General features: G+C 33.3%; 1 protein-coding gene across 6 annotated transcripts; it reads left to right on the top strand.

Moving 5' to 3' along the window:
• Window positions 1–20,465: 20,465 nt before the first annotated feature.
• On the top strand, window positions 20,466–66,475 carry PMCA (plasma membrane calcium-transporting ATPase 3). Of its 6 annotated transcripts, XR_913120.1 has the most exons (17): window positions 20,466–21,151; window positions 21,971–22,165; window positions 22,436–22,665; window positions 22,738–22,873; window positions 23,219–23,353; window positions 24,598–24,633; window positions 26,712–27,094; window positions 29,341–29,825; window positions 30,830–31,174; window positions 31,974–32,278; window positions 32,568–32,963; window positions 33,346–33,560; window positions 33,749–33,900; window positions 37,964–38,096; window positions 42,311–42,379; window positions 44,420–44,510; window positions 66,165–66,235. XR_913120.1 is itself a non-coding variant. In XM_011507993.1 (16 exons), exons 1-16 carry the CDS (start codon window positions 20,995–20,997, stop codon window positions 66,384–66,386), a joined length of 3,594 nt encoding a protein of 1,197 aa, XP_011506295.1. In that variant the 5' UTR covers window positions 20,466–20,994; the 3' UTR covers window positions 66,387–66,475. The 6 variants fall into 6 exon arrangements, 5 of the variants coding, with proteins under 5 accessions (XP_011506295.1, XP_011506294.1, XP_011506297.1 ...); XM_011507993.1 differs by lacking the exons at window positions 42,311–42,379; window positions 44,420–44,510 and adding an exon at window positions 59,365–59,433 and having other exon boundaries at window positions 66,165–66,475; XM_011507992.1 differs by lacking the exon at window positions 44,420–44,510 and having other exon boundaries at window positions 66,165–66,475.
• Window positions 66,476–72,089: the final 5,614 nt, after the last annotated feature.

The raw sequence follows: 72,089 nt of genomic DNA, 5'->3' as shown, positions 1-72,089 counted from the left end.
TGAAACAATAAGAAAGGAAAACCTAGCTCTCGCTACTTCATCCTCGCTTCTACCCGCCCACCTCCATCACTTTTTATCCTCGGCGTCTCAGCGCGAGTCTAGCATGCCTGAGTGACTCATTACGGGCAACACGTGCGATCGCACAATCGGCAAAACTTGCGTGAACTTGTTGTCCCGCTTCCTCAAGGCCTCGGCTCACCTTGCGCTCGCTCGTCTCGTCAGTGCGAGAGTCCTTTAAGGGCGAATCCCCACCCAACCGGCAACGTCGGGCCCGTAAAGCGCAATCTACGAACCCGAGTCTGTCGCGAGTCGAGGCACCGAAAGCGGAGACGCGGCATGCGATTGCCGATTTATGGTCTCGCACAGCAGCGCCGGTCGGTCTCGCCAATTGACTCACTCGCGGTAATTGATTCTTCAAAGAGTGACGACGGTTATAAAGAAAGCCAGCCTGTTAATTTTCAGCGCACTTGAATGGCACATTGTTGCGTGGTAAAATGCAGTAAAAGGCGCGCGATGCCTTACCGAATTACGTAATTATCGGCCGTAATATCGAGCGAGTTCGCTGCTCGAATCGACTGTGACTGTGACGCATGAAATAGCGGATATGCGCGAATAATTTTGACAAGCGGTTTCGAGCGATTTCGAGGGCGAATTAGCGATCATTCGAAACGGGAATAGCGTAATCCTCGGCTTAACGGGGAGGAAGCCGAGGATCAGGGCGCAGAGTCAGGCGTCATACGGCCGAAAGTCAAAGCTCTCGCGGTCGAAACTTGTTAGTGGCATTAACGCGCACGTAAAAAGCCAGCGCACGGCTCGCATTTACAAAGGTACGAAAATATTTAGGTCATCGGTTCTACAAATAAACGCTACTTTGTAATGTTTATAAGTGAGCGCGATACATGTCTTTATATTTCAAATGTGAAACGCTAGTAGCCGATGGACGTGTTTGGCGGGGGGTTTGGGATAGGTTCGGCTGCCCGTGCACGTAGCAATGGCCAAGTCCAAGCTAATAACAAAGCCGTATTTAAAGAAAAAGAAAAGGAAAGAAAAATAAGAAAAAAAAAAAGGCGAATGCGCTCGCTCGCTCACTCTTTTTCTAGAGAAACTTCTAGGCCCCGGACCCTCTAAAAAAAGCCGCTCGCGGAAGACGATGTGAGCCGGTGACCCAAGCGCAAGCCCCAGGCTACCGACGCGCTCGCAATTTCACGGCGATCTCACTCGGAAAAAGTCGAGGCACCGTTGTGCGAGAGCGACGGATGTCGCTCGCCTCGTCCCCTCCCCGCCCCGCCATTCCTTCGCCCGCGACAGACGTAGTACACTCGGTGTACGGGCGAGCCAACCGACTAGCCGTCCCGCTGGACGAGCGCGCCGAGAAGGGAAAGGGTCGTTCGTCGGAGGTCAAAGGATGCACTGGAGGATACTCGCTCGCGATCTCTTCTTCGCGAACTCGACCTGAACATATTGATTTTCCGAAAATCCTTCGCGGCCGCTACAGCTACAGCCACGCCCCGGGCGCCGCGTGCTGCCACCAAGAACCGCAGCGGCCGGCTACACGCGCTTTTCTCTTATCTTCCTGCTAGTAGAGGTGGGGCGTGCGCTGATCGTTTGGCGCGAAATCGCCGACCTCGCTCATCGGTTTCAAATGGTCGTCGGCCTCGCCTCGTCCAGCGGCCCCGGTACACCAGTTCAAGCGCGTATATTGCTTTTCATTATCTCTTCGCACAGCACGTGTGCCGATCCGCGAATCACGAGTGCACGAGCACCGCCCTCGCTCTATCTTTGTCCCTTTTTAGTTTTTGGCATTTTTTTTTTTTTTTTTTTTTTACTATTATTGAGCCGGAAAAGCCGGAAAGCGTAAGAAAAACGATGCAGGACCTCGGGTGTTGGGAGCGTCTCAACGTATACTTCAGAAGTATTCGATTCGTCTGAACGGCCATGGATTATTGCCATTTTATGACCTTTCGTCCCGTGCACGTAAAATGCACGTTTAGAGTTATGACGATCGAGGATTGCGCGACCTATCAACTCAGCTCGCAACGTTTACCGCGAGATGAGCGAGAAAAGGAGTTTGATGAACGGAGTTTTCCAATTCACGAGAAAGGTAGAAGTGGAACGATAAGATGGATTAAAGAAATGCGATAAATAAAATCAAGTTATTGTTAGCGTCAAAAAGCCAACGTGTTCCAATCAACTGTAAGGCTAATTTTCGCGTATTATATAATTGACGATCTAACATGGATAAGTAAAATAAATAAATGTAATGTCAAAAAAAGTCAACATAATCGATCCATTTGTGTTGTTGTATTTAATGAGTGATGGTTGTTGGACATAGACGATTGCTTCGTATATTTTAATCAATTCGTTACTTTGATGCATATTTTCTGTCCCTGGCAAAGTCATTTTACAACACTTTGATAAATAAAAGTCTTGCGAATATCGTAAAAAGGAAAAAGTGCCTCGGTAAGGACGGGTGATCTTGTTTGGTCATTAAGGAACTGAATACTAAGACTATTATTACAATGTTAATAAGCGTACGCTATAGTCTGAACGAACTCTGCATATATTATAAAAAAAGCATTATACATTATTATAAATTATTATACAATGTAGGAATATAGGAGTGAGACAAATAAATTAATACGTATTAATGCCATCGGTGTTTAAATGACGTTCGAGGACGAGAGTGGGGATTGGGTTAAGAACACGACGATTTAACGTTACATGCATCCGCATGGCTATGAATATTCATTGGCAAAATTGTTTATAAAATTATTTATAATGAGCTTGTGCTGAAAAATGTACGTTACTTTTGGAATTATAGGAATTTTCAATGAATAATCACGGCGATCAACCATTTTACCATCCTCATGGAATTAGGGTCAAACGTTATAATACATCGTGACGCACATAAATGTCTCATAATTATGAGCATTATTATTTCAAGTGCGTAACAAACAACTCGGTTTGCCACTTTTTTTTTTTTTTTTTTTTTTTTTTTTTTTTTTTTCCTTAATTGCATGCGTAAGCCTCGCTCCACGACAGTACTCGACACACCCGTGCGACAAACTACGAGTTGTGGATGGCTAGAAATTTGCCGGTGCAAGAGTCGGCGAGCAGGACTACGAAGGATCGAACATTTCTTTCTTTCCTGGGCAGTCTAAGTTGCGCGAGCGCTCGTGAAAATAAACACGCGACTCGAAAGAGCGAAGAGCGAGAATTCATCGACTCGGTGGTCCAGTCCAGCATCGCGCGGCAACATCATCGAGCAGCGTAATCGAACGATCGATCGCCGATGGCGGCGTCCAAGTGTCGAGCTCGATCTCTCGACTCCTCACCTCGTTCCACATATTGTAGCGGCCGAGTTAACTCGAGCGCGCATACTTGAGCGACCGAGAGACACATTGTAGTCGTCTACGTGCGCGCACGCGCACCTTCGGATTTTCCCCATCGCGCGTCTAACAACCGCTCGCATCGCTTAAGACGACACGAGTCCTCGAACTTCCGGTAGCAGTTACATTAGCCTCGCCGACGAATGAGAAGCCGTTGTCCCGGACGATACGAAGGACGTACCCGGTAGCTTGCCATTCTCCGCTGTGCTTAAACTCAAATTTGGCGAGGGAAGGGGTCGATTCTAATTTCATGATGTAGTCGGGCGCGAGGAACGGGAGTTTCTGCACTGGTATTGACTGGTGGCAAGTGAAACTTGCTTCGTTTGTTCTTAATTAACGTTTCATGTGTACGTATGAGACTGCTTTCCTACCTCGCGTTCTAATCTCTTTACATACGGCCGACGACTTAATCGACTGATGATTGATTCCCTTTGCCGCTAATAGTTTATGCGTTGAAATTAAATTAATGATACGACATCCGACGCAAGGGACGATGACACTCCCGTCATTGGGTTTAAATATTTCCTACTGTTACGCCCGAGCCTCTAAGGAAAAGAAAATATAATTACATTGTAAAGCCCAAACATCATAGCCATAAATTTACCCGAATAATTTATAATAACGATAATTTACAGCGCCGATGTGAAAAATAATTTGCTTCCATCAAATGCAAATAAGAATTTAATTTATCTAAACGTTTATCGAGATGCTCTTTCGGCATCTGAATTTATAGCATTATCAAAACTTATTTCGTGTCATTATCTACGAAATCACGAGAGATACGGCAATTTAAAAACCGAAGAGGTATTGCTACGGACGTCATAGCCGCATAAGTGTTACAGAATTGACGTCATGCATTTCTTTTTATTTCTTTTTTAAGAAATGAATACGGTTTTTAATTCATAAATCTATAATACGTTATCTGCTGATTACAGAATGAAAACTTCAACGCATATACAAAATAAATAATTGAATAAACCGACGACTAATGATACGACCGATACGTTTCAAAAAAAATTTCCAACACCTAGCGTGAATTTTACCAAGGTTAAATTGAAAATATTTAACAGCTGTTTCAGCCGCATTTGACGAATTAATTCTCATGCGCAAAATCATCATACAATAATAAGAGCTTATTTTGTATCATTAATGCTAAATAGCGTCAGGCAATTAACAAAGAATATAAATTAAACCATTAAAATCTTATCGATAGTGAGTGAAGTAATACTTATATATGAAATGTTTCGTCTCACATGCATACATCGTCTTCTGATTTATGACTGATGGAATGTAAAATTTTGTTAATTTAACCTTTCGTGTTTCCTGATTATATATCTCAACAATTCAAATATGCTACATTTCCTTAAAAATTTCATCGTAAAAATGACGTTAGCTTTTTTCTTTTAACTCGCTATAATAAATATCACCCATAATTATCTAATTATATGTTGATATATAAAATACTGTATTAATTATATACGTAATTAATGACTAGTACCGTAACAATATTTCATCACGTGCCCAATACTAATTATAATCCTATGAAATTAAAAAGAAATAAGATAAAAATTAATTTTAGAACGCATAGAAATTTAAAAGAAATTCGACATATCAATTGAATCGATGCATTATGTACAAATGTTGAAATATTAATTATTGGAAATATTAATTAAGCGAGGGCAAACTCTGATAAATACCAACTGCCATCATCGTGTAACTTTACTTTTTATCCTCTTCGTAGAACGATGCTCCTATCGATCTATCAGAAATTCAAAATTTTGCAGCTTTTTGAACGAAGGCATAAAAATATATGCAACATATGAAATATACGTACATTAATAGTATCTTTGCCAATCGATTTCGCGGTAGTAAGCAAACCCACAAATTTGCAGATAATATTACGATTGTTGGCGATAAGTGGAATTGGCCAATTCGTACGTGGAAGAGCCCAAGTTTGACAAAGAACAATGCAAGGCAACGTGATTGTTTTTTAAATAATTATTAACGAGTAATTCCATTTTCTTTATAATACTCTGGTCTGTACTATATCCATATTATATATATATATATATATATATATATATATACATATATTTATTTATTTATTTATTCTTAGTATGCATTATTTACATCCCATATATATTGCATTTCGCGAAATTCATTTTTATTATTAGAAGCATTTTATTTATCGACTAAAATATTTATCGTTACATCTCTAATTATAAGGAAGTTGTAAAAATATGAAATCAGATGCAATTGCTTTACTGCCGCAAGTCTATTTCAATTGTCCCCTATCTTACAACAAATTTGCGATTCACATAATGCATTATTTATCAAACAGTGCGATCTATGTTTGAGTTTTTAATTTCGATCGAAAATTAAATGAAAACCAATTATATTAAGCATAGAAAAACATCGAAGAAACATCGAAATTAAAATTGATTATTCTTTGAAAAGATATCCTACTAATAAAAATAACTTAATTTTTTATTTATTTATAATTTTAATATAATATGTTTACGTTTTCATTCAGCAACAGAAATAAAGTAGAATATTCAGCATATGATTGATGAAAAAAAATCTATATACAATAGTTGAGATATGATGTATTAAAAGGCCTTTGATATGCGCGCGTGTGTGTGTGCGTGCGTTTGTGTGCGTGCGTGCGTTTGTGTGGGTGGGTGGGTAGGTACGTGAAAATGTTAAAAAGAAAGATAATACGGCATTGATTCGAATAAACTAAGAAAAATACGAATACGTTGACGGCCATTACGATTACTCTATATTATTTAAAAATTAATTCTTTTACCTCTAAAAACAACAAAAGCTTTTATCCTCGCATTTTTATCGAGGCTATTTTTTAAAAGAAAATCTTTATAGTAAAATGTATACTAAAGGTTTTTATACTATAAAAAGATCCGTCATGAAGATAAATAAAATTTATTTTTGCAAAATGTAAAGTTCCTCATTAATTTTATGACAGTAAATATTACTGACCGACAGTCAGATGAAATAAGAAGAATCAAAGATAAATGATGAGAGACCTCCCGTCAGTGGTATTGCCAGTCATATTATGTTTATAGATGCATACATAGTAACGCGGGGGCTAATATCAAATGACTCACTTGCAGACAATCCGAACGATGAGTCGACATAGCAATAGAGGGAGTAACGGAGTATCGGCGAGGAAAACGAAGTAGACGTCTGACGCAGACGAACGATCTCGGAAAACCTAGTTTTTCCAGCAATTTAGTATCCCAGACGCTGCGGTGACTCCTATTTATAAAACAGTTTGTTTCCAGAGTTTTACTTGTACTTTATACAGAAACATATCTCCACACTGAGTCATTATGTCAAATATTTGATATGTTAGAAAATGACTATCTAGTATTTTTAATAAGATAATAATATTTTGACATTCTATGACTTTTAAAATCGTTGCCACCACACGTTCACCTAGTTGTTTCAATTAGTATCTTGAAAGTGCAATACTTATCGATTCAAGTTGTATAAGTTTTCTTTTTGTAAAATGGCTTATTCTAGTGATCGTTTATTATGATATTTTATCGTCATCAGAGCTAAAATTGCAAATTAGACTATTTTTATATTGTAAAATGAAATTGGCGTAATTGCTCTATTAAAAAGTTTATAGGAATTAATAAATAAAATACATAAAATCAAAATTTCTATTTGAAAATTATTTGAAATATTTCTGGGTATTCAACAGTTATAACCGCAGAATGCTACTTTCATCTTTAAAATTCAGTTGTTCATCTTGTCACAGTTATAAAATACCACTATACATTATGCAAATGGTAAATGAGATATTAGTTATTAAAATACATTTTAAAAAATACATGATACGTATTTCTTTGAAATCTAAAATATAAACGCGATAAAATTGAATTTGTAACAGTTTATTTTACTCCCTAGTACTTTCCATACATTTATAATATTTACCTTCAATCTCATAAGCAATGCTTCTCAAAATGTATAATTGAAACATAGATTTTTTTATTTTATTTTATTACACATCAATTACAGCATTACGAAGTTTTAGAACTTTTAAATGTTGATGGAGGGTTAAATTTAAAACAATAAAATATTTAAACGTGAAAAAAATTATAAAAATTCCGTCTCGATTAGCTTAAATTAATGGAATTGAAAATAACTTAAGTTTCGTAAGGGTGATATGAAGTGATAATGCAGAGAAATCAGTCATTATATTATCACAAAAGTGAGCGTGAATTGGTCGATGTACTTGAAATAATAGAAAATGTATTAGATGACTGCCTTATAATCTCTTATTACAAAAAAAAAAAAAAAAAAAAAAAAAAAAAAAAAAAAAAAAAAAAAAAGTGTTTGCACGTAACTAAACGCTTTAATTAAGGATGACAAATAGGATCCTAATACTAGGCACTAAAAGTCAAGAGAGAAACTTTTATAATAAGCACAACAACTTCATTAATGACACATATAACGAACATATTAAATAGCTTACTTAGCATGTATGTAGAGACAGCTATACTATATTTTGAAATTTATGAATATTTTTAGCCATATGTATAGACATTTGATTTATCAAATACAGGGTGAAAGACAAAAACTTAATTGTGTCCCAATGTTAATCACTTATATTTCCCGATGAATTTTATCAGGGATTTTTAGAACTTAATTAGATTATAATTATTCGACTATATTATAATAGGAATTCTTCAATTATGAAAATATTGTTGCCCTATCCGGCAAATGTGCACACAATTTCGTAACATGCCATTTAACAATAATAATAATAGAAACAATAAGTAAATCTTGAACTAGTATCGAAGTAAAGCCAAAAAAGACGTATAATTCACCATCTAAAGTAAACTGAAATTTATCATTTATATCTACAGTCTCTATAGAGGGGAAAAGAGAGCATGTGGTAAGTAGGTTAAAATTTCAGATATTTCGTTTGTCATTATTCTTGTAATGGCATATTTGCCATCAAGAGCAATAGGATTGAGAATTGCATATTACAAAGAGTAATTATAAAGGTTCTATTAACAATTAGTTATTACCTTGCAGATGAGCTCATCCTTATTTAATGATGTATTTCTAGCTTCGCATAGAAATAGACACTCGACAATTAAAGCGGAATTGTTCACCTGATCTTTTGAATTAAACTATTATGTTTTAATTATTTAGCATACTTAAAAATATAGCTTTAATTAGTTTTTAAAGTACTTTAAATTTAAAGTTCATTTATATCCCTTAACAATATGTTTCGAGCAACTTTACATTACAGTGACAGATTATTTATTATTATAGGCTAATTATTAATGCAAAACAATTGTAAATATGTAAATTCAAATGAGAAGTAAAAATCAATATTTATTTTACAATCTTTGTTTTCTAATCGTCATTTTAATAAATCAACGAGATATTATATTGACTCAAGAAAGATGCATAGTAACTAAATGCAACACAACATTAGATTATAAATAAAAAAATTAGAAGATATATTTTATAATAATGACTATATATATATTTATGTTTGAAAATGACCATTCACGTTGTGCTAGAATGAATTATGAATTGCATAAGAATTAGTTAGCGGATCCATGTTATATTGCTTAGTAAATTAATTAAGTACAATAACTTATTAATCATAAGCATATTAAAAATATATTTTAAGCAAACAAATTTCAACATTATGTTGAAATTATAATGGGCAAATTTGACTTTGAGTCAATCACTCGGCTGCATAATGTAACAAATATTACATCAATATTTGTCACAGTTAATAAAATATGAATTGAGCAGTGTTTAGGTGAAGTAAAATTAGAAATTTTATTCATTTCATAAGTTATTATAAATTCTGGTATAACAAATAATTTTAAAAGATCATAACCATAGGTCATTTACATACTCATGAAATTCTTCCAAAGCAACTTTTCGATAAATTAATAATATACAATTATTACCTCATCGTAATGTATCGTAATTATAAAGATTCTAAGATTTCGACACTCATTTTTATTATATGTTTGAAGCAGGAAAAATATTGCCTGAAATTATGCCCTCAAATTCAAAACACTATTTTCAATGTCATTCCAAATTTCAAATCATTAAATCTTTCATAAAAATATTAAGAAATTCTGATTTTCCGCAAAAAAAAGTCCGCATTCTTAAATCAATTATTCGTAATAAATGTAAATAATTGATATATATTGTCTGGGATACGACTAAAAACCACATTGAGATGGTGGGTGGAGGCTTGCTGGCAAGTGGAAGGGGCAATGCAATTATTCAATACTGCATTTAATGTTTAAAGTCTTTCCTTTTATTAAATATAATAAATGATGAATAGTTAATAATCTATGAATATCGGAATGAGTGTATGATAGAATGAATAGATCAGTGTTTCTTCATTAACGTTGGTGGCGATAAGTCTCTACGTGTATTCTTGATAGCCTGGAGCGTGATTCCCCTTCTTCCTTGTGGTTGAGTAGTTGTAGTGGGGAACTCGTGGTGGTAGGGACAGCAAGTTAGTGCCGTCTTGGCAGCCCGCGAGGGGTGAGCTGTAGTGTACGGAGTGGTGGGAGAACGTCCGTGTGACGTCATTGCTTCTGTCCGTGAGATCAAAGGTAGTGGCGGTATTGGTGCACGTTCGTGTGCTCGATGTGGGTGTAGACCACGGTGTAGAGGTGAGATGTAAGAGACGAGCGTTTGGTCGTATCTTACATGAGCTGGCGGGAACCGCGGTGTAAGGGTAAGATGTGAGAACGAGCGTTTGGTCGTATCTTACTTGAGTTGACAGGAGCCGTAGTAGTAGGAAACGTACTACTACTAGTAGTAGTAGTAGTAGTAGTCGTAATAAGGAGCGTCGGCGTTACTTACATGCGTTGGCGGGAACCGCGAGTGTAGAGTAGTGGCGGTCCTGTCGTGATGGGTGCTTGATTAAACTAGTAAGAGTAGTTAGTAGTAGTAGTATAGTCAGTATAGTTGTGGCATCGCTATTAGAGAGTTCCTTAGGTTGCTTGATGCTTGCCATGGCCTCCAAATGGTGATGGCAGGGTTGGGGAGGATTGCGTGCCCGATGTCGAGAGTGCATGATGATTGGTACTAGCAAGGAGCAATCGCGACACGTGCAGCTCCTTAAATATTCTCGGACAAACTCGTTGCACCGATAGCGCATCGGTGGCTGTTGTTACTATGCCGTTATTTTTCGTGACGTCAATAGGGGCATAGCTTTGTCGGGTTCATTTGTTATTACTTCACGGAATTATAGTCGTATATTCAAGTTTTTCGGCTAGAAGTATTCTTTGAGTCCGTTGACCAATGTTTACAAAACAATGTTTCGCGCGCTCGTATCTCTCCCAATTTGTATTCCGCTTAAAAATACTGTTGCAATCTCTAAAATATATATATATTATACTACTCCAAAGCTTCTTAATATTTCCATGGTAGTATAATTAATTATTGTACGTATTAATTTTTATAAACGTATGTGTAAAAAAGAATTTGTATTAAACGCAATGGGAAACGATAACATTGTATCATAGTCATATACATAGCTTGTATTAAGTAAAAGTAATAATTTTAAAAACATCCCAAGAATTAATATAATTTTCATTTCAACTTTAACTTTAGAATACAAAAATAGTTGCAATACTAACATAATACGAAAAACATATCAAGAGTTATGGAATTCCAGGCTGGTATTCTTATGTACCAAGCGCGAGTTTCACTTTTAATTGACACAATTTACTTTATCAAATCATAAAAATAAAATATATATCTCTGTTTTTCTCGTTGCCATTGTCTCGTACCCTTTTTACTCCGACAATTTCCATTTTTTGTAAAAAATTTTATTATATTCGAAATGCACGTAAAATATGAACCAAATATTAAATATCCACTTCCCTCAAATTTATCAAAAAAAAAAAAAAAAAAAAAAAAAACAAAAAAAAAAAATGTATAATTCATACCTTCTCCGTTGAGTACATAAAAGATGTATGCTTGTAATAAAAAGGAGGATTGTTTTCATTTCGACGATATTATCATAAAATAAATACTTACATTTTAGTTGTTAATGTTGTATAATTATAATTAGCAAGAAATTGATCGTATTGTTAAACGCAAATGAAATTATTGATTATGATAATGAAAAATTAAGGCACACCACTTTTCGATGACGCAAATAGAAAATAATAAGACGTAAAAACTCGATCTTATTTCTACTTTTTTATTTTTTTTTTTTTTTTTTTTTTTTTTTTATTTTATAATTCACTAATTTTTTTTCCTTTTCCCGCCTTCTAATATTAAATTTGATTTTCATAAGATAGTTTCTTCTCCTATTCCAATCGCTACTAAAAATTCCATATTTTAGCAAAATATTGTATTATATTGTTACGAACACAACATTAATTTGAATTAGCTTATCGATATTTTTTAATCGACATTGTTCGTTTTTTTTTTTTATAATCGCAAACCGCTATAAGATTGCAATAAAATATAAGGACAATTTCTTTAGTTTTAAATATAATTTCCAAAGTGAAAGTAGCACTTAATTAATTTTTTATCTTATCATGTATAATCGATGAAACGATCAATATTAAGAAAATTGATAAACGAGACTTGGTCTTTCTACGTGAAATAAATCGTAAATTCTTCCTTTTTTAATTGCAGTGAAGTTACAAGTACCAAGTATTCGAGTACTGCTAATTATTATCATTCTTTTAAAATCCATACCTTACTGTTGAATCCTCGGGATATGCCTCAAATAAGATATATTTATTAGAAAGGTATTTTTACTATTTACCCGTTAAAGAGATATTATAAGTTATATCTAAAAACATTTGGATTACCAATTTTTAAAAAAGATTTTTTATTCCATATTTGCCATATTTCTCACAGTAATTGTCTGTAGTTTTAGCTTTTCGACATCTTTATCTTGAAAAATTTTTAATGTTAAGTAGATGATCTACGTTGTGAAAAAACTTGTTTTCTCAATACTCCAATACTTACGAGCGATCGAGCTCTTAGTAAATTATACAACAGTTGTTATATTTCCTGCAAAATGTATACTTTATTGCTTTTTGAGTATTGAAAATGTCATAACATAGTTTGTTATATGTTTATACTATATACAATAAATATACTAAAAATTCCCTTCTTCTAATGTATGAAAGGAAAATGTATTAAAAATTTACGCTCTTACGTGCATAGATAATTATTGTATTTTATTTATTTATTTGTTTATTTATTTATTAAAAATAACATAATAAATACGTCGCAAGAATTTAAAGAAAGAATGCAGCCAATTAGTTGCTGTTTTCGTCGTCTGTTTAACTAAACTAAGTTAATTTCGAAACTCACGTCGACATACATTCACTATTAATTGGAAGCGAATCCATCGTTCTTCCCGCCCTTGCAGTTTGCATTTTCATAAGATTAAATCATCGGATCGTATAAAAATGCCGAATCGTCGATAATAATGCAAAACTTCAAGCGTCTCTTTCGTCGCGGTGATAAATATACGGATTTCTTTAGTAGGTCGCACAGCTACGCGTTCGGATCATTAAAGCTGACCAGCCTGAATGTTCTGAAATAGTTACAAATACGCTATAATTTATAAAGCTCCACTTGAAATATTGCGCATTTCAAAACGAAATTGTTTCAAGCTCGGATTCGCAGTGTCGAAAGCCAGGTGCCGAGGACAGGAATTTTCCTAATTACGCTCGATGCGTCAACGTCGTTGCGCTAAAAAAACCCTCGGCATCTCGCTCGCTTATTTCGTCTCTTCGATCCGTCAGCGCCTAGGAGTATCGCGGGGAGAAAAACTTCGCGGTCCACGGATGCCGACGTCCGTGCAGTCCGTAAGAAAGTGGATTAACGTCCCCGACATTCACTAGACACTCAGGATAAGATGCATACATGAAAATCACGGCCTGCTGTCTTATCTGCGCGGAGAAGGTTGAGGTGGCGGGCGGGTGGGCGGGTGTGCCGTCGGGTCGCCTCGGCTAATCAGTTCGACTGACGTCAACGCGTTCGTAAGCTGATGTATGTGACAGTGAGCGCGTCGGTGAGAAATTAATTTCGGAGTCGGCATTTTTCGGGAAAAAGGGCCGTGTGAGCAGTGGCCCCAGCCCGTTAAATAGTCGAGGCTCTCCGTGACATTGACGCTCGTTACGATCGTTAGCATTCGTCCGGTGGCTTTGATCGAGTCGATTTTCGCGGCAATGTGGTGTCTGCGACCGATGAGATAGCCACCGTATTTTTAAATGCCTAAGTCGAGCGAATAATCAGCGAGAAAGATCGTCGAGGTAGTTCGTGATTTGTGTAAATCAGGAATCCGTGCCGTAATTTCTTTCGAACAAAGTGGTGCTACGAATACGTTGTTCTTAATAGTAAGTAACGACGTCATCCTTGATTTTTTTTCATCATTTTTTACTTCTCGGAACGAGTTTTCATGATGTCACTTGGTGTGTCATGTGGCATTTAGGACTCTGTGTAACTGTTTAATGCGATGAAAATATGGACTACGATCGACGTTTTCATTCAAGACGGCCTTTACTCGACTTTATTGTTTCAAAATTAATCCTTTGGGCAAGTCTTCTAATTTTCTAATTTTCTATACTAATTTTTAATTAGTATTAATTATTTCATTATGCTTCGATTTTACCACAATAATCATATCTCCTAAGCAAAGATATTTTTTTGCAAATTATAATAAAAGCTCTTGTCGTCGATCGATGGCGGCACGCATTTAAATGCTAAAGAACGTAAGATTTTTTTTTCAAGCCTTGAAAAAAGTATAATGAGAAAATGAGTCGATCGCCCTATATTTGCTATCAAATATATTACCTTATAGGCATATAACTTACGGAATAATTTGTATTGATCGATAATACAAGAATAATTAATAATCATCAATTTATAAATATCTATTTCACGCAAATGACTTTGTGTATAAAAGTTCGTTCCTTAACTTTTCGTTATTTATATGACACGATAATAAAATTAATTCAATAATTAAATCCTCTGGATTCATAATAATAATAACGACAATAACAATAATAATAACAATAACATCAACGACATCAACGACAACGACGACGACGTCAATACTTGCATAAATAATTTCATTTACGTCATTAATATATGCCGTACAGTTTACATAATAATTTTGTAAATAAATATCGCAGACTATTAAAAGATTTTCTCAAATAAGACTTTCAAAGAATTGAAGCTGCTATAAAATTTGTATGTGAAAATCCAATTAAAAACATTTCATTATTTTAAACTCTACTTTAAAAGTTAATGAATATTAACTTGCTCACTTTCTATATAAATCCTAAAAGTTGAGTAATACCATAAAACGAAACATAATTGATGTAATTATAATAGCACTTTGAGAATAAATTATGAAAATTATAATCGAACGAGTGTAATTTAAATATATTAAATATATCTACAATATATTAAGCAGTTTGTTAATTAAAAAAAAAGAAAAAAAAGAAGAAGAAGCATTATCATTTGCCTTTGACAATGCGTCATTTCAAAATGTAAATGATCCTTCGTGCTGTATGTATTGCTCAACAAATCACTGAAATAAATAATTTCTCTTATATATATATATATATATATATATATATATATGATCGAAAAAACCTTGTAGAAATTTATTACTGAAAAAATATTCTTAAAGATTGGTAATATATAACGATTTTAGCAATCATTGTTATTTTAAAAACTTTAATACGATAATACTACTCGAATTGTAATAGAATAAATTAATACATAAGTTAATACATAATACAATACAATACATTAATACATAATAAAACACTGGAAAAATATTTGGTCGTGAAATAATTTTACATTTGACAAATGAATCACAAATGAATAATATAATATTATTATTAATCGTAATATAAAACATCATTATTGTCAAATAATTTCAATACAATATTTAACATTTATTTTACTGTTTTTTCTGAAACTGGCATGTGACGCGCACGCGCCTTCGTCAGTATTTATACATAACAATCAAGTACATTATTATTTAATAACTCGCTCATTGACCTACTTAATATGCAACATTCAATAGAAAAAAAATGGCATTATTATTTATAGTGTATCGATAAAGTATTTGCAATAATATATTTATTTAGTTTTCATTATTAAATTGTAGCATTAGTTATGTCGAACATTACGAATATAATATCTCGATTTTACAAATTTTTCTTACTATTACAATTCAAATTTAATACTAGACAGTTTTTGTTCTTATTTTAATAATATCGTAAGGATATTACGAGATTTTGCCGAGATTACACATGAATAAGCATAAATTTGCCAATGCGGGAACTTTTATTAAATTGACTGCGGATAATTTTCGTATATTTTCGAGGTATAAATAAAATAATGTCCCCGTGAGAGTATGCGATCCGCTTTAAACAATTTATCCTCTTGTAAATGCATATCGCTAAACGTCCATCCCAACGAATCGACCAATATTCTGTTTCTTTTTTTTTTTTGTCTTTTTACTTTTTTTGTTTTTTTTTCTTCTTTTTGTTCTGTCGACTCTCTTTTGTCAGCGACAGAATTTTCGTTCTTCGTATAGCACATTAGCGACTTATGATAATTGTCTATTTACCGGGGCAACTCTTCCAAGCACCGATTCCTAGTGAAATCCACTGAACCGAGAACTTCCATTTACGATTGCGCAGAGTGGAGCCCGGCTCTCGACGACTTTTACCAACAGTCGCTTCGACTGAACAAAGCGTGAATCGTTGGAATCAGAGGAAGTAGCACTTCCTCGTTCATTTTTCCTCCCAACCCGAAGCGCCTATACTTTCCTGCCTTTCTTTTTTTTTTATTCGCACCTCGATTTGCTAGCGAGCGCTCGACTATCGCACCTCGTGCTTGTTTTGATTCTGTGTTGACTTTGTTTTGATTGTCAGCCAAGTGACAGTATCGTTCATTAGCCTTTTCTTATTTTCAATTGGGTATGATGATAGAGATTCTGCACAATGCTGGAGAAATCTTCGAATGATTTATTATGGGATTCGAGTATAGAATATTCGACGGACTTGGACATTGATACAATTTTAAAAAGCCGTAAATCGATTTGTTGAATATGCCCAATCAAGTTGCAACTAGTCAATCGTGTTGTGACAGTATGCCGTCGCAGCTATTATTTTCTACAAATAAGAAAATCGACTGAAAAGTCTGCAAATAAAGTTTAAGAAGAAAGTTTTCTTTTCACTGCTCCTTCGGTGCATTCTAGGTCAGTCGTAAGATATTTCAATCAAACAATCACAAAAAATAAATCCAGCGACTTTAACCTTCTTCGTTAGCATGTTTCTACCTTTCTCGTTTTTCAACGCAACCACTTAACCATTATATCACTAATTATCCTTTTTCTATATTATTACGCAAGTAAAATTATATATCCGACAGCGAAGGACGATTGGAATCCATAAATTATAATACAAGAGTAAGCACGAGCTGCATTGCAGAAAGACTATTTTGAGTTATGCAGTGGTCATTTATCCTTCTCGTAGTTTTTCGTAATTTTTGATTATCCAGATGATAATCGAGCCGATTTATAAGCTAACATTTACATAGCGCAAAAGCCGAGCAGTGAGTAGAAAGTGGAGGAAGCTAGCCCCACGCGATGAAAACGAAAAGGACTTTTTCGTTTGACGTTAGCACAGGCGTGAAAAACTAAAGGATACCCATCTCTCAAGTAGGTGTATATCAGACATTCAAGACGTAATTTCATCTTTCATTTCCCACGTGAAAAAGATATTTTCGGAAAAATATCTTTTAAATAACGCTATCTTCATTTTTATCACCCGACATAAATATTCTTTTATGTAAAGTCTACTCTATTAAATAAAAAAAAACTGTTTTTTTTTTTTTTTTTGCACGTATCGCAACTAACGATCTTTCGTACTTTTATGCACTCCTTTTTCCTATCCTTTCGAAATATATACGAGGACGAAATTTTGTATACATTGCCATTAAAAATGTACAAACGATCAAAGTTAGTTTTTACAGTTGATATTAAATATTACTAAAATATAACTTCGTATATTGAATTTAAAGCCTTATCATTGGATGTGCACGCGCGCACGCGCACACACGCACACACAGATAAGTGCTTGAATTAATTTTATTCACCTAATACTGAGGTACAACTAATGTAATGCACTACATGAGTATTCATTCGCCGTTAAGTTTAATTAAATTTGAATTTATGGAAATGCAACAAATCACTAACTCCGTACGTATATCTTCAACAATATGAAACAACATCGTACAATTATTCAAATGGAAACAATGTTTTTGAAAAACAAAGTAATAAAATCCTTTTTCTTTCCTTTGTTTTGCAAAACAACAAAAAAAAAACGGTTATATTGAATAATTACGAAATTAATTAGAAATTTCAAATATGGTAGTAAATAATATATTAAACTGAAGAGAAATAAATATTGTTCGGTATATTGTGAATGTTTTTAAATTCTATTAATAAACAAAATACCTAATGTTATAAACTTTCCCTATGCATATTAATATTATCTCGTGTATAGTCATGTTTGCAGATTACATTAAACGCCTACTCCAATACATTAAAACGATAAAATATATTTTTCTAAACGTCGCATTGTATGTTATAATAAAATCTGGCGACGGGTAATGTTCTTTTAGATTTTGCGCTTTAGATTTGTTTATTATGTATGAATGTCTTTTAGGATTATATGGAGAAATTTTGAGATATTGTAGTAGTCAGCGGTAATCCGAATTATATTTATACATAAAATCAATTTTAAATATTTCTTCTTGGAAAATAAAGTTATGTATTACTTAAAAAAAAAAACGAAAAAACTCAATGAATAAACTCGTAAGATAATTGATAAAACATAATAATCGACAACGTTTATGAGTTCGAAACTATGTTCAATGTGATCTCATTGGCATTTATGGAATTAATAATTCTAAATAGAGGCTTTTCATAAAATGTGATTTCACGTAAAATTCTTTTCAAAGTTTTTTTATATTTGTCAAAAATTTGAATGCCATTAAAAATTGTTATTTAAAAGGAATGTATAACATTTCGTAAGAAATTTTAGTTGCTTCAAATAAATTACTTAAGATTTGCAATAAATTAAAAAAAAAAGAAAGAATTTTTAATACAACACGCAAACGTGCATGCGATCAATACTTTTCATCTTCTGAAGCTAAAAAATTTTATATAGATTTTAAGTATATTTTAGAATATTTAATTTACATTTTCTAGAATTTCTGAAAGTTCAATTTATAAAAATCAATCAACGTAAAAGTAATTTAAATAATACATATATATATATATATATATATATATATATATATATATAGATATATAGATATATAAGAATTTTTAGTTGCATAAAAGAAAAAAATGAACCGAGTTGAGAAGAAAATTGTAAAGGATAGTTTCGATATCGAAATTATCTAGATATGTGAGATTCTTAATCAATGTTATATGCTTGGCACTTTGAAGAAAAAAAAACAACAAAACAATAAAGTAAAAAAAAAGGAAGAGAAAGTGTAAGAGAACAAAACTAAAAATTATCGGGACAAAAGATTAATCGGGTTTGGCAAGTAAATGATGGTCCGAGCTTACATTTAAACTTAAAAATCAATTCATAATATCCGTTTTTGAATTTTCAATTGATTATCGTGCATGTACTATGTAAATACCGATTTGGCCCATTTTATAAAGATTATTCAAATTATTACGTTAGCGTTTGATAATTAAATCGTAATACACGAGTCGTGCTCATTTAGGCATTAACCTTTTATTTTAAGATAAGATAAACCTTAGTTCAACAAAACATTTCAACTAGGCATATTATTATTCTAGCCATTGATATTTATGATATGATTTGATGTTGCTGGGATAATTAACAAACTAAAATTACGAGAATTATTAGAGCCAAGCAATTATTAATCATTGCACATTTTATGAAAGAATAATTTATGAGGGCAACCTAAATTTGTAGCAGAGATACGTTTAAAATTTTAGCCAAACATCGGCAATATGGGAAATTTAAAACGATTTAACTTTCAATATTGAACAATGCATCGATCCTATGGATATCGAGTCTTATTGACTTATTTTTAAATATTAAAGAACTTTATCGTAGAAGCCTTTGATGTTTATAAAATCCTTGTTATTCACATTGAACTCACTTAACATATCGTTGAATACATATCGTTGAATAAAAGAAGAAGAAGAAGAAGAAGAAGAAGAAGAAGAATAAGGAGAGGAAGAGGAAGAGATAGAAAGAAAGATGTATAGAAAAGATAATGTAAGCAGGAAAAGAGAAAAATGGATTAAGGGCTTTAGAAAATTATCGTACCAATCAATAAAATATGCCGCATAGATCGGAGAGAATCTCAAGATCATAAATACTTACTCTCAATTTGCGCAAATCTCGCGAATGCGATCAATTGCCGCCATATTACTTTATTCTATAATATTATTTATTCGTTAATAAGCACGAATGAGTGATGATAGGAGCACATTGTCGACAATTAACCAACCTCGTTCGCTTCACATTTTCGACTTCATATCCTCCACTCGGTGCACGAACAACACGGTGGCGATTCTCCGTTCCTCGCGCTCTGAAATCAAAATCTGCCTCGGCACTGCAGCGACATTGTTGCCTCGTATATTAGCGAATAATTTATTAACGTGCTTGGCGTTGTAAAATAGCTAGTCCGAGTCGCGGCCGAGCCGAGATTAAGGAAAGAAGCGAGGCGTAACGCGATTTCAATTATAAGAACGGATAAGGAAAGGTCGTGGGAGAGGTAGAGGCGCGCCTCTGACACCTTTAACACCTTCGACACCTCTGACACCTCTGACACACGTTTGACACCTATGACACCTATGACACCTATGACACCTATGACACCCTTCCTCGCATTATTGTGAGAGCTTACGAAAGAATATTTGACACTTTTGGCATCCCCTTGTTGGCCTTGTCTCATCCCTATGAGGCATTATAGTTACGTAACAAGGGGACGAGGAGGAGAATGTGTAGGAGGCGATCGAGAGTGACCGGGGTAGCTGGTGACGGACGCCTCGAGCGCGACGAACCAAAGACAATTGATTAACTCTCGGCCCCTTCGTTTTCTGTTTCAGCTGTGGGACCACCAGTTCCGGAGGTAGGAACAGGGCGCGGGCGGCCCAGGAGGAGGAGGCCGCGGAAGAGGAGGAGGAGCAGCAGCAGCAGAAGCAGCAACAGCGTTGGCCGCGGTGGTGCTCGGTGGAGCAGCAAAGTGAGCGGGTGCGGCGCTCGGGAAGACAGTAGTCGGGGCTCCGGCACGGGGACGAGTGCAACGGCGGTTGAGCCCTGAACGTCGCGCAACGACCGGACGAGTTCCCGCCGCTCCGGCCGAGTCGTCCTCGGCCACGGCAACTGCGCCCTCGTTGCTGTCGTCGTCGGCGAGCCGGAGATAGTAGCGGCTGGTGCCGAGGCGACGGCGGCGCTGTTGCGCTGGCACAGCGGCAATTGTTGCGCTGGCAGAGCGGCAGTAGCGGCCAGCAGCAGGAGGAGGAGTCATGGCGACCATCGACGGCCGACCGGCCCAGTATGGGCTCACCCTCAAGCAGCTCCGCGAGCTCATGGAGCTCCGGGGCCGCGAGGGTGTCAACAAGCTCAACGGCTATGGGGGCGTACAGGAGGTCTGCAAGAAGCTCTACACCTCGCCCAGCGAAGGTGAGTCACGCGCCCCCCGGAGGCCTCCAGGCCCGCGGCCTTTGAGGTTAGGTTCGGGCCGAGTCCTGCCTCTCTCGGGGAACCGAACGCCTCCTTGGGAGCTGAACGAGCTGGACGCCCGATCCTCACCGAACGCGCTTTTTATGCCCGATGCCCGATGCCCGATGCCCGATGCCCGGCCAGCCGGCCGCTGACATTATTCTTAGCCTTGACAAGCTTCGGCTGCCACGGATAACCTCAAATCGACTGCTTGGCTTTCTGATTTGCCAATATAAACAATATATCGTTCCTATACGATTTTCCTGCCGAGTGACCAATTCTCTCGTTCGTTCTTCCTCGCCCCCTAACATACTCTACTGGCATTATTGTGTTTCTCGTTTTATTCCCATTATTTTAAGGATCGAGCGCTTGATCGCAGTGAAATGGAATTTTCACGGGAGCTTTGTTTTCACATTGCAGAATTCAAAAATGCTCGTTTGACAGTGCGAATACTTTTACTTTCTTCTTGTATTACCGAGTCCTTGATAAGACAAAATTCGTTTCTTAAATTTTCAATGTTTGCTAAAAAATCTTACATTATAACGTTAAATTAACTATGAACATTTTTCTTCATCAATTGCAATTTCATAGAATTTGCCTGCAATTGTCATTTACTAAGGGGGGTGATAATAAATTTTCAATCAAGTCGAAATTGAATGGATAATGTTTATTCCCAATGGTAAATAAAGCGTGTCTTAAACACGACTGGATCTACCTATTGTATTGTACAGTAGGCAAGCATATTTTTAAAAATTAATGATAACAAATTAATTGGTTTAGGGCTTAGTGGATCGGTGGCAGACATCCAGCATAGGCGAGACACCTTTGGTTCCAACATGATTCCCCCAAAACCACCAAAGACCTTTCTAACACTTGTTTGGGAAGCACTGCAAGATGTAACGTTAATTATTCTAGAGATTGCTGCACTTGTATCTCTAGGCCTTAGTTTTTACCATCCTGCAGACGAAGACTCTGGTAAATAATTTGCTTATATAAAAATTTTACCTTACTAAAATCATCTTTTCTTTGACGCTTGAATTAATTTATCAATATCATAAAATTAAAATTAACAGTACAAGAAACAATGTTATGATATTATTTTTTGTAAAAAGAGAAAATCAAATTAAAACTCAAATAGGCGTGTTATAAATTTGATTAAGTGAAAAATTCTTGAATTAAAATGAATTTTATCTCTAATATTTACAAACTTACTGCAACGCTAACTATTTATATTTTCTTTCGTAGAGCCTGGAACGGAAGACGACGAAGCTAAGTATGGCTGGATCGAAGGTCTGGCTATCCTGATCTCGGTTATTGTTGTCGTTTTAGTAACTGCCTTTAATGATTATTCAAAAGAAAGACAGTTCCGTGGCTTGCAAAACAGGATAGAAGGCGAACACAAGTTCTCGGTCATTCGTCAGGGTGAGGTGAAACAGATTTCTGTTTCCGATATCGTCGTTGGTGACATATGTCAAGTATGCTTATTATTTAACTAATATTAATATTAATGAACTAGTAGATACTCAATATTAACTCAATGAGTCTAGATTAAATACGGAGACCTACTGCCAGCTGATGGTATCCTCATTCAAAGCAATGATCTCAAAGTAGACGAGTCCAGTTTAACTGGAGAATCAGATCATGTAAAGAAAGGCGAATCCTTTGATCCAATGGTACTTTCAGGTATGTAAATGCTAATAAAATTTAATAGCTTTTAATTATGGAAGATAATGAATATATATTGTAACATTTATATATATATATATATATATATATATATTATATTCTATCAATGTAAAGAAAAGAAATTCAATAATTAATTAATAAATTATGTGTGACGAACTATGTAATTTATGATAGCGACTCCAATATTCGAATAAGTATTCATAGAATTCGAATATGACGCGTTTTTAGTATTTTTCGTTTTATTTAATTCAAAATTTATACTGCCACTCTTTAGTTGCTCACTCAGTATGCACATTAAAACATAGAATATCTATTTGTTAATAATTTGTCTTTATTATCAAGGAACTCACGTCATGGAGGGTTCGGGCAAGATGCTGGTCACTGCCGTCGGCGTGAATTCACAAGCGGGTATTATCTTTACTCTCCTGGGTGCAGCTGTCGATCAGCAAGAGCAAGAGATCAAGAAAATGAAAAAAGGTACGCGTTTTCGTTTCATCGTAATAGATAAAACGTCAATGAAAAACAAAAACAATAACAATAACATATACAACGACAGAGCGAATATCTTTGCTCGGACTCTAAATATCAGGTTTGCCAATCCCCCGCTTTACATAAAATGTAGCAGAAAATTTTTTAAAACTATAGTTCAATTAATAGATTAGTATTGTTATTATTTATAAAATCAAAGGCATGAAAGATTATGACTGACTCTTGCTCTTTCTCAATCTTTTTACAAGGTTGCCGAAGTTAATATCGGAGAGTACTACGAACCGAACATCTGCAGACGCATGATTTTATTCTCAATTTGAATTTTGTTGTTTTATTATCAGACCAGATTTTATTATTACCGATTGAACGAATTAACGTTTATCCCACCCTACATGTTCATTTAATATTAGTTGACCATCTTCTCTTTAAATTTATTTATTTATTTTTTTTTTTTGTTGGCATGATTTCGCATCTCAAGTGATGTCGTGCTCTCCCTTTTCTGCAGTACTACTAATTAGCCCTAGTGCACTTGAAAGGATTAACTTTTTAACTTATTGTTCTCAGAAATCTTTTATCATAACCTTATATCGCATTAAGCAGATAATTATAAATTATTAAATTGCAGAATATAAACATTTTCAATGTCTTTTACATAGTTTTACATGTGTGTCTTGTTAAATTATCTTTGGCATCTTTCAATTTTGTATCCTTGTGTTTATTGTTTTCGTCATTTTCCATTACTTAATTTACATATAATAGCCTAAAAACATATGCATCGGCGATAGAGCGATATTATTAACATTTAAATAATGGAAAATGACAGAAGGCAAGAAAAATTGTTCGCCCACACTTACAATCTAATCATTTCAACTTAGAATTAAACTTAGAATTCAATGGATAAATAGTTCATAATTGCTAAGAGATTATTATATAAAAATGATTCTTAAGAGATTTATTATACACGGATTTTTTTAATACAATTTATTTGATATTATTATTTATTTTACGTATTATTTTTGGTTTAATTTATTATGTTCGTTCGTTCGCCACATATGCAATGTATTTTTATTACTACGTATGATTTATGAAAATTCTTTTGAACTATTTGTTCATGAACTCTATGATCATTTGTTTTTGTGAAACCCTAAAAGAGTCAATGATCAAAACGATAATCAATCATAATGCAGCAGATTGCTAATGAATTTTTGTTTTGCATGCGTTTTCTTGTCTAGAGGCTAAAAAGCAGCGGAAGAAGAAGTCGCTATCAGGTGATTAAATTTCAGTACCATGTACTTATAGTTTTCTTTTCTCTTTTTTTTTTTTTTTTATTTAACGAACAGCTGAAGGAACTACTGGTATTAATATAATATTTCAACTGGTAATTAAAAAATTTTCAGGAACAAATTAACTTTCTATACTTTCAAATTTAATAAAGAAAGCAGCTTAAATTAAACAAGGATTTTAATAAACTTTAAAATACTATTTTTAAATTTAATTTAATACTTTTATAATTTTCATATTAATTAAGATTTTATATTTGTGCTTGGGAATCATTAAATATTTTTCTCCGTTATACTTTTGTCTGTTTAATCATATTATCGTAACTTTTCCTATTCGCCTTGAGCTAAGTGGTGGTTTGTTTGCATTAAATCCGTTAATATCTTCTCTCTTGCATTTTGACTTTACTGATTTGATATGACTAACACATCTATTTTCACTTGATCAAGTAATTCAGCATTCCGAATTTTCTTTAAAATTACAACATTGTTTTTATATACTTTATAATTGACGCACAGAGCATATATATTTCATTATTTCCAAATCGATGTTTTATATTCGTAAATATTATTAATGTCAATGTTATAAGCAAACATAAAAATGCCAATTGTTTTGATTAAGGAAATAAGCTTTGTCCTAATAACAGTATCACGTCTTATCACGAATGCAATGCCGTAACGACACTAAAATTTGTCTTGCAATTTGACTTTTATATCAATTCATCCATCATATTTCAGCGTTCGAGCTATACTCTTTCAGTATCAACGTCGGCTGACCTACCAAAAATAATTCAATCATTTTTCATAACTTTATGTTGTACACAATTTTGTAAAATTCTTAGAGCTTTTCTGCATTCCTTACGGTATTGTGTTAAGTGATATAGCGAAATTAGTCACTGAAAAGTTATCCTTTTAGAAATAATGAAACACTAGAATAAATGCCTCTTAAGCAACGGGATTTTAAGCGAAACCATTTTTAAACTGAATAATATTAAATCTGTTTTCTAAACACATGAATGTCAATGAATCCAAATAAATTATGCTGCATGTATATTGCTTTTTCTATTAGCCAGATAGTGTAATAGATAGAATATGATAAATTTAATTCTCATGTTCGTTACAAAAATTAAAATAAAGCTTTTTACCAATCAGCTTAGTACTACTAATTTTAAATAAATCAATTTTTTCAAATTTCAAGAATATTCAGCACACTTATATTAGTACTTGCTTGCCCTACTTCAATATTAATCAACTTTAAATATATTTACTATGTTATCATGTATATTTAAATAAGCGACTCCAATCCGGTCGTCAATAAAAATTAAAAGAAAAAAAATTTTTTATCAATCACATTTGAGTTTGTCATTTAAAACAATTATCAATAAAAAGTTAGCTTCGGACCAAAAAAAAAAACTTATATAATTGTGTTTCATAATTGTACTCACCAAAAAAATATATTAATTTAACTATAGAATGGAAAAAAATTCGTATAATTTTTGAGAATTTCTGACTATCTGAAAGTATTATTCAATTAAATTTACATGTCAGCCTGCAAATGTTTATATACATATGTTAAAAGTAATAAACGAAAAGTCAATTTAACCAATTAATATTCAGTTACAAATAATTAACTGAACTCCCTGAATTTCATATACATCGCGTATTTATCCCTTTCACTCTCTCTCTCTCTCTCTCTCTCTCTCTCTTCTTATCTGTATCTCACTCTTTATCTGTCTCTCTTACGTGGGAATATGAAAAAATGTTATCAGAAATGTATAAAAGCATTTACAGTGGGCTTCGTAACATTGGAATCGCTGATAAAGTGTCGCTGTAAGAGGGGCTTGAGTGTGTGTGCGGGCTTGAAACGAAGAAACAAAAAAAAAAAAACAAAAAAAAAAAAGTATTAACGAAAGCTAAGAATTGGCCCAAGGTGTCGCGAACGACGGGTCATCGTTGTTCAATTATAAAAACCTGTGCCTTCTTTTTTCTCTCTTACTCTCTCTCATCCTCTTACTCGCGAACGCCCTGGACGTCCTCGACTGCATGGAACTGTGCAAAATGGCACAAAGGTGACGAGACCGGTGACATAACCGTCAACAGCCACGCGGTGAGCAAGCAACAGTCGGTAGACGGGGAGAACCACCACACGAGCAAGTCTGAGACGGCCACGAGCCACGCCGAGAATAAGAAGGAAAAGAGCGTCCTCCAGGCGAAGCTCACCAAGCTCGCCATCCAGATCGGCTACGCGGGCTCGACGATCGCCGTCCTCACCGTCATCATCCTCGTCATACAGTTCTGCGTCACGACCTTCTACGTGCAGAACAAGGTCTGGAAGAACACGTACGCCGGCGATCTGGTGCGCCATCTCATCATCGGTGTCACCGTGCTCGTCGTCGCTGTGCCCGAGGGTCTACCCCTCGCGGTCACCCTCTCGCTCGCCTACTCCGTCAAGGTACGTGGATTGGATATATCTAATACTCTAAGGCTTTCTGCGCCACGCGCCTAATTGGGACAATTAAGGTTTCGCCGACAAGCAGTATAGTAGTAGTTCTTTTGACACTTTGCTTTTATGGTTTTACCAAGTAGCCTTCGTCGGACGAGTGACGAAATCTGCCATGAAATAGATGCAATGGTTTATAGCATCGGTTTGCCAATTTCCGTATAGTAGAACATAATTGCAGTGAGCTGTTGAAAGAGCTCGGCTTTACTGTCCATTAAGCGACCATAAAGTAACATATCTCTTCCACGTAATTGAATTATTTTTTTATTTTATTTTATTTTTTTTTTTGGTTCGTTTCACATAATTACACGCGATAATACGATATTATGTGTAGAAGATCGAGGAGTTTCGTCGAATCTCCTAGTTTACCGCATCAATTTTCAGTTATTATGACATTGACGCGAAGACCAAGGTGAGAGCAGACTTGCAAATTCACGGATCGTGACAAGTTTGGCAGTAGTTTCGTTTAAAAAATCGGTCGGTATAAGACTTATATTAAGATAATAACAGTTTTCACAGATTACGTATTAGCTATTTAAGATTAAGGTTTTCTGTGGAAAATATTACAATCGTGATTAAAAAATGATGCTGACACCAATGATTTTATATCAAATGTTTTAATGTTTTTTTCTTTTAATATAATCGTAATGTTAATTATTTCGTACGGATGCACAGAGAGATCCTATTCCGTAGCCAATAAGATTGAAAAAGTATTGTTTTGAAGCGATCATCGATTGCCGTTAGTTACAAAAAAAAAATAATGCCTTAACATCCGCGATCGATGGGCTTTTTTAATGGCCTAATTGTTCCGCAAAACTCTAGGTAGAATGAAAATCTTTATTATTGGCAGATATTGGCTTGTCCGCTGTGTTCGATATGATATTCGCTACATGTCAATTGTACAGTATTGCAGTTATAAATGCTCCATCGATATTAATTCCCAATGACCTAATACAAAAAGATTACGAAACGAATTTTACAAAAAAAAAAAAAAAAAGTGGCACAAGAATTTCCATAAATCCATAAATCCATCTTGGCGATGTCAAATATTATTTTTGGGATGAATTTCCAAATATTTTTTTATCAATCGACTGGATAATAAATCATAATGGACAAGAATAATTATAATCGGTCTGCCCGTAAGTGCAAAGCACCTTATCCAATTCCATTTCCCGGCAAAATGCAAGACAATAAATTCTATTGTTACAATTCAATTACAATATTGTCCTATACATAGATTTTTTTTTTTCTTACAGCCTTATTGACAAGTTTAATGTCCCTTTCTTAAATATTCCGAGCACAGAATATTGATATATCGAAAATATTGAAAAAGTTTCTGAAATATAAATCAATGCTTAGTATACGTCAAGATAATTCCGTAATGTTTACGTGATCATCTCCATTACTATGCTCTTACTTCCAGATTCTAGCTCGTTTCAATAATACTTTTTCTATAATATTTTAAAGCGCTAAATCCTGAGAAAGAAGGCCGTAATATCGGCCGACGCGTTAATTATAAATGGTGGGGAAAGAATTAGTTACTGTAATAAAATTTAAAAAAATGTTTTCCTTCGATAGCTTAACAAAATTTTCAATTTCAAACTTTCGAATAACTGCATGGCAAAGGATATAAGGAAAAATTTATAATTTAATATTAATGAAGAAGTAAGAGATGGTACAGTTATTATGATTAGTCGAGTGAAGACAACGAATAGAAGGACTTATTGCGTTAATCGAAGAATTAATTTACGTTTTGAAACTAAATTACGAAAATTTCACACAAAAGTATAACACAAATACCACAACTATTTATTAATTTTTGTCTGTCTGTTTGTTTGTTTGTTTATTTATTTGTTTTTACGCTTCATACATTGAATAATGTTGATGATGTTTGTTTGAATAATACTTCTGCGTTGAAAATCTGTTTTCATTGCGAATGTGCGGAAAAGTTGTGGTGAACAAAGTTCATAATACTTGAAATAACAATTTCTCTCGTGGCCTTTTTATCATAATCACAGGGTTAGAAATAGATGGGCAAAAACGAGTTCCTGCGCTCTCACAGAAATCACCGAACTAAATTTGTCAATGGCAAGATAAGACACGCATCCCCCTCCTTCCCACCCTCTCCCCCGATTCCATCCCACCGAGTCCCAAGTTTACCGGCAAAGGCTCACCTTTGCTTCTGTTGTCCCGAGCAGAAAATGATGAAGGACAACAATCTGGTGCGCCACTTGGACGCCTGCGAGACGATGGGCAACGCCACTGCCATCTGCTCCGACAAGACGGGCACGCTGACGACGAATCGTATGACCGTCGTGAATTCGTATCTATGCGAGAAGCTGAGCAAATCAGTGCCGAGCTTCTCGGAGATACCGAGCCACGTCGGCCAGCTGCTGATGCAGGCAATATCCATCAATTCGGCATACACGTCGCGCATAATGCCGTCGCAGGACCCGACCGAGCTGCCGATGCAGGTCGGCAACAAAACCGAATGTGCCTTACTTGGATTCGTGGTCGCTCTAGGCAAGAGTTATCAGACAGTGCGCGACGATAACCCCGAGGATACGTTCACGCGAGTCTACACGTTCAACAGCGTTCGCAAGAGCATGTCGACCGTCATCCCAAGGCAGGGCGGTGGCTACAGGCTCTTCACCAAGGGCGCTTCCGAAATCATCATGAAGAAGTGAGTTTCATTATATTTGAATTGTTGCATTTACCGCTTTGTATCTTCATATCGCTCAGATCGGCATGGCATCATGCCTTAATTGTTGCCCATCATCGACAATATGTAATGGGCTGGGTGTTATTTTATCAAGTAACGCAAACGCACCTCCCTTCACTATCCCTGCGCCCTTTGATCAATGTCGCGAAGACGACTGATCGATCGATGCACGTGACGCACAGATGCACGAATGTAAATATTTTTCTTTCGGGGTATGAGCGGATTATTCGTAAGGGGAGGAGCAATCGTATGTATCCGAGCTAATTACGTTTTTCAAGCGCATAAAGTATATCGGGACGTAGAAGATGTCATTTAACGAGTCATTTAACAGCCAATGGCCTCGAATAAGTTTCGGTAGAATTGTAAAATTTTAATTTTATGATAATGAGAAGCTCGTAGATATAAATATCAAATTCAAATGTAAGAATTGTTAAGTAATTTGCCTTCTATGTCGATGATGCCCGCATGAATTGCATAAATGAAAACAATATAAAATTATTATTGCATATACCTAATGCGTATTTAACGTATAGAATGTATTTGAAATATTTATAATATATTGAACTAACACTATATGTATGTATATATATATATATATATATATATATATATATATACTATGGGGCTTCAATAGGCTTTTATTAATGTTTTCTTATTCGGAGCGACACGTGCCTTTAGTTTAAGTTACTTGAAAAATCCTCATAAATTAAAGTAGGTCGGATGAAGCCGAAATATTTATGTATGCGACATGGCGAAGGTAAGCTAAATTCAGATTAATATGAAAAATACAATAATCTTTAATAAACTTCCTAAATTGAATTTGACATTTTTAAAGACTGAATAACTAACTATGCACAATAACCAAACGAATGACAATAGAGGGCTTGTCGATCAATGATTTATACACTATTGCAGTTTGCAGGAGTTGCAGAATGAAATAAATCGCTTGATAATGAATATTACAGATGTGCCTTTATTTATGGTCGCGATGGTAACTTGGAGAAGTTTACGCGGGACATGCAGGAACGGCTGGTGAAGAATGTGATCGAACCGATGGCATGCGACGGCCTCCGGACGATCTCAATCGCTTACCGGGACTTTGTACCAGGCAAGGCCGACATCAATCAGGTTCATATTGACAACGAGCCTAATTGGGAGGACGAAGAAAACATCGTTGCCAATCTCACCTGTTTGGGTATCGTCGGTATCGAAGATCCGGTCAGGCCCGAGGTCCCCGATGCCATTAAAAAGTGCCAGAAGGCGGGTATCACCGTGCGAATGGTCACCGGTGACAATGTCAATACTGCCAGGTAACAGTTCTTCGTTTCATCGACATAATTAAGAATATTAACGGGAAATACTCTCAAATTGCCCCGATAAAGTACATCACGTTATATTGCGAGTTCAGCCCTATTGACTTACGTCATTGTGTAAAATTGAATTTTGAGATGATAAATATTATAATCGAACGCGGCAAAGAGTTAAAAACAACAACAACAACAACAACAACAACAACAAAAACAACTACAAAAGAGAAAAAAAGAATTCATTCACATTGCTCCGGAGTAAGACTTTTATTATTAAACGGGCAGATGAAATGTAATGCAACGATAATGATCAGTTACTACCTTATAAACGATTGATTTTTCGTATTCGATGAACAGACTAGAAATATAAATAATACGGTTTTAAAATAATTATGTACGTATTTACAATTGTCGGTTTTCCAATAATTTATAAATAATTACATAGATAAAGTACTTATTTTTAATAATAAAGATGTTGGTTGCCGTGAGATTAAACTTATTTCAGGACGAGCGTCATAAAAGTCATGTGTTTGTTTGCAATTAAGCTTGCAACGACAGGATACCTTGTGTAACAGTTCTGTAATCGGCAGGAAACTGAATTTTTATTGTTACAACTTTATAACCATAATAGCACTCGACATTCGTCCCAATGTAAAAAAAAGATTATTCTTATGAGCCAGCATCTGTAGGAAATAACTCGTTAGTGCAAAATTAACGTAATTAGAAGAGAAGCAAAGTAAGCGGGCCTCTAAAATGTTAATTAATTCATAATTTTTCTTTGGCAATACCTTGCGCTATCAAGGTCAATCGCATTGAAGTGTGGCATTTTGAAACCAAACGAGGACTTCCTAATTCTGGAGGGCAAAGAGTTCAACAGGCGGATTCGCGACTCCCATGGCGAAGTACAGCAGCACTTACTCGACAAGGTTTGGCCGAAATTGCGCGTCCTGGCGCGATCCTCGCCCACGGATAAGTACACTCTTGTCAAGGGCATTATCGACAGTAAAGCCTCGGCGAATCGCGAGGTCGTGGCCGTCACGGGCGATGGTACGAATGACGGACCCGCCCTAAAGAAGGCTGATGTCGGCTTCGCCATGGGCATTGCCGGTACGTAAATTAACGAACTTTTGCTCGTAAGTGTGACAGCCGTGTGCGCAGTTTTTGTCAGTTGGAGGTGGAGGTGGAGGATGCTTGCCATTGAGATTCTCGTACTCTCCTGGTATATAAAGCTGCCAGGATTAAAGCCAGGATAGGGGGAATTGATTGTTTTGAAATATTGATAGAATTCCTCGGCGATTTGTGATCGCGCGTTACTCCTCGACATCTATTACACTTAGCCTATTTATAAGTGACGAGGACGGTAGTTTAAATATAATTGCGTGGCTTGTGTGGTTAGGTACGGACGTCGCTAAAGAGGCATCGGATATCATCCTCACCGATGACAACTTCTCGTCGATCGTCAAGGCGGTGATGTGGGGCAGGAACGTGTACGACAGCATCGCCAAGTTCTTGCAGTTTCAGTTGACCGTGAACGTCGTTGCAGTTATCGTCGCCTTCATTGGCGCTTGCGCCGTTCAAGATTCGCCCTTAAAAGCCGTGCAAATGCTATGGGTTAACCTGATCATGGACACGCTTGCCTCGCTCGCGTTAGCCACGGAAATGCCGACACCCGACCTCCTACTGAGGAAGCCCTACGGCAGAACGAAACCCCTCATTTCCAGGACGATGATGAAAAATATTCTTGGTCAGGCCATTTATCAGTTGGCCATCATTTTCATGCTTCTCTTCGTTGGTAAGTTGACGATTGTAGCTGCAGAATTAATAATCTAATCGTAATTATATTCTATTTGAAGTGCAAACTGCTTGCGATAATGTGCGACAAATAGCAAATCCTAAATCGTTGCAATAGATCGTTAAACAAAGGAAAAACAAACAAAACGAAAATGGCGCAATTTCGAGATAGCTCGGGTATCCGTACAATGCGTACTCCCCAACTCATCAGACCTGCTAATACATAATCATTGATGTAAAGTAGCATGCTATAATCATTGTTAAAAGTAAATTTATAAAGTTGTAAAAGTACATTTACGCGCAAATTGATTTGAAGGGTGGTAATAAATTTGAAAAAATACCATTCACCATGGCTCATTAGTTCTGTAATAATGTACTTTTAGGGGATAAAATGCTCGACATTCCCTCTGGCCGAGGAGTAGCGGCAGCCGGCGGCGGACCGACTCAGCACTTCACCATCATCTTCAATACGTTTGTCATGATGACGCTGTTCAACGAATTCAACGCTAGAAAAATTCATGGCCAGCGAAACGTCTTCCAGGGAATATTTACCAACCCCATCTTCTATTCCATTTGGATTGGTACCTGCTTATCACAAGTACGTACTGTCTACAAAATCTTTCAATGCTTACGAATTTCAACGGAATAATAAGAAAATAATGGCAAATTCAGACAATAATGTAGAACGTTGATTACATTGGCGAGCGTTTTTATATATTTTGCATAGTTTATTCGACGACGAAAGCTTACTCCATTTTGTAATAAAAGTCGAAATCCCGTTTTCAGGTAGTTATTATTCAGTATGGTAAGATGGCATTCAGCACAAAAGCTTTAACTGTAGAACAGTGGATGTGGTGTCTATTCTTTGGGATCGGTACACTGTTGTGGGGCCAATTAGTCACGACGATTCCTACACGCAAGATTCCAAAGATCCTTTCGTAAGTCTTACAACAGCAAAAAAATAATCTGTTTTAACCATTTGATTAGGTGACAACAATAAGACAACAGTTTATGCTCTCAACAACTGTCTATATCGCTCTTATTCTCTACTACTTCTTTCTATTTTCTCTGGCTTATTTTGTATTATTTTTTTTTTTTTTTTTTTTTTTTTTTTTTTTTTGGTCTGTTTTTTATTCTTTTTTTCTTCTTCTTTCTATTAAAGCGTTACTTCGATGATTTTTAATACTCGAATATATCGAGGAACGTAGCGAGTAAAAATTATCGGATAATAAGGAGTGCTATACATTAGAATGTGATCGATTCAATTTTTTTTTTTTTTTTTTTTTTTTTTTTTGTAAAAACTATTAATTAAGAGAGCATAATTTTTAAATTAATCGATTTGTCACCAGTCGATAATAATAATAATAATTAAAGAATTGCAATTAGTAATAAGTAGGCCTCGCCTGGACCTATTGGTAGTACGTGGTAGTGACCTTTGCATGTTAGAAATTAATCCAATCCACGCAATTATCACTAATTACGCGAACTAACGCAATTAACTCGATTTTTCTTAGCATTACTCTCCATCCCGATAGTTCCTTTACTCTTGTATCTTTATCTTTATCTAGACCTGCTGCTTTCCCATTGTAAGAAGTAAAACTAACCATGCTGGATGTTGCATGCCTTTTTTTTTTTTTTTTTTTTTTTTTTTTTTTTTTTTTTTTTTTTTTTTTTTTTTGAAACACCATGAGACGTACTTTAAAAGTCTGCGTACTTGTTTGTAATTAATCAAAGTATTTAGAATTCAAATATTAAAAGCCTTTTTTTGAGCGCCTAAAACATCAAAAACTGGTTTTTTCACGAGCTGCTTAAACAAATTTAAACATTAAAATGAAAAAATATATAAAATATCTAAATTCAATCTGAATTGTTACGATCTTTTCTCGATGTGCATATATAACAGAAAAGCGTGAAAAGCGTAACAACGATGACGTGTGAAGTTAGTTTAACCGTTCTTCGATTAATAACGCATATCAAGTGCTTCGGTCGAGGTGGTTATTCATCAAAGATTGGTTAAATTGAAACAATATTATCATTGATCAATTCTCTATTATCTTATTTATTCGAATCAACTTAAAAAGAAAAATAATAATAATAATAATTTTCAAAAATTTCGTATACCGAAAGCAAAGAAAAAACTACACCACTTTCTAGATTGGACGATATTCACTTAATCGCTGCGACATCGCCGAAATTTTTCGAAATCAAACGAGGACAGCGACAGGCTCTGACAATTTTTGTACCCGATCCTGTTCCTAGCACATCCTACGATACCTGAGAGTTTACGAAATTCGAAAGTCAATGATAAGATTTATTGAGAATTTGAAAGATCAAGTGCGAATATACGTCAGGTGATTTCAAAGTTTCCTTCTACATCTTACAAAAACAATAATATTAATTTCTCCATATTTTAACACAATTAACACATCTTGATTATTTTTCTTGTATTCAATACAATCTTTACAATTAATGTGCCGCTTACATACAATTGTATTATATATCATAACACATTTTATACATGACAAATGGTAGAACATTGTTTGTATAAACACGACGACACAAGTAAGTTGGTGGCAACACGTATTGATTATAATGCGAAACGCTTTTGTAAAATAACGTCCAAGTACGTGGATTTCGACACCAGGACATGGCTAACAAAACAAAAAAAAAATAGGAAGAAAATTAATATACTCATTATGTAGAAATTGTTGAAGGTGTTGCATGACATGAAAGTCGTTGCAAACATCATTATTGTATTATGATTAATTTTCTATACTGTAAAGTTGTGTACATTGCAAATGGCTCCTTAGCTTCCATGAATTATGTTTATCGTATTTCATTCAAGTTTATCTATAATTTTAAGATTGAAAGTAATTATCACATATATATGACTTTTGTTTATGCATTTTAAAGTTCAGCATGGACGAATAGTTGCTATTCCGATCGATACTATCGATAAAAATTACACTTTTAAATTACACTCTTAAAAGCATACATTTGTAGAGGATTATTACACTAAATAATTATTACACTAGAGTTTCTTAGATAATTCTTTTTAGTTACGATTCATAGATAAAATTAGCTTAATACGTAGCGACGTAAAAAAAAAATATATATATATATTCGTTTGAAAAGTCAAATTCGTTTTATAAACGCTGCTGTTCGAATATCTAAATAGTATTCAATTTAGAAGAATCGTATCTTAACTCATAATTTTCTTATCTTAAGCACATTATGATCAGAATTATAGAAATTAATTACAATAAGCCATTCCTATTGATTAATTACGTTATTTTACACGAAAATAGATTATATCCTGTAATGAAATCGTGTGCTTGTATATTGCGACAATTAACTAACATTCAACCAAACAATCGATTAATTATACTAACATTGAAGTCTAAAATAACCAATGTATTAACATGTATATATTATGTATTAATTGATCACTATCACCAGGCACTACCTCTGTACTACACAAATACCATTGGCATTTTTATCTCTATCTTTCCTTATTTTTCTCTCTCTCTCTCTCTCTCTCTCTCTCTCTCTTTTCATTCATATTTTACTTTTACCGATCTTTTATCTTTCCTGTTACTATTATTAACTATAATTTTATACTATTCTCTCTGTGGAGCAGTACGTAAGTCATAAATATTTTTCGTATTACATTAGCATAAACAGTTATTCGCAAGTCATGATGATTCATTAATATTGTAATCATATTTCGCAAAAAGCTATTCATATTATTTACGGATGGTAAAAAGGCATCTTTTCATCTTCTTTCTTCTCATTTATCGACTCATCTTTACCTGTAATATTTATTTACAATAATCATCAGTGGTTTTTTGCATTTGTTTATGACATACAATTTAAAAAGCAGACTTCACCCATTTTGCATGTAATGACTATCATGTTGTTTTGCATTCCTATCGTTGATGCATTCATAAAAAAATTGCTTTTTATTATATTAATCATATTGTGCTAATATTATATATTGTTAAAGATATTTGTATTGGCATAATATTTCAATTCATTATATTTTCAATGCCTCTATTAAATTCATTCAGCCCTCTTAAACTAATAAAATAAACATGAAAAATAATTGATAGATACTCTTCCGGTTATCTATGTGATGTACATGTGATTCTATTATCTTTATTTAATAAGATTGTGAATATTTAAAAATAAAGATAACGAATTATATTTTCAAGGTACAGAAGTAAACAAATGCATATATACAGTTGTATTCCCAAATCCATTACACTTCTTATCTCTGTGTTTAAAGAAGGATTGTCTGTCCTCTTTCTACCGCCTCAACCATCTACTCTTAATTAAAAATCACTCTCTCTCTCTCTCTCTCTCTCTCTCAATCTATCTATCTATCTATCTATCTATATATCTATCAATCTATCAATCTATCAATCTATGTATCAATCTATGTATCTATCTATCTATCTATCAGTCTATCAATCTATCTATCGGTCTATCAATCTATCTATCTCTATGTCTATATATTTGTCTTTCTTCTCTTTCTACAAGTTCTTTATACGTTAATCTGTTTAATCCCCGTTACAAGAGTCAGGGGTTGGATCACCTCCACCCGGAGGAGTTAGAGGAACGAAGGACGCCTGCGGAACGCCAATCCGAAACAAAACGAAATAAAACAATAAAAAGAATTAATGAATAAAAAGAAAGAAAATTTTTATAAGAAACTCGAACCAATTTAAAACTCTAATCAGCTGTTGTTCTGGGCGAAAATACTGCCAAAATTATATGACTGCGAAGTTATCGGTAAAGATTGCGAAAGTACCGAAAGGTAAAAAAAGCTAACCAAAGAAAATAAAAAAATTTCACCGAGAGAACAAAAAGGCATAATCAAAACAATAAAATTAAACTACTAAGCTAACCAAACAAATTAAAAAGCTGTGTTACTCACCGCAGAAGGCACCGTGATACGAGTAATATGAAGAACTTTGGTTTAATGTGTTTTAAAAACAGATGGGGCCGCGGCCAGCCAGATGATATCGGCGCTATCAATTTGGGAGATGAGAAATTCGACCCAGACTCGGATAAAAAGCCTCGCGCCGGACAAATTCTGTGGATCCGTGGTCTGACAAGACTGCAGACTCAGGTAATTATCCCTATCTCACACACACTCTCTGTCTCTATCTCTATATAAATATATATCTCTTTATCTCTCTCACTATCTTTCCATGACTTCTAATTTTTAATTTTTTCTATATCAAATTCTCTCTCTCTCTCTCTCTCTCTGTCTCTCTCTCTCTCAATCTCTATCTTAGCCTCACATCATTGATTTGATAAAAATCAACATTTCAAGGCCTTCACTGTGCGAATCTAATTAATTTGTGACGTCATTACAGACATTGATATTGTAAAGCCAAAAAGGGTTGGATTTGCCATCATTTTTTTCTATTTCAGGAACTCAGAATTAATCATGAATTCTTTTATATATTTTTCTCATTCAACCTATTTCTCCTCTATCTCTCTCTCACTCTCTGTTTATCCGTCTGTTTGTCACTCTCTATCTCTCTCTATCTCTCTATCTCTCTATCTCTATCTCTATCTCTATCTATCTCTCACTCTCTATGTCTGTTCTTCCTTTCACTATGTCTTTATCACTGTCTCTATGTCTTATTTCCTCTTCTGTTTCGTACACTTTCATTCTCACCTTTCTTCACTTAATTCTTTTTAAATTATCTTTTATTAAGATTTTTCGTTTATTTTTTTTATAGATTCTAAATTTTCTAAATTTTGTAAATTAATTCAGCGAGTTCTTACGATCTCGCTCCACAACAAAATTAAATAAGCTAATGATATATATGTATGAAAAGTGCGTTAATAAACAAAATAGAACGAAAATAATTCCTTATTCAGAAATTCCTGAAAATATTTATATACACAATGGAATACTCATCGATTATTCTTTAAAGTCATATATGAATGTCGATTTCACTAACGAGACAATTACTTCTTGCGCGTCATAATGCAAAAATGAAAAATAAATCTTGTTTCCGGAGATTCTGAAGAAGCATTTCATTATTTCTCCGCGGAAAATGAGAAAAACGAAAGAAAAAAAAGTAAATATGTACTCTTTATAGCACTCTTCTGTTTTCTTTTCTCCGACTGTAAATTGTTTCACTATTTGTCATAAGATTGCTCCGCCAACTCATACAGCGCTAAAGGAAAAATTTTCTCTTGAGTGCGGGCGTTCGCGAGCTTGACATACTTTTTTTTTTAACTTTTTCTTCGTAACAGTATAAAACCATCTTGTTACTCTATCGCGACTTTCTCAATATCTCAATTGTATGTCATAATCGTCAATCATTTAAATCTAAAACGACCTATATAAAAAGAATATGTCTAAAACATCAAGATAATTGTACATACTTAAACAGCAAGTGAATGTAAATTATTGGAGGAACTCGATTAATGGAATTGGTCCTCTGTGTCAGTGACGCGTAATTCGCCAATTACGAAGCATTTTTTAAGTTCTTAGTCATATTTGTGTACATATTTGTTTATTATTTTTTTAATTCAATCTTTTTCACCCAAAATTATATTATATGATCCTAATTAATACGTGATTAATTACATACTTGAACTTAGTATATATGCAAGTTTAGTAATATATATATGTATATATATATATATATATATATATATACACATATATATATGTAATCTTTAATCTTTGATATTTTTAATATACATTTATACAATTTTCTTTGTACAAAATCGCACTTCCGGCAAACGATAATGTTAGTGTTTTTATCTATACTACAAGATAATCGCGTTTTATATTTCTTACATACTTTATGCGTGTGTATACATAGGCATATATATATATATATATATATATATATATATATATATATAAACAAACAAACAAACAAACGCACACGCGCGCATAGATATGTAATTATCTGTTATAACTATTGATTTTTTTATATTTAAAATTTTATTTACACGTAGGTTTATAAATTAGAAACGAATCGATAGTTCATCAAACGATGTGAGAAAGTCGATTGAATCGATTTGAGTTTACGAAATAGTTACATTATCTTTATGCATGAATGCCCTCCCCTCTTACGATAACAACAAACACTATCTTTTTCTGATAATTATTAAATTATTTTAGGAGTTTTTATACTTAACAACGTACTGAAATTTTTAGTTAAACATTTATCTTATTGTACATAATAGAAATGCGCCAAAAATCACAACGAATTACCGAAAGCTTTTAGTATTATCCTTTAATTTTAATTGTTGAAGTACCATATTAATTCATCGCTTTATCATTGTAAATTTAAAATATCAAAAAACTAAAAGTTTCGGTAACTTTTCTTACTTAAACGGCAATATCGAAAGACGAGAGTCGTGTTTACAAAGAAGATACTCACTTTTATATTTTCGAAGATATGATTTATATGGAAAAAAGTACGTTGCAATGGCAAAATTTCGACCTCGATTTGCTGAAATAACAAGTGGCTGTGAATTTCATGTCGCATAATTTGCACATTTTCTTAAAACTCATGAAATTTCCATGATGATTTCCGATCATCATTGAGGAAAGCTTTTTCGAAATTTTAAAGGCATTCTAAGTTAATTTATACATAGTTAATAGAATATGATATACTAATTTGTAAATCTAATTTCTGTACATATTATGTTGCGCCTGGATACCGCGATACATCGAAATCTAATACAAGAGGAGCTCATTAAGAACCAATTAGAAATGGTCCATACAGTCCTCAACCAACTCCTATCTTTCTTAGTAATCATTGTCTTCTTTTCAGCCTTATTTGTGTGTCGTATATAAGTAAAAAATGTGAAAAAAAAAAAAATTTTTATTACGTCAAACATATTTCACTTCATATTTTTATTCCATTGTACGTGTGTATGTCAATATAGAAGGAAATTTTCATTTATTTTCGAATCATTGTTTTAAAATAATAGGAGGCAAAGGCAAAGTTTAAAACTTCGAAGAAACTTAATGATGTTTTCGATTTCTATTTTGATAGTGAATAACAATCGACTTTTTTGCACGAACAAACAGTAAATTTGAATTATCTTAATAGTTAATTACTCACGTCGATATAATACAACAAAAATAAATAAGCAAAACAAAACAAAAATAAAAAAAATCACACAAGAGAGAAAAAGCTTTATTGCACGAAAGGGATATATTTCACCATTTGGATGCGGAATGCGCATATAAATATAGGTGGTCTATTAAAGAAACTAATCAATAACAAGGAAAGTCAAACAGCATGTGCGCATAAGCACGAGAAAAAGTATTATTGAACATACTTTCCTTATATCTAACATTTGTTAAACAAAGTGGGCTGTACAAAAAACTTAGATCATTGTTGTTTGGATAATTGCAAAAGTTATAATACCATTTGCAATCGACTTTCAAATCAATTATGAATTTTAAAAATCTACGTCATAACAAGTGCTTTTATTTCTTTCATATTTTAATATTCAAATCTTAAGAATCTTTTTTATTTAAACCTAATTAAGAATATAGATTTATTTAAATTAATTTACAGATCGTACGATGTTAAGCGTTTCTTATTTTTTCTTTTTTTTCTTTTTTTGTTTTTACTTATGTTAATGAAAAAAAAAAATTAAGTATTCAATTTGGAATCGCAAAATATTATAAAATTAAGGGATAACGTTATTGTTTATCGCAACCTTAAACATTTATTTCTTAAATTTCTCATCTTTCGTAAGGATTTGCTTTAAAAGAAAAATAAAGAAATTTCATGTAAGTGTGCACTTATTGGAAATTGGAAATAAAGTTTCAGTCGTATGAAATTTATAATAACCGGAAGTGCGTCGCGTAATTTCAAGGCGAAAAATCGTAAGAATTCGAGATCGAAGAAACAATTTCTTAAAGCGGAAAATGGTAAATAGTTGATAGGAGCGCGAACGAACGGGAAAAGGTTACGCGCAGCCTTAACTGCAATACGTGTGTGCATGGGTGATGAAGTATATTTTTATGGATGTTCATGTACGTGTGTGTGTGTGTGTGTGTGTGTGTGTGCGTGCGTGCGTGTGTGTGTAATATAAGTACGTGAATGTGCCCTTGCGGGTGTGTGTACTTATATATACATATATATATACATATATCTATATACACACGCGCGCGCACACACACGCACACACACACACACACACACACACACACACACATATATATATATATGCATAAACGATATTATTTATAGAGTAAAGATGTGATAAGCAAGAAGAAAAAAAAACACAATAACGGCTACTATAAGCTAATCATATCAAATTCAATGTGTAACCTACTTTCAGACGAGCAATAGAACTCTGGTGCAGAATGTATCTGTGACAGGCAGATCCCCCTCTCAGGATTACTATATGGTTAGTCCGCAAGTCTCCAACTCTCCGCATTGTTTGGCCGTCTATTAATACTTATTATTAATCATAATCTCACTTTTATATATTGTTTTTTAACTTATTTCCTTTATCTCTATTTATTTCTGTCTTTCGCCTATTTATCCAGTGTTATAATTTCTGTGTTATTCGTTTTTTTTTTTTTTTTTTTTTTTTTTTTTTTTTTTTTTTTGTCGCGTTTTGGCAGACACGCAATTTTATATTAAACTTTTTCGTTTTAATTGTTATCATCCCTCCTCTCCAAATTATCATTTTACACACTAAGAACTTTACAACACACCTCCGCCCTTTCGTTTAAATGACGAATTTAATACTTTCTTTTTGTCGACTACTTTTATTGAATTGCATTGTATTGCATAAGTTTTATATGATTTGTCGCTTCTTATGAACTCACGAAAGACTCATTAACCCTAATGACCACTCTGACCCATCCAAGTTTGTAATTTTTATTTTTATGCTTTTTTTTTACTTGTCATCTTTAATTTAATTCATCTTTTCCGCATTAATATCTCACTAAATGTGATATACAGTTGTATATTTTATATTTTTTTATTTCTATAATTATCATCATAATTCATATTATTGTTACCGTATTATTATTATTATTATTATTATTATTATTATTATTATTATTATTATTATTATTATTATTATTATTATTATATAAAATCACTCGATGAGATATCGCATGCATGCAAGCGCGAAATTTGGCGCGCGAATTTAGTTAAGTTGCCATTGTGGGGCGAGCTTTACGTATAATTTTCACGTATTATAAATAAATGTATGCATATAAGGCAAAAAATTTTTTATTGCGAGTGTGCCTGGTGTCGCGATTATACACGATCTTTATTCACACTCTACTTATCTTGTTCACATTTTCGCGCAATCGATATCGCCTCTAATGACATTTGTACATTCGCTTCATTTGCTCACAATCTTATCGTGTGCATTTTTGTTATTGTTTTATGCGCCATTTTTCACACTACGTTGTCAAATTATAAATCAATATTTTTTATTTTGCTTTTTTTTTCTGTTTATTTAAAAAATTTTTTTTTTTATTTTTTTTTTATTTTATTTTTATTTCTATAATGAAACTCTTGTTTTTCATGAACGTAGTGTGGTGTTGCTGTGACCTTATCATTTCTATTATTTAATAACTAACGCTACATATACAGTGAAATGTATATGCTGTTACTGTTCACATTTTATATGTATGTATGTGCTTGTGTAAGTGTATCACAATGTTTATTATTTATGTAAATAGGTTAATATTTATTCTGTTAATTTGATGAGGCGAAATATCGATGATTTATTCGATCTTTCGCTTCCTTGATCAATTGCATTAAGAAGCTCAGTTAAAGCTCTCGATTAATCATCGAAATGCCCTGTATTTCTCATAAAAAGGAGAAAAACGAGCATTTCCATTTAAAAAAGATCTTCATTTTATTTCATGTTTTTTTTTACCTTTTTTTTCAAATTTTTGGAGTGAATGTGTTTCTCGCGTTTTCCATGATCACCAGTCGCTTTTGTTTGTTTAAAAATTCCACGTAACGCTACGAGGTAATTTTCACATCTCTTTTCCACTATCTCTTATACCCGTTTTTCTCAACCTTCTTAAAGACAATAGTAATTAAAGCAATTAATTTGAAATGAACGGTTCGACTCAAATCACAAATCTATTTATTTCCTACATCCAATATTATCAAACAAAGTAGCTCAGCACGAAACCGCAAGAAATATTAATAAACAGAAAAATAGAAAAACAAATTCTAACCAACTAAGATAATAATCGCCGCGAATGTAGAAGATGCAACACGCAAAGTCAAATCATCAGTGGAAGCAAAAAAAGTATAACAATTAAATAAAAACAAACGAAGCGACTAAATTGATGTTGATAATGAAACGATAATCGAGAAATGTGAATCGCGAGTTGAAGACGAAACAAGTGAATGCATCGCAACCGTGAAGTGAAGGAAGACTGATGATAATGCATTTGTCGTTTGTTAGCCAGTGGAACCCATTCGAGAGACTGAGGTATAAACATGGCGGCAGTCTTACGTTACCCGCCGCCAGACATTTCCTGTCGGAGTACAAACAAGTACGTAGTCCTCTAACAACCAAAAAGCAAAAAAGAAGAATAAATCATACACTACACTTTCGACATACGTCATAATCACATACATGACATAATAACAATATCACAATGCAAGTAGATGATCGCCTGTCGTATGATACGTTTTTTTTTTTTTTTTTTTTTTTATCAACCTTTACTCACACCTTTTAAGCAGTTGGTGGGCCAAATCCCGTGGGCACTTAAATGGTTGTCTAAAATTCATTTCAAAGCGGCTGTACAAAAAAAAAAATCACGTTTGCCTACTGTCTTGACGGTATTATACGAAACGGAAAATATACAATTGGAACCCATGAATTTTCGTCATTAAAATTCAATCGCACGATATTCGGTCCACCATTTCCTTAAACCCTGGATGATAATATGACAATACCATGGTGACGTAACAGACCTCTGTTTTTTTCTTCTTTTTTTTTCTGTTTTGCCATGTTGCTCATGATAACGATGACAATAATTCATCATTTGTTTAATGATTCAATTATACGTACGCGCAAACGTGTACGTGTATATATATATATATATATATATATATATATATATATATATATATATATCTTATCGTAAAATATGATGGTTTATTGCGCCCCGATTGTGATTTTTTGTAGCGAAGTCGAGGCGGTCGATGTACATACAGCAATAACATTTACTCGTTATTAATATTGCATCTCAAGTTATTAAAGCAGACGAGACTTATCATTTGAGGGAGAAAATCAGCTTGAAATAATGTAAAGTAGATAGGAGCAGTGACGATGGGAGGAGACGACCGCCCGCCTTCGCTTTGGTAGTTTAGATGTTTCCGAGTGTGTTGCGTGTCCCTTATTGAGTTTTCTGACGCCCCGTTGATTATTAAACTGGGACACCTACTGGATTTTTAAATTGAAGAACATTAATAATAGCCTCACATTACTTGAGAAAAATAAGAAATACTAATAGCATCGATAATGAATTGAATCACTAAAACACCCTAAATCTTGCCTATCTTTCAAACTTTCCCACCTCAAAATATCCAACCTCGTTCACATTTAACTTTTTTCATTCTTATCAAGTTTTTAACCACGGCAATTTATCTATGCAATCAATCTATGTTACAATCATCTCTTTACACTTACAATAATTTACTATCCGTTCTAGCTCTATGTTGTATTTGTCAGTGTGTATATCAGCGTGCAATATTATTATGTTTGTATTTTTCCTCTCGCCAACACGCCTGCCTAGTGCGCTATATATATATATATATATATATATATATATATATATATATATATACGCAAATTTTTTACGTTTCTCACATTGTTTTGTTACTTTGCTGAGTGATGCTCACATTCTTGTATTCTTCACTAACCCACAACCGAATTAATATTACGGGGCTGCAAATGCCATTGCTCTACCCTGTTCCCATATACTTCAGCATTGAAGTAGAACAGCTGAACAGCACGCACACGTGGAAAGTGTTTTTCTTTGTTAGCTATGAATACTCGATAGCAAAGAGTAGAACATTGTCAAATGCACTGCAACTGCGCAGAGTTTTCATTGTGACTTTGTTTAACCAACTAATATGTTTGCTTTCTCGACTTATTAAACTCATTTTATTTTATACAGTATATGTACGTGCGAGTGTCTATCATTGTTTCGAAGTGAACGTTTCATTTATTTCCTTCTTTCTTTCTTTCATTCTTACTTACATTCATTCTCTTTTCTTCTTACTCTCATTGTGTCTGTGTCGCGCATATTTACATTAAAACAGCGCGTACTGCTTACGTCTTTACTTACTATTACTATTTTGGATTTTCTATCAATTTTTTTAATAACACGTAAAATCCCGTTGTCAGAGCAGTACCCCAGTTTTTCGCCGTACACGGTGTAATTGAAAAATCTTCAGTCCCAATGACTGGCTAACGATTGAGAAGAAGAAAAACAACTTTGCCTCGTGTCGCCAATAATTAGCTAATAAATAAACTCGACTCCCGAATCTACCTCTAATGCAAAAACAATCACAGATCGTTTTAAATAAAATTATTTGCGTTTTATTGCGGCGCAATAAGTAAATTCATCGAGATTGGTATGCTCAAACGCTTAAGTACGTGGATCTAGAGATCCGAGGTGAACTATACATATTGATCTATAAATATTCAATTTATATTCACCTATTGTACTAGAAACTGGAATTCACACTTCGACATTGGGATTGTTTTTATGAAGCTTACACATACATATACCGAGTTGCTTAAAGTCTTATATCAGCCGTTTCACTGTTTACAGTAGATAGGACGTTTATGTAGATAGGTTCTATGTGCAGAGAAACTGCTTTTTATAAATCGAATTTTTTTACCACTAAACATGCATCGCTATACATAATGATGATCGCATCTTAACATTTGTATATATTTAACAATTTTAAAACTTTCATATGGTTGCGTGCGTGTGTGCGCGCGTGTCCCTACCAATTGTGTGCATAAGTATGGGCATAAAAATGTAATATCCTGCAGTTCATTTTGACTTGTGTTACTTATTAATATGTACGTTTGTTGCTCATCGTTATTAATTACTCGCACATTCAATTTTTATTATCATAATCATTATCATTATCGTCATCCATATAATTATAATAATAATAACAATAATAATAATTCTACTCATATTTATTATTATTTATTGTTATTATTGTCGTTTAGTTAATATAATTTACTTAATATAGTTACTGATAAGTATTTTCAATTATATTTTAAACGACTTTGTTAATCATATCAAATAATTATTTAAATGCATAATATCATTGCACATTAACACATTATGTGAAAGAACGAATTTCAGTAATTTGAAATAATATGTTTTTATCAATTTAGTTACCTAATAGTAATTTTTGCGAATCACAAGTACCTCATATAATATTTTTTTTTTTTTTTTTTTTTTTTTTTTGAATATACAAATTTCAATATACGCATACAATATTCTAATAACTTTTCTCTACTATATACATATTATATTTTTATTGATACAGTCTAATATTATTACAGTCTATCTTAATTGATAAATTATTTATTATTGACTTATTATTCAAAATTTCAATCTTCTTCAGTAATTTGAATACTCCGTTTATACATTTATTTTCAATTTTATTTAAAGTATTCTATCATTCATTTAGAAATTAATAATGAATGCTAAAATACGGATTACTAACATTGAATTTAAAATTAACAGATATATTTCACTCTCTTTAGAAGAAATACATCAATTTCAATTAATCAATTAATAATAATAAAAACTTTGGGGATTTTTTTTTGTGTAACTTTAACGTTATACAAACATTTCTCCAGCCCCCTTTAAAAAGTATTTTGTATGATAAAAATATTTTTAAATCAAGGGAATATGATCAATATTAATATTATATTATTAAAATATAAATTAACACCGAACTAATAAAAATATTTTAGCGTAATTTTTTAAAAATTAATTTTCATATACGTGTTATTGCTGTGTAATTTTCATTATGAGAAAATCATCTTTTCATTAAAGATTTCCTTGTTGTTTGAAATTGTCGTTACTTCGAGTTCATAGGTACATAACAAAATATTTATAGAAGCGAAGATAATTGAAATACCGGTCGTATATTTAGAAAAAAAAAATCAACAAATAATAAACTTTTATTAATAAAGTTTTTAAACAAATGAAATAAAAAGAAAACGATGTAATAATAATAATTATGTATTGATACACGTTTATCTATAATTTGTACAACGTAGAAACCTCTTTCATCCCCTATGTCTTTCGATCATTATAAAAATTATGTTTAAGTCTGCTTTTCATATGTATAACAATTTTTAAAATCTGTATATATTTAACTACACGTACACATGGAAAGACAAGCGTTTCCTTTCTCGGTTAAGGACTGTTGCGGACCATTTTTATAGCAAAATATGAAATAAGATATCGTAATATCATCCACAGCGAATTAATTAAAATAAATGGTGTTGTATATATATTGTAAGTAAAATTATTAGGCAATCTGAGGAAAAATATAAATTCTAAACAATCAAATGAAATGAAACAAATAAGCTTGTAAAAATTTTGTATAATTCGACTGTGAAGTATATGTCTGTCTATACGTGCATGTCTCCACACATCTATGCATATATTATATATGTATGTTATACGGATATAAAATACGTAAGTTGCATGCGTGCTCTTGTCACCTTTTTGCACGATCATCGAGTTGTAACCAAGTCATCGAGTTGTTCTCGGTAAGACGCATTAAATCCATACCCATTAGAGCCTTGAGAATGAGTGACTTCCGATGGAAGATATTATAATGTAATTTATAATTTATTAATTAATTGTAATTTATAATATATAGGATCTACCGTAGGACGAAAAGACGCGCAAAGAAATGGAAATGCTTTGCTGCGACGCTTCTTCGTTTAATGTTTTTTTTTTATATATATTTATTCTTTTTCTTTTAAAGCTAAAAATACTGGTAAAAAAATGAAACCAAGCATAAGTATCACTTTATCACATACTTTACTTTTATACGTAATTGTTGTCGTAGTTTGAAAAGTACCAGAATATATGTCTACTACCGTTATTAAATTAATTAAATTATAGCTTTAGCTTATATGTAATTATGTCTTTTTTTTTTCAACTTTCTCTCTCTCTCTCTCTATCTCTCTCTCTCTCTCTCTCACAATCTAAATTACCTGCAATGAATTTGTACACTCTATACACATATGCAAACAAGAAATAGCGTCATTACTACGGATGTAGTTAGCGAAAATCTGAGAGCTCCAATAGCAATCGGGATGGCTCTTCTCGCGGGCTCATTCCAACATCTCTCGATTATCGTGCAAGTACTCCCAGCAGTGAGTGCAGTGTCCATCCTAGTGTTAAAATAGGTACGTATTCAGACTAGATAAGTCCGTTATGCGTGCTCGTTTGTGCCAGTTTATAACGTCCTTAACGGAATTTACCTCGACGTACATCCCTACCGAGCAATTTCCACTCAAAATCGCCTATTTAACGCTGCCCTGATGTTTTATACGCTCGTTGGCCGAAGGCTATTGTGTACATGACTGTGTATGTAATTTCATTATAAATGAAAGAACAAGTTAATAAATAAATAAAACTATATATATAGTTAAGCACGAACATATACATTCATGGCATGAGCGATTAACGTCTTTTAATGCTAATAAGTATTCTCATTGATAATGAGTCTGATTCTCGCAGAATCAGTTACCCACGTATGTGTTGTTTTATTCTTTGCAATTATTTTGTTAATACTAATAATACGTATAGGTTGTAATAACTAGTAGTTTATGTACTATAAATTGTATATTATGCAATAGAATTCATTCCCACGCCTTCCACGATATACACAGTTAAACATTGTTATAAATGATAATTAATCGGATATAGATTAAAATAATTAATAACACTTCATCTTTGTTCATTCTTTTAACGCGACCTTTGTCGAGATCATGAAAAAAAAATTTATGTCTATAAAAGAGAAAGAAAGAAAAGAAAGGAGTCATCATTTCGTGTAAATACCCACTGAACTTTGTTATTGAAATTTGGATTAAAACATGTCCTCGGCATTGAGCAGATCTCACGCAATAGACTGGGTTTTCGATCCAAGTCAGCAACTTTTCAATGACGTATACATATAGAAACAAAGTTCCACTTATCCGAAGCGCGAATCTCCTTGATAAATTAAAGCGACAGCAAAAGAAGCAAAAAAAAAGAGAGAGAGAAAATCATCGTATCCTCATAGTTTGAGTAATACGGGTCACGTATGCCCGGATACCAAAGAGAGAGCGCAAATACACAAAAACAATGTCCGGAGCAGAATTTAGTTAGAAATCTACGCTCTCCTTCTTTCCTCCATTAAATCTGCATAGCACAAAACGTCAAAGGATATAAGTAAGAATAAGCAAAGAAAAGCGATAATGTAAATGCTAAAGTGCTGAAATTCAAATGAAAGAAAGCCGGCGTGCTTATGTGTGTTACTGACCTTGAACGTATACACACATAAATATATATATATATATATATACAATTATATCATTCTATAATTACATTTCTATCAATATATCTCCACTTCTTTTTCGCTCTCTTCTAACTGATTTTCTCTTTTCCCCATCCTTTCTCCCTTTTTCCATCTTCTCTCTGGTCCCCCTCCATCCCCCTCTCCATCACACAGATCCTCTCCCTTTCTATCACTCTATCTATCTCTCTCCTCTCTCTCTCTCTCTCTCTCTCTCTCTCTCTCTCTCCCCCTCTCTTTGACTTTCTCTGCCTGTTTATCTGGCTGGATTCTTTCTATCAGCTCTAGCTCTCTCCCTCGCTAAATCATTTTCTCTCACACTGTCTCTGTCGAAATTTCTCGTCTTTACGCAAGAGCCCCTCCACATATGACTCAGAATGTCGGCCGTGTTCCGATTGCTCTTCTCGTTGCAGCTTCGGGTTATCCGAGCGTTCAGGTCGACTCTGGAAGACCTAGAGGAGCGTCGCTCCGTCCATAGTTTGCACAGCTTGCACAGTATGCGCAGCTCGCGCAGTCACACCGGGCCCCGCCCCCTCTCAGACTTCACGTACATTGACGAGGATCCGGCTAATAAGGCGAGGAATCAGCAACATCAGCAATCGGCCATTACGACGGCCAACAGCGCCAATAACGAGGCCGGACGGGGCGCCACTTCGCCTCTGCTACTCCACGTACCAGGCACCGGCAATCACCATCACCACCTCCACCATCACCATCACCATCATCATCATCAGCATCACCAGCATCAGCAACAGCAACAGAACAACGGAAGGCAACAACAGCAACAGGAAGACGCTAATAACGCGGTCAATTCCTTAAGATCAAGCGCCAATAATCTCGTGCTCCCAGAACTGCCCAAATTTGTCCACGAGACCTGTATCTAAACAACAACGATCATTCGTTCGTTATCTCTCTCTCTCTCTCTCTCTCACACACGCTCTTCTCTCGTCTCTCTCATCTCTCTCTCTCTCTCTCTCTTTCTCTCTCTCCTCTTACACGCACACGCACCGATACACACACGCACGCACATACGCACATATACAAATTTCGCTCTGACTCTCTCTCTCTCTCTCTCTCTCTCTCTCTCTCCCTCCCTTTCTTTCTCCTTCTCGCTCGCTATTTTTCTATCATAGGCCTACTGTATCTCGTTATTTCTTCTGATTAAAGAATATCCTGTTATCATCTGTATAACTAATAGTTTCGCATTTCTACTTCTCATCCTAATAGACAAATTCTTTGAAATCATTGAGAAAGGACGTAGATCCTCGCACCTTCTCTACCATCTTTTATGGCTGCTACATCTTGTGATACTGTGTATAATACGTCTCCTGGAATGTACGTCCTTTCTCTTTTAATCTCCACTACCTCTGACTTTCCCTCTCTGGTCGACGTTCTAGGATTCATCGTTTACTACTATCACTTTTGACTCGTGACCCTCTATTCTTATGCTTTTCATTCTCCTCTCTGTGTAGTACATTATGACAGCCGTGGACGAAGCAAAAATGAGACGGAAATGAAAATCTCATACCGAAGATGCTTGGACCTATGCTTTTCGTAGAACTTGTTTGTGTCTCTTCTATTACCATTGTCTTTGTGTTGTTGAAAATTACGATCTCACGCTTGGAAAGAAAATTGCGATCCAAATTTTTTTCGGCTTTGCTACTGCAAGATATTTAGTTACATTTCTCTTCAAGCGGAAAACGATTTATCACCCCTTCTCTTCGCATGCGGTTAAATACTTCGATCGTTTAACGTAACTCTAAACTTTAACGTAAAAGCTCGTCTTGTCTTTCGCGACTCATCATTGTACTTTATTTATTAATTTGTCTCAAGTCGTATCCACTGTCTTTCATTACACGTGTTGTCTATGTATCACCATATAAAAGATCTTAATTATGTACTGGAGAGTACAGGGCCGTAGCGTTAAACTATTCCTTTTCTCGCGTATTTTTTTACCAAATTTTCGCTGCATCATATCTGCCTTTGTTAGACTCCTATGTGTGTGTAATTTATTGTGATCAACCGACAGACACATTTCTATTCATCACAATTAAGCAAGACAAATATATAACAATATTATCAAGGAGAACAGGGTGTTGAGTCTCTTCTAATCTCTGCGCTTTAACAACAGAGATTAAAAACACAAAAGAAGTAACAAGACTCTTTTTGTATGTGCCTATAAACACTTGCGTATATTCATAATTATACATAAATAACGACCATCAATTGCTTATTTTATAGATAAATTTATAATATCAAAACTAAATTTGATTAACCATTGCCAACATTCTGATTAGCCACTACAACCCACGATAACGCAATACTACTAAGAATTATTGTATTGACTATTACTACTACTACCATTACCACTACCACTACTACTACTACTACTACTACTACTACTACTACTACTACTACTACTACTACTACTACTACTACTACTACTACTACTACTACTACTACTACTACTACTACTACTACTACTACTACTACTACTACTACTACTACTACTACTACTACTACTACTACTACTACTACTACTACTACTACTACTACTACTACTACTACTACTACTACTACTACTACTACTACTACTACTACTACTACTACTACTACTACTACTACTACTACTACTACTACTACTACTACTACTACTACTACTACTACTACTACTACTACTACTACTACTACTACTACTACTACTACTACTACTACTACTACTACTACTACTACTACTACTACTACTACTACTACTACTACTACTACTACTACTACTACTACTACTACTACTACTACTACTACTACTACTACTACTACTACTACTACTACTACTACTACTACTACTACTACTACTACTACTACTACTACTACTACTACTACTACTACTACTACTACTACTACTACTACTACTACTACTACTACTACTACTACTACTACTACTACTACTACTACTACTACTACTACTACTACTATCACTGCCACTACTATTACTAACACTATACAGCTACTACCATTACTATATAGCTATTACTACCACCATCACCTACTGCTACTAATACAACTACTACTAATACTAATACTATCACCGATACTACCACTAATAATAACAATAATAATAATTATAATAACAACAACAACAATAATAATAATAATAATAATAATAACAACGATGATGATGATGATCATTCCTTAGAAAAACGACTTTACTTTTTCATGGGGGAACTTCAAAATGCTTAATTGGAAATATTGTATAAAAAAAATCTTTATGAAACTCTCTTTTGCTTGTGTAATAGGTAGTATAACGTGTATTGAATACCTTCAACTATATTGTTTTTCACTACTTCCCTCACTCTTAGTCTTCTTTTGCTTCGTCACTTATGCTACTCATCAAATTAATGTAAATAAATTCGACTGTGGACAAGAAAATAAAGACCTCGCTTTTATCCCACTAATTATAGCGCATAATCTCAATGATTTAGAACGAGATAGATATCGCTTATACAAACATATAAATAAGAAAAACAATCAAAGTTATGCTTGTATTGCCTGTCTGTTCTGCCTGTTTGCTTGCTTTAACTGGGTTTGGATATGAATGCGTCTGTCCGTGTTGACAATCAATTCTCCCATTTACACATTATCATACCTAATCTTAAATAATATATATACACACGTCGATACGGCTAGCCGCACCAACTTAATATGTTCACTTTTTTTTATACAATGCCAATAAATAATTAAAAGAGAAATTTTTTGTAAACAATACATAAGATGCTAGCAAAATAGCCGTTGTTAAATGAGAGAAAAAGAAATGCCGTAAGAGCGCGTCGTTGACTATTCGATGGATGAGAGTATAAAATAAGCAGCATCAAGCCTTAAAAGTAAATTTCCTATTAAAAAAAAAAATAAGCTGCTTTTCCCATTAATTTCATATGTTTTAATATAATTTTCGAAACTCTTACTGTTTAACTGCTACTAATACTTTCCTAATACGACTCGAAAATATTACCAAGATTAGTAGAATTATCGCGTTCTATAGATTTTTTTTTTTATTATTATTATCTCTTGTTTATCTCGGTTTCTTTTTTCAAATCTGGCCCCTTGTATAATTGTATGAAAAAACAACACTGTACTTAAAAAGCTCTTAGTTCAACGCGATAACGTGTAACTATTCTCTGCCAATTATTTTGTGGACCAAGAAATCGATAAATTTAATAATCTTTTACAAATAAAAAGTTCGTTCACTCGATCATTAACAAAGTAGTCAAGGGTATGAAATCAAATGGAACTTTGCTTGTAAACTAAACTGCTAAGCTATATTTTTAACTACTAAAAACTTTTGCACCGAATTTGGTTTCTTCGTATGATGATGATAATGTAATGCTCCCCGATATCATGTGTTTCTTTGTTTCTTTGTTTTTGTTTTTTTTCTTTCATATTGTATTTTAACACATTTTTTTTTTTAAATAAAACAGCGATTTTTTAACGTTATAATAATATGTTGACGACGGTTCCGTGGAGAACGTTGATTGGGCCTCCCAGTTTCAATTTAATAATGTAAGTTTTTACTATTATTATTATTATTATTATTATTATTATTATTATTATTATTATTATTATTGTTATTGTTATTACATATTTTTAAATAATCGTAACCACTGTGTACTATTTAATAATTAATTGTTCACTACGTTTTTTTTAAATTATTGTTAGCAATATTATTATTATTATTATTATTATTATTATTATGAGGATTATGAGGATTATAATTATTGACCATATGCTTTTGCAAAATAATTTTTATAAATTAACTTTGTAAGCCACTCGAGACTATCAACGATTCGTGTTCGCTTTGCACTTTTCGACTAATCGTTGCAGCTCTTCTCATTGTAGAACTTTTTGAGATCAAGTTGATATTTATCAACTTGCCGCGCTTATTGAGATTATTGTACATGTTTTAGACGATAAATGAAAAACTTACAATGTTAATAACTATGAATTATTGTTAATAAGAAATATGAAAATTGTAGGAGTACACTTATGGATTATGAATAGAAGAAGAAAAAAACTAGTAAAATTATAATTAAAATTGTAAGGGCATAAAATCTCTCTCGCTCTTCGAAAATGCAAAGCGAATACGCGTAGTCAAATAATTTGAGGGCAATCTGTACCCTGAAAATAAAAAGATGAATCTGCGCGCGCGGCTTCTAGAGTATTGAGTGAGTCGCATGCACTGTACTTATTGTCATATATACATATATGTATTGTTAAATTAAAAATTTTTTTATCGTCCGAATAACGATGACGATATGTTATAAGTTATATAAATGAAATTATTGCTATTGAGAGAGAAAAAAAAAGTTGCACGAATTGCCAGTATGATAATTTTTATTCGTCTAATAATCTATAATAGAGATAAAGAATTTGAATATTTCTGATTCTTCTTTTTCTTTTTAATTATTTATGCGACGTTTTGAGATTTTTTTATGACGTGCTTTTAATTGCTGTATTTTATCGACCTCATTGAACAATCATTGTAAAGACGACTCCTGCGCGTCATAATAATAGACTTATGCGTGCTAACGAAGATCCAGAAAAAAAAAACAAAAAAAAAAACAAACAAACAAACAAAAAAACCGCAGGATTCGCACGTTAAGATTCCTCTAGGTATCTCAATTACATTTAAATTAATGAAATAGTAGTGTAAAGGAGAAAGAAAATTTTTATCATGATGTATTTGATGTTTCAATCGACAGCAGTTTAAGTAAGAAACTGAAAAATATGAAAAACTTACAATAAAAGAGAACAGAGGAACGAAAGAACGAAACAAATCAATAAAAAGTAATTCACACGATAATTAGAGCAGCCGCTTGGCTTTTGAATTAAAAATTGAAGTTAGCGAATAAATATAGTTACCTACAGACTTCATTATAATTATAATTATAATATATGATGCATATAGAGTATGTTATATAAATACATAATATATTAATTATATTAGTATGATAAAGTTTTAGACACGTTATTGCGACTTTGTGTATAACAGGGACGCGCGACAAAAGAATGATGACCGATTTTCGTGGCCGCCTATAAATATTACTGTATATGTCTTTTTTTTTTGTTTTGTTTTTTGTTTTTTATTTTATTTTCGTTCAATTGAAAATGGACACTTAGAGAGAACGAAAAAAAATGATAAAACAAGATTGTTCTTTCATTTTATTCGACTTTTCTTTACGTACGGTCGAGGCGACTTTTTAAACGTAATAAATTGTTTGTATTGTAATATATGATTTGATAATACGAATATTGTATATTTGTAAAAAAAAAAAAAAAAAAAAACAAAGAAAAAAGAAAAGAAAGAAAGAAAGAATGAAAGAATAGATAATATGAAAATTATCGATTTTATACAAAATATGCTATTTTTTGTGATATATATGATTTCGAAAATAAAATTGTAAATGTATAAAAGAATAATTTGATAAAAAGGCAAATTATTGTTGAGCGGGAATTTTAAGTGGAAAGATTAAATAATCCCTAATATGGTGCGACTTTAAGCTTTCTCTCTTTGGGCGGTCGGGAAAACCGGAAAGCGCTGCCATTTCCGCTGCCAATTGTTTTTAGCGGTGTTGTACTATAACAAGAATGTACGTAGTCATTAAATGAAACAGAAAAAGCAACAAACAAATAAATAAATAAAAAAAAAAAAAAAAAAAAAACTAATAACATTAAAATCTTTAAAGTGTGATCATTTGATTGCGTAGTCGATTAACAATGTGAAAGAAAGAAAAAAGAAAAAGCTATTGGTAAGGCGATGTCTAGGCGCGAATGAAATTACAATACAAAATAATTGAGACATCGGCTTCAGGTTTAAGGTTTAGTAAAAGATAGAGTGACATTTTCAGCTGAAACTTTAATGGTCAATAAAAAAACTGTATCTTTCTTATAAAAAAAAAAAAAAAAAAAAAAAAAAAAAAAAAAAAAAAAAAAAAAAAGTGAATTGTCTTAATCATTTTTTTATTTATATACTTTAACGAGACGACTTTATGAAACGATTTAAAAATTAATATTTGCGTAAATAGTGTAAGAACGCTTGTGCAATATATGAATCAGTTCATTTTAAGTCATCTCGCTCACCTAATTTTAAAATAAATTAAAAAGAAACAAACAAAAAATCAGACGGCTCGCTTCACCCTTCGATTTTTACGTCCGTATTTTTCTTTAAATAAAAAGAAATTTTGACGCAATGCCTCTCGATGTATTACCGGCCTATTAAAAATGAAAACTACTAGTGTTAAAAGATTAATTCATAAAAGTCGTTACAGTCACTATACATTCGTTTATAGTAATTTTTTTATTATTATTATTATTATTATTATTATTATTATTAAAAAATTACTTTTCTGCTGCTCTCTAAGAGTCTATATATTACAATCTACAATTTTCCATAACCACTTGGAAAATATGAGTTTTTTTTCTTCTTTTTTTTGACAAATTTTGAGTGCCTTTTAAAATTATTATATAAATATTTTATCATTTTATCTATCTGTCCTTACTTCATTCTATACGTATATCACTGTCTATCTATCTATCTATCTCTGTCTCTATCTCTATCTCTATCTATCTGTCTATTTATCTATCGATCTATCTATATGTATATATATATATATTTATTTATTTATTTTTTCTTTCTCTCTAACACTACCTGTATCTTTATTTCACGTCTTTCAATCGGTTTTTTTTTTCAGTATTTCAAAATCTATTTCTTTCATATCACTTTGCACAATAATAAAAATCAAATAAAAACAACGAGCGAGTCGAGTGACATTGGATCAATGAATATTAAACAAATGCTGCTGATTAATTGACAAACAATAAACTCTTATGTCCGATGACTCTCTCTCTCTCTGTCTTTCCAATTAATAAATTGTATAAAATAATGAACGTTGTAATAGCCGATCGTATACACAAAAATTATAAATTGCCACTATTAATTTATGTAAACATTTACAACCCCTCTGTTTGTATATGTCTATTCACATCCATTCGCGCGTTTTATATTTTTTTTTTTTTTATGTAGTTTAGCAAATTTCACAATTACAATATTTGTTGTTATTAGTGTTTATAAACAAAATTTACCTGCACACTTTATTTTTCTTGATAAAATTCTACACGTGAGAAATTTTTTTGGCTTTTTTTCCCTTTTTTGGGTAGATTGCATACAAGCCAATACATATTTCGAAAACATTATTTTCACTTTTGTTTACATTTTTTCATTTATTTTCTTATATTAATATAGATCTATTTTGAAAGATGATAACTTGGTTGTGCCAAAGTGGATGTGGACTATTGTTACTGATTAAATAACAGGATAAAAGTATATATAACCTTATTCTATTAATATTTAATTTGATCGTTGAATTTCAATTGCTGTCTGACTAGCGTTGATATGTGGTACATTTTTGAATGATTTTTTACTTATTCCTTTTTTTTTTTTTTTTTTTTTTTTTTTTTTTTTTTTTTTTTTTTTAAATGAAAATATAATTGCAGTAATATATTTCTTAAGGGAGTATCATTGCAAAATTACCTGATTGCTGTATAAATTAATCTATAACCTTCACATCCACTTTACACCTTTGTAAAGCAAACTTTTCAGAGTTTGTTTTATTTTTATTTTATTTTAAGATCGATTCGGCAACCTTACTATTTATTCTCCATTTTTTTTATTTACCTCGTATCTATCTTATTCTTTATTTTTTTTAACCATGTTATTACCCTTTAATCTTGAAGGTGATAGGTGGCGAGTTGCAGGAACGTTTGATACCGGTACCCTACAGCAAGAGCTCGACAGACCAAGCTGTAAGCGCTCCTCTCTCTCTCTCTCTCTCTCTCTCTCTCTCTCTCTCTATCCCTCTCTCTATCGATCTCTCTCTCTCTCTCTGTCTGTCTCTTTTTCTCTAGCTCTCATATATACACTCAGTCACACACGCACACTCACTCACATCACTCTGTCAAATGCAAAATACCTTGATGCTCGCATTAGTATACACACACACACACACACACACACTAACAGATAACGAAAGTGCTCCGTTACTCAGGCTATTCCAAAAAAAAAAAAAAAAAAAAAAAACTGGCAAAAGAAACTTGCATCAATCAAGTCCCTAAGTTATTAGCCATTTAGATTTTTTCTTAGTTTTTCTTTTCAAATTTTCATTTGCTTTTTGAATTTACCTTCTACTTTGGTTTTTCTTCACTTTTATATTAAAATTAAACGATTTCTATGAATTTACGAAAATGTTCATGCAACCGCTTACAGAATGTTTTAGATATTAAATATAAGACACCATCACTATCTATTAACACTCGATTTATTTAATAATTTATCAAATGGTTATCTTTGAACGATGGCCTAAAATTATATTCAAATGTAGAAATACATTAAAAATTTTAACAAAGTTTTGCAATTGGAACACTAATATCTCTTCGAACTCCATGACACATTAATAAAATATAAAAGTAGAGAAATAATGGAAAAACTATTATTACGAATAATAATGCATCATAATACTTTTATGTATTTACAAAATTTTAAGCTCGAAATTAATTTACAACTGCAAATGTGAATTCTTATATGTTTTAAACGAATTATGAAATTGAAATTAACTTAACGGAAACATTGTTAATGACCATTTTCAAAAATAATGACATTATATCGTTCGTTCAATAATCAGAAATATTGCACATTACAATTTTTCTTGCTCTTACGTCGTGTGTGTCTACAAGCTCTTACATTTAATACCAAAAGAGATGCACAATTCTCATTAGATTAATTCCCAATGTTTGTCTATTAATTTAAAAAATATTCAACTATATATGTGCGTACATGTATATGCATACTTGCACACATATATTCTTTAAATATTGTCTTAAGTTTATATGCAAACAATACATATAAATATATCTTGATGTATATACATGTGTAAATATGTATTTGCCTGTATTTCTATATGGATTCATATCTTTATTTATTTATCATTAATTGCATGGCTCTTAATCATGGCTCAACATTTCTTTACATTATAAATATAAATATGGAATTATTATGTGAAAAGTTAAAATAAAAAAAAGTTAAAAAAAAAGGTGACAATAAAGCATTAAATGATTAACAGTTGATTTTTGTTGTCGAGAGACGTTACATTCAATCATAAAATATATAATTTATTCACTGATCATTAATAATATATAATAATAGTATTAAATAATTATATTTATTTATTTATACTAAGAAGCAATATATTATATAATGTTTATACTCCTTGATCTTTGCATTGGGGGGGGGGGGGGGCTTATAACGAATACATCAGCTCCAAGAAGATTAATAAATAAAATTATAGATGTTTTTGAAATGATGTTGCGTAGTTTATTAAATTTGATGGAAACGATTTTTCAAATTAAATCACCAACTACAATTCTTATTTGTCAGTATGTCATTTTCATTATGATTATTATACATTTAAGAACATATTAATTTCCTGACATCGCTTCAATCCAAACAATCAAACGTCATGTCACTCGATTACGTGTTTGATAATTATAATTATAAAAATTTGAAGAAAAGAAAATTTATTCTGTAGCTATATTACAGGGTTTATGATTTTATTTTCTAACATATATAAAATCATAAAAGTGCATATTATATTTTGAAGCATAGGCCTTGAAGCTTATACTCGGCAAATATATTTTTCTTATGTTTTTCCTGTATATTAAAGATTTTCTGCATTATAATCAACGATGCTCGACTACTTTATAACCTTGCTTACAAGAATTTACGTTTATTGACTATTATTTACTAATGATTCGTTTTTTTAAGTTTCATTTAGCGTAATTTGTGGCTGTACTTTATGTCTTGGCTGTGAATGCATATTTTTAAATTTACGAAAGGCTTTTAGATATCTTATATACATATCAATATGACGTTAAGAAAAGAAACGTTAGAAAGAAAGAAAGCAGTATTTTCTAAACTCAACAACAACTTCGAAAAAAGCAAACTATACGGGATAAATAGACTGCATAGCAGTGCTTTTTAAAATAGACATAGACGACACTTGATTTTCAATTATGAAAAAAAATAACAGATTTGCGCCAATAACTCTTTTCTCAATTATCAAAAGAAACAACCTGCGATAATTTTATATATTTTATATATATATATTTTTTTTTTTTCGTTTCGTTTCGTTTCAAAAAAAAAAAAAAAAAAAAAAAAAAAAAAAAAAATTTTCTTCAAAATTACTCGTAAAATATTGCGAAAAATTAAAATAAAACTCAAAGGGAGAAACGAACTCGAAGGAACGACAACGACACGATTAAGAGTTCTAAATCGAATCAATAAAATTATATCGAGATTATAAGAAGCTCAATGGAAAGCAAAATCAGAAACAAATCTAAGCAATATAAATTGCCGAATGAAGATACACGCTCGTTAGTTGGTCCACTCCATTATTGACTATCATCACTAGCGACGTGAGAATAGAGAGATGAACGTAAAAGAGCAACTACTTACCCAGTCCATCTTGTAGGAAAATAAAAGCGTAAGTACACAACAAAGGAAAACGGAAAAAATCAGCTATCGGGAAAGTTCATGTAAATAATACTAATTTAACACTATCATCCTTAAACATTATTTATATCTTTGTAATTATGAATTAATTGAATGGTTTCTCTTCTATTGTTTTAATACACTTACTGTTACACTCATGTACGTAGCCGCAAACACTTTAATGTACTATATTTACAATTATAAAAAGAAAGGAAAGAAAATAAGTGAAAATAAACATATAACAAGGAACTTTTCGATTTCATTCGTGAAATCTATATTATAGTGCAAAAATAACAACTAATTTCTTAATTTTTTTTTTTAAATTATCAATATTATGATTATTGTCGTTGTTGTTATAGAATGAAAGACCGTGAGTCTTGTATTAAATTTGCATAAAATGATTTGAATGCATATAAAATAAATTTTTATTGCTTCTCGTAGTAAACGATATCTTATCGAAGAATCAAGAAACGCTATCGATTTCGTAGATTACAAATTATCGAAGGAAATATATTGGAAACCTATCCACTTCATACGATAGTGCTCATCCCTAAATGCGTAACGGATTAATAAAAGCCTAATAAGATTGCACATATTCTTATCAATCTAATGATATCATGAAATATGCAAAGCAACTTGATAAAAATAAAATTTATTTTATATGTTCGATCGACATTGATGCATTCATTAGCAGTGTATTTTTATGTTCTGTAAACTTATAAAGTACTTGGACTCCTGAAATTTTCAATGCATAAGAATAACAAAACAAAAACGAAAAAATTACCATTGTCGAACGAGATAATTCATATTCGCTGCTTTCTTAAGCAAGAATATATTATTGACATAATTATTGTTTTCCGTATTACGTAAATAATACTGTGCATGCTGGATTGCAGTTTTTAATTATAATGCTTAGAACGTCACTAAAGCCGGTTTGAAACACCCGATTGTCTAAACAGGCTATAATTGTTTTTATGTATTTATGCCAAATCATATGTTTGTTATTTATAATGTGCTTTATTATTTTTCATAATATAATTATTAGACATTAGACATTTATTTAAGATTTGTTTAATACACTAATCTGAGAAACATTGCTCTGATTATTATGCCGTGCGCTTGGTCTTTGGCGAGACTGCTTTTTATTATATTTTTTTTTTTATTTTATTTTATTTTATTTTATTTTTTTTATACGATCGTTCTTAACACTATTAATTAATAACGTTCACCTTGTTTTATTTCCCTTTATTAATAATAATATAAGTGATTATTCATTAGATGCAAACATCACAAAATGATGCTTATTAAGGAATATCTAGGCGTTATACAGAGTGCTTGGCTTTCATATATTGTTTTAAAAAATTTGTAAATTATGTTTCACCACAAGTGGATAATGATTTTATATAAACAATATGTGTATACTATAATGCTTCTTGTTATGTTTATTTGCAACTTACAGCGTACTTCACGTTTTTAACAGCAAACATAAATATCTTTTAATCCTTTTTCATTGTCTATCGAATGCTTATCTTTCTTTTTAATATTGCATTCTTATTAAATTTAATAACAAAATATATTTATATTAAACGTGAATATAGGATGATGTGTGACGAGGTAAGGTGCATAAAAATAATAATGTTAAATAATGTTTCGATTGTAATATGAGAAATATTTTAATTGTAATACATAAACGATTAACAAATATTTCAATTTATACACTTCAACATTAACATTTTTCTCTTTTCTGCGATCTATAATTTCATTCATACTCTTAATAAATCTTTTGACTCTAATTTTTCCACTTACTTTTTATTCTGCACATGTATGCAATTTGTTTTATGTGCTAACATCTTTACGATAATTTTTTTTTTTTTTTTTTTTATTCATTTATTTATTTATTTATTTATTGATTTATTTTTTTAACTATTAATAAACATTATTATCATTGCTCAATATATAAAATAATTATTATCACTATTCATTGTTTGAAACGTCGAGGAAACTTACTCAACATCTTTGTAATGCGAGTTTTCAGGGTTTGAATGTCTTTTGGCTTATTGTATTTGTTTCAATAATACATACACTAACCTACGTGTAGGTGTACCATATGTACGACGATTTAAGGATCGAGTTCATTTTTGTTTTTGCTTTTAATATTTAAAAAAATAATAAAATAAATAATAAGATGGAAAAAAAATTAATCAGCACTCTGTATGGCGCATAAAGGCGATTAGAAGGAATATTTTCAAATGCTTACTATGTTAATATCATAAGAAAATGCAATTTACCTTTTGCAAAGGGAGCTTCCAAATTAATGAATTTTGCTTTCAATTTGTTTTTTTTTTTTTTTTTTTTTTTTTTTTTTTTTTTTTTTTTTTTTTTTTTTTGAAATAACCGAAGATTTTTCTCTTTTGTTTATTGGTTTTCTTATTTTTCTTCAAAAGCAGCTTACTTTGCAAGGGACGGTTAATTAGAAAAAATGTAATATTTTATCGATAAATAATATTGAAATGAATAAAGGCTTTTGTTTTTGGTCGGTGATGGCGGCTGTATGTCGTGTGTTGTTGGCAGCTTTAATGTTTACATAGAATGCGTATTTTCTCGAAGGGAATTGATTAATTGTGACGTTACTCGCCTTTACAAAATTTACTAATTTGTTATATATTAAAATACAAAGCTTCTACTCTTATGATATTAAACATATTTCATATATTGAATGCAGTTTGTTGTAATAACAGTAGCGTCGTCCGGCCATCAACAAAAAAGTTTTATTGTACGTTTACCTTGAATTGCTTCTATGCTCTTTATTTTAATGAAGGACTGTTTGCCACAAAAGGCAAATTTGATAGATTAAAAAAATACGGTTTTTGTATTTATAAGCTTTTAGATTTCCTCTGTGTTTTAATAAAGTGCTTTGATGTTCGAAAGTCCGCAGACTTAAAATAACGTTTCAATTACTTATGATGTTTTAACTATTTTTTATCGGCTTTTTTTTCTTGTTTTCTTTTTTCTTTTTTTTTTTTTAATATAATTAATATTAATACATTTCTTTTAAAACAAGCCATTTGTCTATTCTCTTTGATAGTTTTGAAGAGAAACGCTTGCATCCTCGATTGACGAAATGTTATTAAATGTCCTGTAGAAAATAAACAACAAAAACCTGCTTGAACTTCCTTTAATTTGCTTTAAAAGTGTGCCTTATGATGTTTTCACAAGATAAGAAAAAAAAAAAAAAGATGAAAACTACCTTTTAACGATTCTCGTAAGTTGTTGGTTAAACCGATAACACTGAGATAAAATATTCTTTTTGTTTTTAAAAGTGAGGTATCGAAGTATTTGAATATTCCTTATAAATATGAATTGTGTAATAATTGAAATTCGTAATAGAGATTTAACTCTCGAAGCCAAAGTTATAACATTTAATTTTAATAACTATTCCAATGTGTAAATGCTTCCATTACAATTCGAAAATTCCGTTTGAAAAAATACAAAATAAAATTTCAATAGCAAATGTCGCGTATTATTATCAAAACCAAACTTGGCATTGACCGTAACGTGACGACTTACTTTCGTCAATCAGCGCCAGACATAACGGTACGATAACACATTTTCTAATCGATTATTAAACATTTAGATTTACAAGACGCGACATATAACTAAGAAAACTATCAAATACTTCGGCATCTCGCTTATTCCAGAGCACGGCTAACATCGCAGCTCCACCTCAGTGTTTGAAAACAATATAAGCAAACGAACAAAAATAGCCGCTAAAAGGGCCACTACTAAATGAAAAATGTCCACTCCCAGACTAAAAGTCAAGCGGCTACGGCTACGGCTACAAACCCAGAGCTCCACCCACACCCAACTCCAACCAAACTCTGAAAAACCTCGTCCACGCACGAACTTCCAATGATCCGACGCCGAATCTACGAATAAGCAACTAATCGTGGGCGTCTATCGCCACCCACTTCTGCTTGCCCTTTGCTTCCAGATCCGCGTAGTGAACGCATTTCGACAGGGACTGGACTCGCGCTACGGCGAGCACAGCAACACGAATCTCGCCGAGGTGCTGAGGAAGCAGTCCTCCCTGAGCAAGAGGCTCTCCCAAACGAGTAGCATCGATTACGCTGACAATCTGCCGGATGAGCTGACCATACCCGAAATCGACGTCGAGCGGCTCTCGAGCCACAGCCACACCGAGACCGCCGTCTAAGCCCCGGGAAGTGCGCGCCACGGGCGCCCGAGCCCCGACCATATGGACCCGAATGAACGCCGCGCGAGCGCGCGCGTGCCCATACACCCCTCCCAGTCCAACCCAATCCAACCCAATCCAACCCAATCCAACCCAATCCAGCCCAGACCAGACCAGCCCAGCCCAGCCCAGCCCAGCCCAACCCAACCCAATACAATTCAACCGCCCGACCTATCCCACACTTCTCGCGCTTATCGAAGGGGGAAAAGGAAAGAGGGTCAAGGCAACCATCATAAGAATAATCAAGGCGGCCCTTACCCCGCGGCAACAACCAAGAAGACGGCCGATGCGATCGTTTATCTATGTGCGTGTAAGCAAGATGCTGGGCACGCCACCCTATCCGCCCGACCAACTCATTCCTCCCTCCCTCTCTCTTATCTCATGCTCGCTCTCTGGACGTGTAAGCACGAGGGATAAAAGGACAGGGAATGCTGCACCTTCGTGGCCATTAAGGACCTCACAGCCATCAAATTCCTATTGAATTATATGGCGGAAAGAGAGAAAGAGAGAAAGAGAGAGAGAGAGAGAGAGAGAAGCTGTATATGAGGGAGGGAAAGTAGAACGAAGAAGGACGTAAGGAGTGAGGCCACTCGCGCTACTAATGTCGAAGAAGAATACGCGCGAATGTATGCGCCTTCGTAATATGACCATGTACGAAAATTTGGCTGTACAAACATATACATATACGTATAGATACATACATACATACACTCACGCGCGCACATATGTGCGTGAGTGTGTGCATGAGCGTGTGTCTGTGCGTGTGTGCGCGCATGCGTGGACGGGTGTGAGAGTGTATGCGTGTGTGCGCGCGTGTGGGTGTTGGTGTGTGTGTGTGTGTGTGTGTGTGTGTGGGTGTGCTTGTGTTATATATATATATATACATATATATGCACATGTATGTATGTATATATATATATATATATATATATATATATATATATATATATATATATATATATATATATATATATATATATGTATATATGCACGACGTATACACTAGTGTACAATAAGAAATAATAGATCATGTAATAGGCAGAGGGAGAGAAAGAGCGAGAGAAGAACACAGAAGAAATTCAATACGGAAACGCTAACTGTGCACGCGTGCATACATGAATATATACATACGCATAGTCGTGTAACCGCCCTCGCATGTACGCGCATAAGCATATGTATTTATTTATTTATGCATGCATAGGCTTATAAATATGTGTAAGGAAGAGAGAGAGAGAGAGAGAGAGAGAGAGAGAGAGAGAGAGAGAGAGGGAGAGAGAGGAGCGCGTTATACAAAAGACCGTCCTGACGACAAAGACGACTTATTGACAACGACAACGAGATCAATGAGGATGACAAGAACGGGATTCGAAGGAATTCATTAACGCGACATCGTGGCAAACATCGATTGTCCGATTGTCGCGTATGTGCGATGCGGCGTTGGTGCGAGCGAATCCACGATGTCCGAGGTTTTCGAAGAAGGCGCCATAACATTAACTGGTGCGAATAACACAACGGACGAAGTGTACAGCTGAGTGTAAATACTTTAATATCGCTCAAGTGAGAATGGCCGAAGCCATTGAACGATCCGCTTTTGCTTCATTGGGCGATACTCACTACCGCGGTAACCAAAACTCCCCTTTTTTACAGCTGAAAACCAAATTATACTTATCGTGCCGTTCCAACTAAATGTGCTTTTTTTACCGTGACAACACCTCTCTAGCCGTAAACACCTGCCTTTTACGTTTTTTTTTTTTTTTTATCTACACGCGCGCGTCGTACAATTTTGACTGATTGTCTTTTATTTATACATGCCCCCGACACTCCTCTGACTCTCCACCGCCCAATGTAATGATAGAACGTACCGTGAATGAAGAGGAGAGAGCGGCGGAGGCCAGTAGTAACGGTCCGCATTAGTTGCGGCGAGCTAAGCCAGTCGCCCCCCCCCCCACCTTCCACCGAGAAGTCACGGCAAATCATAATCACCGAAGCCGACTCATCACTGTCTTCATCCCCTCCCGTCAGCCCCGTTCCTCGCAGCTCCTCAGAGCCAAGAGTGTAACCGTGCGAATCGCGAGGGGTAGAGGAAGTTCAGTGAGTGCGAGGGAAATACGCGTGGACCACGTGCGCCTTCTTCATCGCGTCGCAGCACTAGGTAGTCCAACATAAGGATCGAAACGTTACGCGGACGATCTACGGGACTATCCTCCGCTGTGCTATTTCATCTGAAATTGCAATTGCAAATCATAATGTAAAGTTACGGAATGAAGGAGCGCGCACATCCTTTCTTTTTCATTTTTTTGTCATTCGTTTTTTTTTTCTTCTTGTAACATAAACGAATGATGGAACAGGTCAGTGAAATAATATGGTGCTACGTCTCAAGAATAAAGCTTTGGTAATTTACGTGTTAAGCTCCACGCTCTCGCTCTTTCGCTCACGTTTGCCAGGCTATTGACGAAAACTTTCGTTTTCAACTTTCACTTTTATTGGCGTAAATCTCCTTGAGACCCTCCATCCTTTGCAACTCCATAGCTTTTGCTTCACTGTTCTTATTTCAGTTCTCTCGTATGATTTTCTTTACGTGACACGTCGTTCTATTATGAAACCAAAACAAAACAAAAAAAAAAACAAAAAAAAAACGAACTAATAAAGGAAAACGCATGTTCAATTCAAACCTTCGGATAAAGGACGATGGGAGTCGAGTAAACACATTACGATGCAATCGATGCAAACCTGAATTAGAAATAACAATTTTTCACGACCTACATCATACTTTATACACATAAAGATATATAATTGTCCCTCGCTGGCCCTCGTGAGGGTAAAAAGGTAATTTCATAATGTACTTTTCGGCCATCTACTTTTTCTTTACGATTAATTTATTCTTATTATTATTATCTATATTTATATTTATATTTATATTTATATTTATATTTATATTATAATTAGTATTATCATCATCATTGTTATGATTATTATTATTATTACATAACCAGAAGCCGTTATTATCGCTACTATTATACTTATATTTTTAAATCGGATTGATTCTTTGCGCATTACCATACTTGTAATAATTGTATTGCGTTTATCATATGATTACTCGTACTTCTTTTTTGTTAATAATTTTACCGTAAGCTGACAACTGTATAATGATTTTTAGTTTTTATCTTGTTGATTATTATACCTTATATCCTCCTTCCCTTTGCATATACACTCTCTTACAAGTAAATAATACAAATAATTAACCCGCGTGAAAGCGAAGCTATAGCGATCGATACGAATAACGCGAGAACAAAGTTTAAGAAAAATATATATTTAAATGAAAATTGCTCGACTTCGCTTTGTCATGGCTTCTTCTCTCCTTCACACAAACGAAGTTAAGAAAAATTTGATCTCGCGCGCTGGCACACCAGCGAGAACTACAAAAATGAGATTATAATAATAAATAACTACATAAGGAATGAGACTACTGCACGAGAAAAAAAAACAGAAAACAAAAGGAACACGAGATAATTACGAAATAGGGGCACTAGAGCATCCGAACTACGATCCGCCCTTGTATATCTGGTTTTATCGTTAAGTGTTTTACTGCAAATCCTTTTCTCCTCTTTCCCATTTGTCCTTCCATTACCTATTGATTCAGGCCCTATTAAATATTAAAAGGAAAACAATAAGATACAGCTCTCATTAAAAATAAATTATACAAGTAAGGATATTGTCGAGCGGCCCGAAGAATCCTCGTTTAATGTCCTAGTCACTCGTTTTGTTTGTACGCAGAAAGATAAAAATAAAATATATATATATATATATATATATATATATATATACATGCATACAGACATACATACATGCATGCATGCATGCATACACATATATATATGCATATGTATAAACACGTATATATGTGTGCATGCAGATATGTATGTATATATATATATATATATATATATGTGTGTGTTTGTGTGTGTGTCTATGCGTATGTATGTATGTATTTGTATATGCATACACATATATGTGTATATGTAAGCATCTATGTATGCATTTATGTATATATGTATGTATGTACGTGTGTATATAGCGATTAATTGTTGATTATTAATAATTAAATAATTATGATTATGCGATAACAAAAATGAAAAATAATAATTGTAGATCTACCAAATAGAAAGTAAAGGAAAAAAAGAAAAAGTGAAGAAACGAAACTAAGCATAAATATATAAAAGAAAAAAAAACAACACAATGGAAATTTTCTAATGTACTCTCTTAAGAAAGAAAAAAAAAGCCGCGCCGCTCGGATATCGCGCACCCGACGTTGTATAATCGTTTAAAAAAAAAAACTGCAGCGTGTTACATAATTATCAATATTTTTACGATCATTATTATTACTATTACTACTATTACTACTACTACTACTACTACTACTACTACTACTACTACTATTACTACTACTGCTACTGCTACTACTATCATTATCATTATTATTATTATTATTATCATTATTATCATTATTATTATTATTATTATTATTATTGCTATTATTGCTATTATTGTTATTATTAGAAGAAAAATTTTAAAAATCCGAGAGTAATGCATTCGTGAAGAAGTCGAGAGGGCGCGTGCGCACGTATATAAAAATAAGTATGTAAGTAAAACGCGTGTCGTAGAGCGACCTTAATCGAGAGGAAGGTGAGAGACGTTTAACGTGATTGAGTATCGAGTGAGTAAGAGACAAGCGAGGGACTATTCTCATGTATATACTCTCACCTCAATATCGATTAATAATAAAGTTGAAATTTTTCAAACGCGTATTCTTTCTCGTCGTGTATCGAACAAAATACCTTTTATTACTGCTACACGCTCTTTTTAAATTATATATATATATATATATATATATATGTATATATGTATGTATGTATACGTGCATATGTATGAATATATATAATACACCTACATCTAGACACGAACATGCAGATTTCGCAAACGCTCTCACGTAAAAGACGCGCCACGCATTGAATAAAAGTTAAAGAAATGGTGAATAAACAATCTTCATAAAGCAAGCTTTCATCTCTCTGTCTCGTAGCAGTTGGGACCAAGCTAGAGCGATCATACAGATAAAACAATACACTAATACATTGGCATTCGCTTAAACATAGACAACATAGTTACACGAGCCAAACACACAATACGCACACACTCGCTGGCTAGGTGGCACGACACATTTTTCATGTTACGTGCACGCATTTTCTTCCTTTACGATAAAGAAAGAAAGGCAATGGTGCAACGAAATAAACTAATAGCAACTAGTAATCATTAGATTAAAAATAAAAATAAAAAGGGCGATAAGTATAATATAGTAAAGACGGAAATAATGAATGAATTTAAACGAGCTTTCAAGCTCTATAAATGGCTTAGGTTGGACAAAATAACGCTCTTTCGCCTTGGTCTCTCCCTTCTACGCCGCCTTCTTTTTCCTATTTCTTTATTCTATTTATTTTAATTTCTATTCTCTTCTTTTTGTCTCTCGAAATGAAAAGAAATGCCACGGTTCTTGCCACGTTTCTGTGCGCGCGCATATTTTTATGAATTAATAATCTTTAGAAGGAAAAAAATCCAAGAATCATTTTTCGAATCGAGAAAAAAGCTTTGAAGTAGTAGAACGAATGAAAA

Source organism: Ceratosolen solmsi, unplaced genomic scaffold, assembly GCF_000503995.2.
Source record: "Ceratosolen solmsi marchali unplaced genomic scaffold, CerSol_1.0 scaffold1, whole genome shotgun sequence".
Lineage (NCBI taxonomy): Eukaryota > Metazoa > Arthropoda > Insecta > Hymenoptera > Agaonidae > Ceratosolen > Ceratosolen solmsi.
This window is presented reverse-complemented; position numbering and strand designations above follow the sequence as displayed.

Excerpts from the sequence above, each read along its gene's own strand:
- PMCA (XM_011507991.1), top strand. The coding sequence starts at position 20,995 with ATGGCGACCATCGACGGCCGACCGGCCCAGTATGGGCTCACCCTCAAG. Across the intron at positions 31,175-31,973 it reads GACAATGTCAATACTGCCAG|GTCAATCGCATTGAAGTGTG; the intron begins GTAACAGTTCTT and ends TGCGCTATCAAG. Across the intron at positions 32,279-32,567 it reads CTTCGCCATGGGCATTGCCG|GTACGGACGTCGCTAAAGAG; the intron begins GTACGTAAATTA and ends TTGTGTGGTTAG.